This window comes from Arvicanthis niloticus, chromosome 29, assembly GCF_011762505.2.
Source record: "Arvicanthis niloticus isolate mArvNil1 chromosome 29, mArvNil1.pat.X, whole genome shotgun sequence".
Lineage (NCBI taxonomy): Eukaryota > Metazoa > Chordata > Mammalia > Rodentia > Muridae > Arvicanthis > Arvicanthis niloticus.
The window spans coordinates 946,209-1,018,297 of NC_133437.1; the positions used below are offsets into that span (position 1 = coordinate 946,209).

The 72,089-nt window shown below is 38.1% G+C and overlaps 1 protein-coding gene and 1 pseudogene across 2 annotated transcripts; both read right to left on the minus strand.

Annotated features, from left to right (window-relative positions):
• Nucleotides 1-581: 581 nt before the first annotated feature.
• LOC143440321 (uncharacterized) lies at nucleotides 582-30,527 on the minus strand. Its single transcript, XM_076926989.1, has 3 exons — nucleotides 30,128-30,527; nucleotides 7,224-7,279; nucleotides 582-2,165 (listed from the first exon to the last, which is right to left on the minus strand). The coding sequence occupies exon 3, from the start codon at nucleotides 2,158-2,160 to the stop codon at nucleotides 586-588; it is 1,575 nt and encodes a 524-aa protein (XP_076783104.1). The 5' UTR covers nucleotides 2,161-2,165; nucleotides 7,224-7,279; nucleotides 30,128-30,527; the 3' UTR covers nucleotides 582-585.
• Nucleotides 15,201-46,541, minus strand: LOC143440322 (sulfotransferase 2A1-like; annotated as a pseudogene). The gene is made up of 6 exons (XR_013108077.1): nucleotides 46,406-46,541; nucleotides 44,891-45,100; nucleotides 43,575-43,698; nucleotides 31,193-31,287; nucleotides 22,569-22,745; nucleotides 15,201-15,771 (listed from the first exon to the last, which is right to left on the minus strand). The product of XR_013108077.1 is annotated as a sulfotransferase 2A1-like (transcript).
• Between the last annotated feature and the right edge of the window lie 25,548 nt (nucleotides 46,542-72,089).

Below are 72,089 nucleotides of genomic sequence, written 5' to 3' on the forward strand. Positions count from 1 at the left end.
ACACCACTGGAAAGGACACATCTGGATAGTACCACGGTATCATCTGTTGCAAAGTGGCATTATTGGTATGCCAATTGGACCTCCCAATTATAGTAATATTACTTCTAATCATGGTGGTGGTAATGTTTATAGGTGCTGATTAATTCAGACCGATATTTCTGGTCCTTCCATCTGTCCTGAACTAATCTGATTCAAGACAGCCCCTAGCACTCTTGTCTCTACCTTACGGTAAGTCACAGGATCCACCCAATTAGCAAGAGTAGCTTTCTTAAGAATCATACAAGGTGTATGTAGTTTACTTGTCTATTACCCTTGCTTGCTGCCACAAAACAAAGTGTAAAGTTTAATGGAAAACTTGTAGCATTATATAACTCAGGCTGCTGGTGGGTGCGCCGAGAGCACGGGGCATCCATGTAACACTCAGTAGCTGTAAACAATGGCAGCACTGCAGAATTTGAATGTACTGGCATGGGAATAGGCCAAGATCTAACTATGGCCCATTGTGGTATACTTATCCCCAAATCTAACATCAGCATCAGGAGAATCAGAGCCGTTATCTTGCAATCTAGCTTCATTCTTCATGATCTACACCAGCTGCATGGGGACCCAAATTGTATTGTCTTCACCCTGTGGAAAAACACAGACAGCTCCCCTCCCCGGCCATGGCGGGGGTCTATCGCGTCCCTGACCTTGGAGAAGGACAGCAGCCATCTTTAAATTTGCTGCTGCAAGTCCTGCATTAGTAAGGGAACCTCCCAAGCCATGACAGATTCCTAACAATTCTTGTAATCCCTTGGCTCTCCAAGGAGCAACAGCTGCAAGGCATTCAGCTGTGGCATTTTCAAAGATCATCTGTTCAATTAATGGCATTGCCTGCTCTGGTTCCCCAAAGATTCTGCCAGCGGCCTCAGTCATGCGGGCCACAAAGTCAGAGAAGGACTCAATGGTCCCCTGAGTTATTTTGGACAAATAAAGATTACTGCCTTCTCGCCTGGGGAGAGACTTCCAGGCCTTAACAGCAGCTGTCGCTATTTGTGCGTATACCTGCCAAGGGTGAGCGGTCTGGTCATTGGCATGTGCGCCAACTCCTGCCAGCATGTCAAAAGTCCATAATTGTTGACCCTCAATGCTTGCATTTGCTCTGGCTTGTGCTTGTAACTGCTCATGCCAGAGCACTTTCCATTCCAAATATTGGCCCATATTGTTAAGTACCGCCTTCACTGTGTCCTGCCAGTCTCCTGGTGTCATAGCAGCTGCACTTAACCTCTCCACTCGGGATATGGTAAAATTAGCCCCAATTCCATATGCACGTACTGCCTCAGCTAATTCTTTGACCTGCCTATACTCTACTGGGGCGTGAACACGTGCTCCTTCTGCCACTTCAAAGACCAGAAATGTCAGCTGTAGCTGTCTCCGATCTCCTGGGCTGAGAAATGAATTAGAGACACTGCCCGGGGCATAGGCCGGAGGCAAGGGCAGGGCCGAGGGACTCAAAGTCTTTCTTAGTCTTATCTCAGAACGGTTATTTTTTGCATAGGCAGCTGCCTCCTGCTCTAGGCTCTCTTCCTCTCCTTGCGTTAGGTCTTTCTGGGAGCTGCTAAGGTCTATGGCGGCAAGCTCTTTAATGGGGTATAGGGGGCTCTTTTTGACCTCCACTCTCTCTTCACCAGCTGGTGAAGGGTCCTTAACCTTAACAGGCCCTGCAGTGGCCCCTGTTCCCTTTGAGTACTCTTTTCTTTGACCAGGCTCCTTGGCCTGTCTCTGCTGCCCAGGCTTTTTTGCCTGCTTCTCCTTTCCAGGATCCTTGGCCTGATCTTTTTCCCCAGGCTCCTTGGCATGATGCCAGCTAACATGCTCTGTTTCTGATACCCTGGAGTGGACCTCTCTTGAAACCTCTTGACCTGCACTACTAGCTGTGCTGCGAGCTGGATCCCCACAACACAAATAAGCTAAAAGCAAAAACAACACAAGCAAGAGGCCAACTAGTGCAGCAGCGACAATGGGTGACAATCCACTCACAAGGAAGGCTTCCACCCCAAACATATCTCTCAGAGATGTACCTCGATCCTGTAGTCTTTTAACCCGCCCCGAATCTCGGGGGTCTCTGCGGCGTCTTGAAATTCCCGGGTTTCGGCACCAGATATTCCGGGCCTCTTCCATGTCCCCTTTGCCCGCGAAAGAGACATGTGAGGCAGTGTTCAGATGGTTACTACAATGAGGTTTTATTCTTGTATCAGCAGAAGCGGAAAGACACCAAGCCCAGAAAAGGCACTGCTATATGTACCCTAGAGTGGCGTGTTCACTTCTGATTGGCTGTTCACTCATCACCCCTATTATGCCCCGGGATGGGCAGTGACTTTGGCGTGATTTTGCCTTTTGCACCTGCGCAGTTAGTTGTTTACTTGTGGGAGCACAGGATGCCCGTGCCATCTTGTAATGGCAAATGCTGTCAAGCTCACTGCGGCTCCTAACAACCTGGGATCTGCTCAGTGCTCAGGCCCAGACCGGAAGGAACTAGTGTTTAGACCTTGCTTTGTTAACAACAGATCTTGGGGAGTTTCTAAATTGTTTAATTATATTCCTTCTCTTTCATGAAGAGATTTGTTGCCACATGAATCCTGAGTCCAGGTTTCCTTCATAGGTAAAGTCACCTGTTCAGTGTCAACAAAGGAGGCAAAGTATACCAGTAAAATAGATGTCTCTCTGCTCTTGATTTATTTGACTGAAAATCTATCAGAGAGAAAAAGAGTTGATCTCTAGCTGTTCTCATTTCTCATTTGCTCTGGACTCTCCTCCTACAACACTCACCCCCTCTTTTTCAACTCACCTGCATTCAGTCCATACATGTAAACAGCTAGCAACACTCAGAACAAAAGATGGCTCATCAATTCCAGTTGCCTGCATATGGCAAACACAGGAGCAAACCTTGCTTCTGACTTTATACTTTCCCTTTCTGCTCCTCCCACTTTGTCTGTTCATATACACTTCTTCCACAGTGAATTCCCCTTGTCCTAAATTTCATAGAGTAATTCAACACATTAGAAACATCTGCCTTAGAATGTTCTATGGTATCATTCTCAAAATATAGATTTTTGAGGAACTTTTGTTTTTGCTAACATGACAGCCAATCTGAAAACTTTTCAACTTTTTTTATGTTTAATCTCTGTGTTTTTCTCTTTAAGACATAAAATAGTAAAGGGATAACCATCTATTCTTTTGAAATAATTGACTTTGTGCAGTTATAGAACTCATTACATATGTATAGAAAACTAGGAAATAGCAATTCAAAAGACAAAAATTATTTTCTTTTTAAGCATTTCACCAAAGTAACTCTAGAGAAATGGTTTTACATTTGGAACCTAATTTAGGATAGAAATGCATGATTTTTTGATTATGATTTTTCCATCATAGCAGAATCTCAAATCAGAACTATCACAATCCAATACACATACATTTCTAGGAAAGAAGGGGCCTTTTATAGAATGATATTTGTGGCTAGTAGTTAGCCCATCCTTGAATTATTTATCTGTTTCCTGCTTTGTTGAAAAATATTCTTCTATTCCTCTTTACTGTGGTCATAACTTTTCACGAAGCCAAGGCAGATATGTCCCTGAATATTCATGAAATTATTGAAATGATGATAAACATGTACATAATGAGTGAGACATGCTCCAAAGATTTGCCTTCTGTTGCATGCTAAAGGACATTATTGTCTGAGGCCAGAACATCTCACCCTATGTAACACCTGTGACAAGCATCAGAAGAAACCCATTATTTCTTTCTTGCTCAACAAGATAGTTATTATGTCCTGTGGTTCTGGTCACTTGTACTGAAAATAATGTTTTATGATTTTTCTCAGGACCAGGACTGGTATTTCACCAATAGTATTAGGTAGATTGAAGCAATCTTTAAAAAAATTACCCATGGTAAAAGACTTACAAAATGACACCACTGAAATTAAAGCACAAGTCTTCTATATGAATACCATATTTTAAGTTTGTTGGCAATTATCAGTGATTCGGATAAACATAGACCATATAAAGTATTCAATTTTATATGCAACACACAAAACTGAATAGATATAGCAATATATTCGCATTTTCCTCTTTATTTAAAAAAATCAGTTCATAACTTGTTTAAAATATATTCACATCAATTTAATAAATGTGAAATTCCAAATCGCAAAACTACCAAGTAGTAATTAGTGAGGATTGTTCTAAAAACTCCATCTGTGGCAAACAACACTTAATATGCATGTTTATTCATCACATACCATAACAATAGCATGTTCCTGACCTCTTTGAGTATTTTTTTGTTCACACACATGGAAGACATGAATGTTAGAAAGCTCCTGGCTGAGAATCTAAGAGAGTATAGAGAAGCACCCAAAGTAAAGTAATAAAAAGATATTTTGTGTATGAAGGAAAAAGCCTCTCTCTCTCTCTCTCTCTCTCTCTCTCTCTCTCTCTCTCTCTCTCTCTCTATAATTCCTGGAAGAATCAAGATCTCTGATTCCTGTCAGAGGTCAAGATCTATTCAAATGATCTCATAAATACACAACTTTCTGTATTGTTTATATTCTTTAAAAATCACTTCATAAAAAAAAAAAAAAAAAAAAAAAAAAAAAAAAAAAAACCTTTCCTTGCTTCAATATTCATTTGTTTTTTTAAGACTAGGTTTCAGGAAGGCCAGGCTACTTCTTCTAGTAGCCAAGGACAGTCCTGAATTCTTAACTCTTCTAGTTCTACCTCTCAACAGTGGCAATATAAGCATGCACCATGTTCAGAGCTCTAACATTTAAAAAATAAATAATTGTTGTCAATTAACCTACAGTAGTTTTACATTCATATTGTTGTATGGCATTTCAATACTTTTTGAATATGCATTTATCAAGTTTTGTATTGGCAAATCTGTCATCTTAGATGTGTTTTGGAATATTTGAAAGATTATTAAGGACTATGGCTAATTTGAAGTTAGGCTAAATGTATTTTTGTGATGATTTTGTGTATGATGTGGCCATGAGCCTATGGTGGCCAGGGCAGAATGTGTTGTGAATGGAAAATGTTACCTGTAGAATCTAGTATTGAAAAACTTGTTCCCAAACTGTTGGCCCTTTTGAGGAGGCTATGGAATCTTTAGAGAGTGTAGTCGTGGTGGAGAAAACATCACTCAGGACAAGATTTGAAGTTTTATTGTGTGGGTACCCTTCCTATTCTTTGTCTCTGCTTTCTGTGTGTAGATGCAATGTGATCTCTGTATATTCTTAGTTTCACACTGAGCTCCTGCTCATGCTGATGCTATGCCTTTTCCTCATGTTGGATTGTATCCTTTTTTAAAGTTACAATAATTTACAATAAACCCCTTTCTCCTCTAGTGTGATTTTAGCCATAGTATTTTATCATAGTATCAGAAATGAATTAATGTTGTACATTGTGGTATAACTTAGGTAGTATAAGTTAAAATTTTATTCTGTGGCAAATCATTCCCACCACTCAGCTTCCATTGATACCATTACTGTTAAATTCACTAGACACTCTTTGTAGATTCTCAGGATGATGATACTTATTTTAATTCTTGAATCCACATTAAAATGTAGATACCAAGGGAGAGTAAATGAAAAGATAAGCATTGTAGAATGTGTGGGGGGTGGGGGAGTCTGGAATCAAATCTTTTTTCTTTCTCAAATTCTTTAAGATCTGATTGCTTAGAGCTACTCATATGGTACGTTTTGGGGTGTTAAACAGTACCAGTAAAGCATCAGCAACACTCACTTAAACTCTTTTCTTTTTGCCATATATCCTTTCCTTGTAGAGATTTAACAAATTGCCTACTTAGTATTTTTTAAAGGTTTATGTTTCTGCATTGAGCATCTTTTAAACTGTTTATTTTTACCCAGTGACATGAGACCATTTGCCTAGGAAGCCTTAAAAATTAATAAATAATAAATTAAACTTGGACAATTATTTTGCTTGGTTCAGAGAAGAGGCTTCTGTGATATCTTAGTTACAGTTTTATATTTTTAAAGAGACACCATGACCATGGTAACTCTTAAAAAATTATTTAATGGTGGTTGGCTAATAGGAAGAAGGCAAGTGACATGGTACTGGAGAAGAGTCTGAGAGCTCTCCAACAATGCCACACATTCTTCAGGAATAACAAACCTCCTTAAAGTGCCACTGATTATGGGCCAAACTTTCCAACACACAAGTCTATGTGAACCATAACTATTCAAACCACCACATTTCACCTCATGCCCCATAGGCTTATAGAAACAACATAATGCAAATTGCACTTGTTCTAACTTAAAAGGTACCCATAGTCTACTACAGACTCAACAATGTTTTAAAGTTCAAAGTTTAACATCCCTTTTGAGAGTCATGCAATCCCTTAACTGTCATTTCCTATAAAATAAAAATGAAAAAGTAGATAACATGCTTCCAAAACATAATGGCTCAGGATATACATTATCCTTACAAAATGAAGGAAAGCGAAGATAGTGAAGGTATACTGGACCACAGTAAAACTAAAAAGTAGCTGGGCAAACTCAAAACTCTGGATCTCTATGTCCAATCTCAAAATATTCTTCAGGTCTCAATTCCTTTCAGATTTGTTGGTTGCAGCACAGCATTTTCTCTGTTAGCATCTGTCCTTGTCAGGTATCCTGAGAATCTGGTGAATCTCAACTCCTGGGGTATCCAAAGGTGAATCCAGAATTCACCTTCACAACTTCACATGATGACTTTCTCAGCCCTCTATGCAGGGTCACCACTGCCACACAGCTGGCCTCAGCAACTTTCCTTAGTCACAAAGAAAGATTCAATAATTTCTTTCTTCTATCCTTGAATCTAAAGCCAGAAACATGGGCCAAGCCTGTCAAGTTCTGCTGCTTACTGTGGCTGGAACATAGCTACTGTTAAATTACTTCTTCATCAACTTCCTGTTTTGGGTGGTTTTCATTTCTGCCTAAGCTTAGATGTCTTGGAACATGCTCTGCATACCAGGCTGGCCTTGAATTTAAAGATCTGCATGCCTCTACTTTCTGAATGCTGGGATTAAAAGCATGTACTATAATACCTAAACCTAAGCTTTTCTTTAATCCCCTTTCACAAGTTGGAAGCTTAACTGGGTAGACTTCACATTTTGCAACAGAACACTTTGGGAAAGCCTTTTATTGTGGATAGGATCAATCTTCCTCTTCTAATTTTTCTTTTCTCACTACTTACTTTTTCCCAGTCCCCAAATCCACCAAGCAGCTCCTGTTAACCCATAAGCCAGGCCCCTGAAAAAAAAAAAAAAAAAAAAACAAGCAATATTGCACACAATTTCTTCTTCCATTGTTCCTTCAGATCTAACTCCTCAGTCTCATCCCAAACTCTGCAGCAAAACACCTGTGGCAGCTTTCCCTGCCATCCTGCTCCCATCTCTTATGGCTCCACAGATCTCTCCCATCTCACCTTTCTCAACTGGCTTGTTGCTTTCACCCCCCAACCTTAACTCCAGCAGGCACCACTTGCCAACTAATGGCTGTTCCTTCCAGGGAATTTGTCCTGCCTATAAGTTTTGTAGGATAAATTTACACCAGAAAATGAGGGAAAGGCTAACCAATGACTGGCCCAGCTTGAGACCCAGGTGATGAGAGCAGTAGAGCCCACCATTGACAAAATTAATGATATTCTGCTGTACTTCCAGACAGGTTCCTCACATAACTGTCATCTGACAGACTTTAGGCAGCAACTGATGGGAACTGATGTGGAGACCCACAGCCAAATATTAGTTGGAGCTTAGGGAATTCTGTGTTAAACAGGACAAAGGTTTGAAGAAACCAAAGACATCACATGAAAACCTACACCTAGAGAATCAACTAACCTGGGCCTATTGGGGCCCACAGAAACTGAATTGACAGAGAACATACATGGGACAGACCTAGACCCTCTGCACATATGTAACAGTTGCATATTTTGGACCTAATGTGAGACTCCTAAAAGCATGAAGAGGGGCTGTCTGACTCTACTGCCTGTGCTTGAATCTTTTTCCCCTAACAAGGCTGCCTCAGCTCACCACAATAGGAGATTTGCCTAGTCCAACTGTAACTTGCTATGTTCAGCATATTGATATCCATGAGAGGCCTCCTATTTTCTTAGGAGAAAAGAAGGACTGAAAAGACGAGGAGAAGTGAGGAGAGAAAGACTGGGAGAAGAGGGGGAGGAGGGAGGGAAAGCTTCAGTATGAATATAAAGTAAAAAAATAAGTTAGTTAATTAAAATGTGGAAAAACACTTTAACTTAAAACTTTAAGTCATGTTTATCAAAGCATAATTTATATGTAGCAAAATCTAGCTGTATTGCCTATGGAGTTTTATGACTTTTGAAAAGCAAATGATTAAACAATTATTCATAATCAAAATTTAGAATATTTCTGACCATTATAGTGCTTATTAAATGGGAAAAGGGAAAGATACCAGGCCACACACACACACACACACACACACACACACACACCAATCTTACTCAAACTTCAAGAAGAGGACTTTGCAAATTCATGTAAGGCAGTTACTCGAGTGGTCTTGGCACTGTACTGACTAATCAGTGGTAATAATAAATGACTCTTTACTGGTAGAAAATTATAGTTAAGGAGCAATAAAAAGATTGCCCTCAGTGTGAGAGTTTGGGCAATGAACTGATGTGTAGGTACCAGGGAAGAACATACAGGACATTGAAAGGGTACCACATCTGCTTTTGTGAGACCTCCATGGCATAACTAATACTTTTGACTCAGGTTAGGATTACCAATAAGAGGGCTGATTCCATCTACACTCTTAAAGGGTAGGGAGTTTTAATTTTCTAAATCCCACTGGTTTAAGGTCTGAATTCTCTCAGTGGATTAATGGAAGAAGATGCATAAACCACTAGAGATAGTATTGGCACCTATAGGAAATTTACTTTCTTTCCCTCATAATTTATTTTTTATTCACATTATATTCCAAATGCAGCCCCTCCCTCCTCTTCTTTCAGTTCTGCCCTGACATGTGGCCCTTACAACCACTATTCAGTTGTTGTAGATTGTCCTGGTGCTGTTATTTTTTATTAGATATTTTACTTATATTTCAGATGTTATCCCCTTTTCCCATTCCCTCCCTAGAAACCCCCTATCACATCCCCCCTCCTCTTGCTTCTATGATTTTTATGCTAATTCTGCTTCCCCAAGAGGGGAATCATGTACTAAGGTGAACTTTCCCCTGCTGAATAAAGATTTTCAGAAGCCACTCATTGAGAGAGTAGGTGGGAATTCTGGGTTGGACAGAGGAAGAGAGAAAGCAGGAGAGGGGCTTTTACATGGGAGAGTGAATGGAGAACAAGATATAGGTAGGGAAGGCCCCTGGTTCAGGTGGCAGATCCCAAAGAATCTGCTATCAGAGGATTTGTCACTTAGAAGAGGTTACAAATTAGCATGCTAGTTACTGTGCCCAGTGATTGTGTTACATGTTGATTCTAAACTAATTTTGTGTGATATTTTCCTTCCCATGGCAATTCAACTAGGTTCCAGAAAGTAAGGTACTGCAGCAAAGCATAGGTTGGCAAGAAGCACACCACAACTAGCCATGGAAATTTGGAAGGGTGGTGCTGGTGTGGCAGTGATCTGCCATTGGAACTTAGCTAGTCAGGTGAAGAGATTTTAGAGCTCTGTGTCAGAGATCTCTGTATTCATTTTCTGTATCCATCCCTCTCTGGTTCTTTCCAGCTTCTGACTACTTTAAATAAGGCTGCTATAAAAGTACTGTATGTGTCCTTGTTATATTTTGGAGCATCTTCTGGGTATATGCCCAGGAGTGGTATAGCTGTGTCCCCAGGTAATGCTATGTCCAATATTCTGATGAACCCCCAAACTAATTTCCAGACTGGTTGGATCAGCTTGCAAACCCACCAATAATGGAGGAGTGTTTCTCTTTCTCCACAACCTCACCAGCATCTGCTACACCTGAGTTTTTTATCTTAGACATTTTGACTGGTGTGAGGTAGAATCTCAGGGTTGTTTTGATTTGCATTTCTGGGCTGACTAAGGATGTTGAACATTATTAGGTGCTTTCTGGCCATTTAAATTTCCTCAGTTGAGAATTCTTTGTTTAGCTCTGGATCCCATTTTTAGTAAGGTTATTTGGTTGTCTGGAGTCTAATTTCTAAGGTTCTTTGTATATATTTGTCCTCTATCCAAAGTAGGATTGGTAAAGATCTTTTCCCAATTAGTTGGTTGCTATTTTCTTCTATTGACAGTGTCCTTTACTTAACAGAAGCTTTGCAATTTTATGAGATCCCATTTGCCAATTCTTGCTCTTAGAGCATAAGACATTGGTGTCCTGTTCAGGAACTTTTCCCCTCTGCCCATGTGTTTGAGGCTTTTCCCCAACTTCTCTTCTATTAGTTTCAGTATACCTGGTTTTATGTGAAGTTCCTTTATCCACTTGGAATTGAGTTTTGGACAAAGAGATAAGAATGGATCTATATGCATTCATCTATGTGGTGACTTCCAGTTGATCCAGTACCATTTGTTGAAAATGCTGTCCTTTTTCTACTGGGTGTTTTTAGCTCCTTTGTGAAAGATCAGGTGACTTGTGTTTGTGGGTTCATTTCTAGGTCTTCCCTTCTATTCATTTGATCTTTCTGCCTGTCTCTGTACCAATTTCATGCAGTTTTTATCACTATTGCTCGGTAGAGCAGCTTTAGGTCAGGAATGGTGATTCCCCCAGAAGTTCTTTTATTGTTGAGAATAATTTTTTTCTATCTTGGGTTTTTTGTTATTCCAAATGAATTTGCAAATTGCTCTACCTCTATGAAGAATTGATGTGGAATTTTGATGAGGATTGCATTGAATCTATGGATTGTGTTCTGCAAGATGCCCATTTTTACTACATTCTGCCAATCCATGAACATGAAAGACATTTCCATCTTCAGAGATCATCTTGAATTTCTTCAGAGACTTCAAGTTCTTGTCATATAGATCATTCGTTCACTTGCTTGGTTAGATTCACACCAAGGTATTTTATATTATTTGTGTAGATTGTGAATGGTGTCATTCCCCTAATTTCTTTCTCAGCCAGTGTATACTTTGAGTAGAGGAAGGCTACAGATTTGTTCAAATTAATTTTATATTCAGCCACTTTGCTGAAGTTGTTTATCAGGTTTAGCAGTAGCTCTTTAGTTGATGCTTTGGGGGTCACTTAAATAAACTACCATATTATCTGCAAATAGTGATATTTTGACTTCCTTGTTTTCTATTTGTAGTCCTTTGACTTTCTTTTGTTGTACAATTGCTCTGGCTAGGATTTTTAGTACTATATTAAATAGGTAGGGAGAGAGTGGGCAGCCTTGTCTAGTCCCTGACTTTAGTGGGATTCCTTCAAGTTTCTATTCATTCAGTTTGATGTTGGCTACTGATTTGATATATGTTTAGGTATGGGCCTTGGATTCCTGATCTTTCCAGGACTTTTATCATGAAGGTATGTTGAATTTTTCAAATGCTTTCTCAGCATCTAGTAATATGATCATCTGGTTTTTTCTTTGAGTTTGTTTATATAATGGATCACATTGATGGATTACCATATATTAAACCATTCCTGTATTCCTGGGATAAAGCCTACTTGATCATGAAGAATGATTGTTTTGATATGCTTTTGAATTCGGTTTGCAAGAATTTTATTGAGCATTTCTGCATCAATATTTCTAAGGGAGACTGGCCTGAAGTTTTCTTTTTTGTTGTGTCTTTGTGTAGTTTAGATATAAGCACAATTCTGGCTTCATAGAACAAATTGGGTAGCATTGCTTCTGTTCCTATTTTGTAGAATAATTTGAAAAGAATTGGTATTAGGTCTTCCTTGAAGATCTGACAGAATTCTGCACTAAAACCATGTGATCCTGGGCTTTTTTTTGATGGGAAGACTTTATTGACTGCAGCTATTTCTTTAGGGGTTAAGGGATATTTACATGTTTTATTTGGTTCTGATTTAACTTTGGTACCTGTTATCTGTCTAGAAGATTGTCCGTTTCATCCAGATTTTCCATTTTTTGTTTAGTATAGGCTGTTATAGAAGAATCTGATGATTTTTTGAATTTTCTCAGTTTCTGTTGTTATACCTATTTTTCCAGTTCTGACTTTATTAATTTGGATATTAACTATATACTTTCTGTTTAGTCTGGCTAAGGGCTATCTATTTTCTCAAAGAACCAACTCCTGGTTTTGTTGATACTCTGTGTAGTTATTTTTGTTTCTACTTGGTTGATTTGAGGCATAAGTTTGATTATTTCTTGCCTTTTACTCCTCTTGGGTGTACTTGCTTCTTTTTCTTCTAGAGCTTTCAGGTGTACTATCAAGTTGCTAGTGTATGCTCTCTCCAGATTCTTTTTTTAGACACTTAGAGCTATGAGTTTTCTTCTTAGCATTGCTTTCATTGCATCCCATAAGTTTTGGTATGAAGAGACTTCATTTTCACTAAATTCTAAAAGTTTCCACTTGTATGTGGGCTTTCCATTGTTTTTGTTATTATTGAAGATCCTCCTTAGTCCATGGTGATCTGATAGGATGCAAGGAATTATATCAGTCTTTTTGTATCTGTTGAGGCCTGTTTTGTGACTAATTATATGTTCTATTTTGGAGAAGGTACAATAAGGTGCTGAGAAAAAGGAATATCCTTCTGTTTTAGGATGAAATGTTCTATAGATATCTATTAAATCCATTTGGTCCATAACTTCTTAGTTTCACTGTGTCTCTGCTTAATTCTGTTTCCATGATCTGTCCACTGCTGTGAGTGGGGTGTTGAAGTACCCCACTAATATTTTGTGAAGTAGAATGTATGCTTCGAGTTTTACTAAATTTTTCTTTCTGAGTGTGGGTGCCCTTGCATTAGGAACATAGATGTTCAGAGTTGAGATTTCATTTAATAGATTTTTCCTTTGATGCATATGAAGTATCCTTCCTTATCTTTTTTGATAGCTTTTAGTTGAAAATTGATTTTATTCTATGTTAGTGTGGCAACTCCAGATTGTTTCTTGGGATCATTTGTTTGAAAAATCGTTTTCCAGCCTTTCACTCTGAGGTAATGTCTGGCTTTTTCAGTGAGGTGCATTTCCTATATGCAGCAAACTTCTGGACCCTGTTTATATGAACAGTTTGTTAGTCTACATATTTTTATTGGCAAATTAAGTTCATTGATATTAAAAGATATTAAGAAAAAATGATTGGTGCTTCCTGTTATTTTTGTTATTAGAAATGTTATTAGAAATTCTTTTGGGTTTGTTTAAAGTTTTCTTTCTTTCTCTAGGTTGTAGATTCTCTCCTTATATTGGAGATTTCAAACTATTATCCTTTATAGGGCTGAACTTGTCAAAAGCTATTGTGTAAACTTGGTTTCATCATGGAATATCTTGGTTTCTTGGGTATAGTCATCTGTGTTGGCATTTGTGTTCTTTTAGGGTATGTATGATATCAGTCCAGGATCTTCTGGCTGTTATATTCTCTAGTGAGAAGTCTGGTGTAATTCTTATAGATTTGCCTTTATATGTTACTTGATCTTTTCCCCATACTGCTTTTAATATTTTTTCTTTGTTTTGTGCATTTGATGTTTTGATTATTATGTGACAGTAGGGATTTTTTCCTGGTCTGGTCTATTTGGAGTTCTGTAGGTTTCTTGTATGTTTATGGGCATTTCTTTCTTTAGGTTAGAAACGTTTTCTTCTATAATTTTGTTGAAGATATTTACTGGCCCTTTAAGTTGGGAATCTTCACCCTTATCTATACCTATTATTTTTAGAATTGGTTTTCTCATTGTGTCCTGGATTTCCTAGATGTTTTGGGTTAGGAGCTTTTTGCATTTTGAATTTTCTTTGACAGTTGTGTCAATGTTTACCATGGTGTCTTCTGCACATGAGATTCTCTCTTCTATCTCTTTTATTCTGTTGGTGATGCTTGTGTAATACAACTCCTGATCTCTTTCCTAAGTATTCTATCTCCATAGTAGTCTCCCTTTGGGATTTCTTTATTGTTTCTACTTCCATTTCTATTTATTTATTTTTCTGTTTTTTTTATTGGATATTATATTTACATTTCAAAATTTTCCCCCTTACACCATTCCCCCCACCACCCAGGAACCCCTTAACCCATCCCCCTCCTCCTGCTTCTATGAGGGTGTACCCCCACCTACCCCCACTCCCACCTCCCCATTCAGTGTTCAGCCTTCATGGGACCAAAGATCTTCTCTCCCACCTATGCCCAACAAGGCCATCCTACACTACATAAACAGCTGGAGTCATTGGTCTCTCCCTATATGCTCCTAGGCTGGTGGTTTAGACCCTGGGGAGCTCTGGTTGGTTGGTATTGTTGCTCTCCTCATGGGGCCACCAACCCTTTCAGCTCCTTCAGTCTTCTACTTCCGTTTTTAGATCCTGGATGGTTTGTTTAATTCCTGCACCTGTTTGGTTGTAGGTTTTTTTGCAATTATTTAAGGAATTTTTGTGTTTCCTCTTTAATGGCTTTTACCTGTTTACTTGTTTTCTCTTGTATTTCTTTAAGAAAGTTATTTATGTCCTTCTTAATGTCCTCTGTCATCATCATGAGAAGTGATTTTAAATCTGAATCCCGCTTTTCAGGTGTGATGGAGGGTCCAGGACTTGGTATGGTGGGAGAACTGGGTTCTGATGATGCCAGATAACCCTGGTTTCTGTTTCTTATGTTCTTGTGCTTCTCTTTTGCCATCTGGTTATCTCTATTGCTACCTGGACTCACTGTATCTGACTGGAGCCTGTCTCTCCTGTTATTGTGCTTGTGTCAGAATGACTCAGAGTCCAGCTTTGACTGTGGTCCTGAGATCCTGGGTTGAAGAGCTTCTGGAACATAGGCTGCCTCAGAGATTCTGAAACCCTATGATCCTGGGCATGTAAGAGCTCCTGAGAATCCAGCTTCCTCAACTGCTCTGAGTGCATCAGATTCTCCATTGCTCTGAATGTAGTGATTCCTCTGCTACTCTGAGTACAGTGGTACTTCTAGGATGGGTCTGAATATGGTGTCTTCAGGGGAGCAGACCAGGTGGGAGTCTGCCACAGCAGAAAAGACCAAGTAATAGTTGTTTAATTTCCATAGCATCACACTTAGAAACTTTTGTCATGTCCAATCTCTGTAAATGAAACCCCATATAAATGACTTATTTAAATAAAAAATGTTTTTAAGCTAGAATTTTATGAAGTGACTTGGAATTTGCTGATAATACACAACAAAATAGTAATAAAAATAGCAAATATTTGATGACTTAAGAATCCATGATTCTAGGCTGAAGAGATGACTCTCAAAGATAGAGAGATATTAGTAGTACATAAGCAGAGGTCATGAGATCAATTTCTAAGCTCCAAAAGAAGAGGTTTACAGCTAAATGCAATGGCAGGTCCCTTGGAAACAAAACACTCTTCTCACCTCTGAAAGCACTACAAATGGAAAGGTATACAAACCACCAACACCACCCCTACTGTTGCTACTAGTAGTATTAGTAACACTATCTTTTTAAAAATCGCCTTCACAATTCCACAACAAGTTTTATTCTATGACCACATTCAGTAATTCACATATAGAACAACAAGAACATAAACATCATTGTTCATATACTATTTAAAATTTTGAAAACTTATTTCTATGGGAACATTCCTGGAGGGAAACTAGCCATTTTCTCCTGGAATGCTTTATTGAAGGCTTCAGCTTGGACTATTGTAAAGTGATTCTTCCAGTCCCCAGTTGTGCCTGGAAAATGTGAAGCAGACACATAGGAGGATTAATAATGGTCTTACCGCTGCTCTAGCTCCTCCCATCATGTGCTCCTATCATCAGTTTGATAAAGACCAAACATTTAATAAAGCAAACTATCATTTTCTGTAGAAACCTTCTTAATCACTAAATTATATATACAGATTTCTTCCTCTGTAGAAATTATGTTCCATCTTTTCCTCTCTCTCAAACTATATGCTAGACAATCAAACAGGAGCAAAACTGGATTGACATTTTTATTTATCCAGATTATTCATGCTTCCCATCAAACCTGTTTCCATCACACTAACTCAACAGTGTTTATCATTTCAATGATCCAAACAGACTTCAATTGTGCTGTTTATATTTTAGTATTTACTTATAGAAGTTCTTCACAGCATGCAAGCAACTTTTAAATAATATCTTAAGGTAAGTTTTACTTTTGTGTGTGTGTTCACATGAGTGCTGCAGATACACACAGTTATGAGCAGCATTTCAGCTGTCATAATTTTCTCACCAGATATAGAGGACCCAAACATTCTCAGCTAAGAACATAGCAAGACTTCAGTCTTATTCAGCCATAGTGTTTTGTGATGCATGAAGATTTGTATAATTTTATCCCCTGTCCTTTATACCACTGTCTCTTCTGACCATACATTGGTTTTCATCACAGGGTCTTCAGTTTTAGTCTTAGAAATTGTACAACTGCTCATAGTATGTTGTTTTCTCCTTCACCCCTGTGGACAAATATCTATTATATAATAACATCTTGCTCTTTATCTTATTATTAATGATACTCTAACCTTCTCTTTCTTTCTTTTCTCCATTTACAACATTTGATTCATATGCTTTTTATTGATATTATATTTACATTTCAGATCTTATCCCCTTACCCCATTCCCCCCACCACCCAGCAACCCCCTATCCCATCCACCCTCTTCCTGTTTCTTTGAGAATGTGCCTCTACCTACACCCCACTCCTACCTACCCACCATTGAATTCCTCCCCACTCAGTGTTCAGCCTTCATGGGACCAAGGATCTCCTCTCCCACCTATGCCCAACAAGGCCATTCTCCCCTACATATACAGATGGAGTCATGGATCGCTCCCTATGTGCTCCAAGGCTGGTGGTTTAGACCCTGGGAGCTCTGGTTGGTTGGTATTGCTCTCCTCATGGGGCCACAAATCCTTTCAGCATTCAGTCTTTTTTCTAACTCCTTCATTGGGAAACCCTTGATCAGATCAGTGGTTAGCTGTGAGCATTTACATCTGAATATGTCAGACTCTGACAGACCTCTAAGGAGACAGCTATACAAGGCTCTTGTCAGCATGCACTTTCTGACATCTACATCATTGTCTACCTTTGGTGACTGCACATGAGATGGATACCCAGGTGGAATGGTCTCCAGATGGCCCCTCCTTCAGTTTCTCTCCTACACTTTGTCTCCATATTTGCTCCCTTGAGTATTTTGTTACTCATTTTAAGTAAGACTGAGGCACCCACACTTAGTCTTCCTTCTTCATGAGCTTCATGTGGTCTGTGAGTTGAATCTTGGCTATTTCAAGCCTTTGAGCTAATATCCACATATCAGTAAGTAAATATCATGTGTGGTCTTTTGTAATTGGGTTACCTCACTCAGGAAGATATTTTCTAGTTCCATCCATTTACATAAGAATTTCTTGAATTCATTATTTTTAATAGCTGAGTAATAATCCATTGTGTAAATGTACCACATTTTTTATATCCATTCCTCTGTTGAAGGACATCTGGGTTCTTTCCAGCTTCTGGCTATTATAAATAAGGCTGCTATGAACATAGTGGAGCATATGTCCTTGTTATGTGTTGGAGCATCTTCTGGGTATATGCCCAGGAGTGGTATAGCTGGGTCCTCAGGTAATGCTATGTCCAATTTTTTGAGGAACCACCAGACTGATTTCTCTTCATAGATGAGGAACCACCAGACTGATTTCTCTTCATAGAACATGTTTTCTTATTGTTATCCACAGCATACCTGGATCCTGATAAGCCAAACCAGATCAATGCTGCATGACAAGGATCTCAGCAAATTCAATATGGCTTACCAATGAAATAAATAAGTCTATCTGAGAAAATCACATCTTTGAAGGTACTGTAGAGTGAAAAATTATAAAGGCCATTTTATGAAATATGTGTAGATTCTTTGCCCTTAGAACTGAAAATAAGATTTCAGGCCTTCACTTCCCCGGGGCACATTCCGGGTGGAGGACATTATTCCCTGAATCAAGCCTCAGGCAGTAGGCCCGCCTATGGGTGGAAGAGGCCCAAAGCAGGAAGACACATTTCTGACTACAGATAAAGATGCTGCCACCTAGGTGGGGCTATAGCTGGAAAAAGTAAAGATAGTTAATCTGAAGTAGTTGGTAAATGGCAGGATAGGATACAATGACATTGTAAAAATCACATTTTTGAGAAGAATGCAGGGTGATTTCCACATGACACTAACCATTCAAGGTGGGTTTCTCTGGAATGTTTCACTATTCTTATGTTATGTATCCTTGGCAACCCCTCACCCCATCCCCACTCTCCTAGTTTGTGGTTTTTCCCTTTAAAACCCTCCACAGACTGGATGTTGGGGTCGAACCCTACTCCTGAGCGAGTGCGTGGTAAGACCGCTGGCTGCCAGGTTTCTTCCCTAATAAACCTCTGCTGATTACATCCACATATGGTTTCTTGTGATCTTTGTGTGGTCATGATTTCCTGAGACTTGAAGAAGGGTCTCCCGAGTATGGGGGTCTTCAGTACACATATTGAGTTCAAACACACCAATGTAAAAATCCTGTGTACCTTACAGATGTACATTTATTTTTATTGCTTCTTTCTAAAAATTTCCCCTAAATCATGTGTGTTAGGTAGCAGGATAACACTAATGTGTAGTGGCTTAACTCTTGTTGAAAATGAACTTCCTCATATGTCTGTAGGCTGCAGGTTTCACATCAAGGTGTTGTCCAGACATTTGTTTGATGGCAGGCTTCTTCCTTTGTCCTTAGGCCATCTTCCATTTGTGTCTCTGATTAATGTCTTCTGAAGATAGCAGTGAAAATGATTATTAATCCAAGTACTGTGTCCAGTAAACATACACTGTGCAGTATTTAAGAATGGGGCTTTGGAGGTTTGTCAGAAGATATTTCTTGCACAGGTCTTGATTGCAGCATTTCCTTTACAAAAGTCTCGTCAAACAAACAGTAGCTGGACGATGGTGAACATCTTTGTAGTTTGCATTTCCTTCGGTGTATAATATGGAATTACAATGACTATATTTGCATATGGAAAATAATTGCTTGGAGGTTAAACCCAAATTCATCTCACCAACTTAAGTGATTGAGTCTCCCAGGTAACGCTGACAAAGTAGGTCACCATAGACAGTTAAATATGTTTTACTTCTGTCTCAGGAAAAAGAACATTTAAAGGATACAAGAAAATAAGTCTAGTGAATTGCTCCTGGCTAAGGCAATTCTACCATCCTTTTAACATTTTATGATTTAGGGAATTAAGTTATATAATGTTAAATTATGAAATTGGTTTTAGAATTAATCTTTGATTTGTTCATACTTTGATAATTCAAAAATGGCACCTATCTGATATAGGAATTGGGAAGACAAATATAATCTTTATATATTTTTTCCTTTCAAAATTGTTTCCAGACATATCCATTTCATTGTCCTCTATGATGAAGTCGTGAAGCAAGTGAATAATGAAGTTAGTGTCCCCCATAAGTGACCTGATTTCCAGAGGTACATGGATTACTGGCTATGTGTCACACTAGAATAAAATAAATAATCCCCAAGAATAAAATTTGTCTTCAAATGCAAAAAAAAATGCTACATATAAAAAATAGAAAATTAAATTATAAAAGACTTATAAAATTTGATCAAGTATTTCCATAGAATTATAATTACTGGATGTATGTATGTATGTATGTATGCATGAATATATTCCTCCTATCATCTATGCTATATGACAAACAGTATGTGTGTTTGGAAGAGATTAAATCCAAGTGTGGTCTCATTCAAGACAAATCTTCTTGGAAATCAGAAACAATTGTCCTCATGAAAATTTGTCTTACATTGTATTCTATCTGCTCCAATGTGTCTCTGCTAATGCTTTTGCTTGCTAGTTTTCTTATCCCTTTTTCTATTAACAGAGCTTCTTCATTGCTTTAGATATTTAATAACAGACATTTATGTTCATATACTGTTTTTCCTCTGCCAAATTCTGATTTTTTTTTTTTTTAGGAAATCTGAGAAGCAACTAAAAATACAATTAGTTATTGCCCATATTATTTTCCTGTGCTTGGTGTTCCATACCAGACTAAGATAGGTAATGGAACTGGCTATTTCACTTATTTGACTACAGTCAAACATTTGAGATGTTTTGTTCACAATTTAATATTATTTAAATTCCGTATCCACAAGGACAAGAAACTGTGAATGAGATTATGAAACTTTAAAATAATACCTTCATAACTCTCTGAGTGTGGGAAAAGCAGCTATTGGTGCTTCTTCCCTGATTTTACAAAAACTCTAAAAAATTGGCTTTTTTAACTAAAGGGGGGAGAATTATACCCTCCAAGGTCACCAAAAGCACACCTTGCTTTTGTGGTATTTGTTCTAAATTTTCTGTAAACTGATTTTAAAGATCAGTCTGAAGCAGATTGCCACTGGCTTCCAGTCACTTCCAGGGTATGATGGAGAGACCCGCTAAATAATACTTGGAATGGTCCCGACCCTGTCTTAATTTGGGGTCACAGCTCGGTCTGTATTTTTTCAGAAAAACAAAATGGAGCCTTGATGGTTGCCTGAAAGATTGGTCTGTCAAGTGGACACAGATCTTGAGCCTAATAATTATGATTCTGATGATGAAAATGGCTCAAAATTCTTATCAGCCAACTGATTTAACCTGGCATGTAGCCTCCATCAATACTTAAAGCCACCCACTATATACTTGGTGGCTAGACCTTGTGTCTGATCCCTGTCAACCAGTTGGATTAGATACTGAAACATTTCCACTTTCAACTTATTTCCTACATGGCTTGGATAATCATGTTGCTGTTAACTTTTGAACCTTATGTCTCAGATAGGTTGCCTTCACACAGGATCTCTCTCAACAAGCCCAGCCATCTGTTATGGCAGTTATTCATTGCTATGAAGAATTGTATTGAGTGCATCCTCACAGGTCCTTTGGTCTGAATGTGGTTTTGGTCTATTTGGGAAAGAGTGTGCCAGGATCTAGGTGGAGTTACCCACCTTAGCTGCACAGAACACGGAAGCAGAACTACCTCCTGGGCTTGCCTTGAGATATCTCCAGCTGTGACCTAGAACGGATTATGGATTATCCCACCCATCTCTGGCTGAAACCAGGAGAGGTTGTGGGTTGGGCCTTCTCCTTTAAATTGAGAGCTGAACATTAAAGCTTTGAGCCTTGATCAGAGAACTTTGTCTTGGCTTCATCTCTTCACTCCCTCTGTCCCCCTTTCATTCCCAGCCGCACTTTCAGGTGAATCCAGTTGACTCGTGGCTGCAGGTGGCTACAGTTCTAGTACAGAGAAATATGTCTCCACAGAGTCTGGAGTGCAGGAGTCTGAGGACATCTGGCAACAACAATGTATTCTTCCTGATGTCTTGAACTTTATTGTATAGATACCCATTTTCTTGTGTTGACTGCTGACATATCATTGTGCTTAAATCTGAGTCAATATTTTCTATTATGGGCATACTAATACTATTGGATTAAATACAATCTGGTAACTATTGTGACTTAATTTTACCTATGAAAACTCTTGTTATCGTTATATATTGTTAGTATCTGAATCTCACACACTGGAGAGAAGAACTGAAGGTAAAGGCTGAATGATTTAAATTATGGGTAAATAAAATTAAGCCTACAACTTTTTACTTCCTTAATTTAAAACAATGCTTTTAGTCATTGTTAAGTACATGATCTCAACATCTTTTTTCTACTCTGAGTTCCATCTTACACATCATTACCTAACCAGGTCTGCTTAAGGCTCAAGATCTGATTCATTCTGGCAAAGAAACTCCTTAACTTCACAGCTATAAAACCACACACACACACACACACACACAGAGAGAGAGAGAGAGAGAGAGAGAGAGAGAGAGAGAGAGAGAGAGAGAGAGAGAGACTGCTTCCTGCATAGAGAGGTGGCACAGAAATAGTATTGAAATTCCCCTTCTAGGCGAGACAATTTATAAAAAAAGTGAGAGGTCATGCTCCCAAAGTCAACATAGGTTGGCAAATAACATAAGAGTTTAACACTAAAGAATTTTCTTAGTTCTTTTGGGGTTTATTCTTACCCTACTCTGGGGCAGCAATCTTGACCTGTTCAACATCATTTTCAGCTGTTAATGTAATATTATTTTGTGATTCTATTGTTATCATCTCAGATATATCTTTGGTCTATCCTACTACACTTATTTAATATTTTAGAGTTGAGAATTTTGATACAGAGAACTTTACAATGCCTCACAGAAACATGACTACTTTCCCATTTTTTTTTCATTGAAGTTATTGGACATGACCATCTCCGATCCCAAGATTGTCTCCCAGAATAAATCAACTTTTTAGAGTGTCTGAAGCCCACATCTTTTCTGTATATAATTACCCTATAATGTCTGTGAGAAATTATCAGTGATGAGCAATGACTGTCAGTACATTCACAACAATTTCTTAGAAATTCATCAGCACAACAAGCTCTTAACATGATCTGATATATTGTAAAGCTAAACAATCTCTTTACTTTTTCTCATGAGCTTCAAGCCATTAGGAATCACATCTTTGTCGGTGAGATTAAAATTGGACTTGCTGTTTTCTTTCATGACTTGGAAGGAGCTGTACTTGAGGACCATATTCAGCTCATATGGCCCTAATTTTTCCCTAGGAAGTCACAGATCTTCTTTATGGTTTCCTTTGTATCCTAAAAGAAGAAGAAACAGAAATAAGGGAGATAAACAAAGAGCTCTAATAGAACAGATGCAAAGAAGGGATCTGCAGATGAGAGATGAAAAAAGAGATGTAAAAAAGGGCATTAGCAAATGAGAGAGCATGAATGGGGTTTAGGCAAGAAAAAGCTATGGAACACAGGCAAGAAGTATGCACACACAAGATTTATCTATTGAGTGGGCTTCTAATTTGGCTGATCTTTGGTTCCTAAAAGATAGAGATTGGGCTTTTATTTAGGGAGGAGAAAAAATTAGAGACAGGCTCTCATAGAACCAAGGATAAACTTAAACTTGCTTTGTAGAGAATAATGACCTTGAATTGCAGATCCTCCTGCCTGTATCTACATTGTGCTGTAGTCACAGTTGTGTGCTGACACATTCAGTAAGTATACTGAATTGTTTTTCTTAAGACAGGGCCTCACTGTGTAGTTTTGTCTTCTGCAATGGAAGTTGCTGTGGAGACCAGTATAACTCAAACTCAAAGAAATCAGAGATCCATCTATCTATCCATCTATCCATCTATCCATCTATCCATCTATCCATCTATCCATCTATCCATTTTCCTTCCACATGCTGGCATTGAAAAGTATGTACAACCGTACCTAACCTACACTGAGATGTTTAAAGAAACTTACAGAAATACTTCTAGACAATGATCAAGGGGAATGAACAAATATGCACAAAGACCTCAAGAAAGATGAATGTTTATGCCAGGCAATATTGTTTGCTTAGTGTAACTGAAAACAATACAGCTTTACAAAAGTTTCATAAATATGTTCTCAATATTCATTACTTGGAGTACTTCTGAGAGACTTTGTTTTGAGTAAGCATCTCAGGTTGCAGCTCAGGTGAGCATCAAATCACAAATTTTCTGTCTCAGATCTCCAATTTCAATAATAACTATGTACTACAACAATTAGTTTAATCCTAGAAGATAGTCATTACCAGACAAACTCTTAGAACACCAAAAATTGTACTTTAAATCCTAGCCCTCCTACTGGGGCCAGGAGGTTTCATCGGTTTAAAACATTTTTTACATATTTATCACAGTTTCACTTAATATTTCATATGAATGTAAACAATCATGACAATAGCTGAAAAGAATGTGTTAAATGGTCAAGGAGTTGACTTATGCAAATCTGCACTAGTGTGCACTAGACAGATAGGTAGTGATTCTTCCTAAGGAAAACTGAATTTCATGATGATTAAATAAAAGAGTCTACATATGGGAAAAAGAGTATGATGAATGTGTTTTTACACATAAATTTTCTGCTCCCTGAAAGATAACACTAAGAGGTCAAATTATTTTTGAATAATTTAATCTTTTGGTTTTGTTTGGTTGCGCTTTAATTTTTATTAATAATTATTTTCCTCAATCCCTTATGGAAGCAGGTAGGCTAACAGAAGACTTTCAACTTTTCCCTGCTTTTCCAGATCCTATGCACAAGTCTCATCCTTAGCTCTGCAGCAGAAAACTTGTGGCATCACTTCCCTTCTCTAGTGGATCCAAAGATCTTTCCTTTCTAATATTGCTCCCTCCACTCATTGCATTATCCCAGCCTCCAAGTTCAGCACTCTCTGGGAACTCACAGACCACTCTGTCCAGGGAAACAGTTAGGCCAGATAGATCCTCACTTTCCCCAGCATGTCTCAAAGTCCAATCATCCAGTCTCATACTTATCTCTGCAAAAGAACACCAGACTTGGGGGTGGATCACTTTGTCCTAGCTCCCAATTCCAGAATGCACTCCCAAGGAAGCCAAAGCCCATTATGACAGGGGAAACAATAAAGTTACATCTTCAGATCTTCATGTCTCCCTCCATTCTTCAAATCCAATTCCTGAGTCTCATCCCCACTTCTTTAACAAACCATATGCTGTGGCTTCTTCTCACTATCTGGTCCTATTCCCAGGAGACTCACTAAGCAGATACTGGCGGAATACCCTGCATTTTCCCTTTTTGTTCAGTTCCTCTACTTAGTACAGCCCATCTCCATTCCTAACTCTCAGGTCCCACACACCATAAACACATCTTCCATGGAACCCCATTATAGTTTCTACAGGCTACTTAAAGCCAACTCATTTTTCTAATAACCAGGTTGAAACAGAAGCCAGGGAACAAAACTCCCACCCAGTAAGGAAAAGACTGGATGTCAGCACCTAGAATTATTATCTTCCTAATATAAGATGCCTAAATGCCAGTGTAAAAAAAACAATCAATAATGACAGGACAATATATCTCTACTACATCCAACAATCATAACACAGCAAGCCTGGAATATTTTACCATAGCTGAGGCATAAAGAAAAATCCTTAAAACAGCTTGTATGAATATAATAGTGGTCTTTTCAAAGAAAAGGAATATATCCCTTAAGGAAATCTATGAAACCACAAAGAAACAGTGGAAAGAAATGAATTAAACTGACTTCCACCTTGGTAGAAATAGAATCAATAGAGAAAATCCAAATTAAAAGAAATCTTAAAATGAAAATTTTAAGAACTCAAACAGATATCTCAGAAGCAAGCTTCACCAACAAGTACAACAGATAAAATGGAGAAAGTGCCTCACAGGTTTGACTACAGCCTGATCTTATGGAGGCATTTTCATAATTAAAGTTTCCTAGTCTCAGGTGATTCTAGCTTGTGACATGTTGACCCACAACTATCCAGCACATTATTTTATATTGCATTCTATTATATTTTCTTTTCTTGATTTGAGAGACTTGTTGTCCTAGACTTTTTTGAAGTAAACTTTAAAATTGTTTGGGTAAAGAGGCATAAGAGGATCTAGAAAGCCTCAGGGAGAGGGTAAATATGATCAAAAGAAATTTATATTTTTTTCTGGATGCAATCAGCAGAGGTTTATTGGGGAGAGTTGGCTAGCCAAGGGTCAAAACTGCTTGTCCACGAAGGAACAGAATTTTGACCAAAGGCCAGCAAGCTGAGGGTTTTTTTTTTATAGCATGGGGTGGGAAAAGGAAAGCATTTTCCTGTGGTTACACATGATTGGTTGCATTTTCATGTGGTTACACATGATTGTTTTACAAATTTTGAACATAGCACTGGGAAGACCAAGGGAGGGAGGGGTAACCAAGAACAGTGGAACATTTCAGAGGAATCTAGCCCAAATGATCCAGAGTCATGTGAAAATCGCTCTGCATACTCATTCTTCTCAAAAATGTAGTTCTACCACATCACTGTGCCCCACCCTGTCATTTATCAACTATTTCAGATTAACTAATTTCCTTCCCTGAAGCTTGAGGAATGTTAATCTAGCAAGTGTCCTCCACCCAGAATGTGTCCCAGGGCAGTGAACATCTTACATTCAGTTCTGCTTTCTGGAACTTGCATTTTTTTCTGCTGAGGTCTAAGAGCAAAAAAAAGCCTGCATATTTTTCACAAAATGGTCTTTATAATTTTTCACTCTACATCCCCCCATTTCCACTAATGAAAGTTTTTAATCATAAAAACTCAATTATTAATAAGTCCATTCTCACCCCACTTTTTCCAATTTGGATCTTTAGAAAAGTTTAAACTCCAGTGTCATCAGAATTATCATTTTCTTGACCTAAAGCTCTATACTGATGGCGCAACACAAAAAGCCAAACAGCACTTATCCTTCCTCTAACAAAAGTTACTAATCTATTTAAAATGCAAGGGCCTATGGTTAAAAGCAAGAGTAAAATCACAAGAGGTCCAGCAAGGGAGGATAATAGGGTTGTCAACCAAGGGGACTTATTGAACCAACTCTCGAATCAACTTTGCTGCACCTCTCTATCTTTCTGTCTCTGGTCTAACCTACAGCAGCACATTTCTTTAAGAAACAGCAAGTCTAGTCCTCTTAGCAGCACCTGTCTCTATACCTGCAGCCACTCCTAGTTTCAATGTAACAGCTAGAGTCAAGGAAAATAGGCTCTCTGCAGAAGTGTCTAGGGTGTATCTCAAACTAAGTTCAAGAGTACCTGTAGGGTGGTAGTAAACCCGGGAAACTAGCTGAACAAGTATATAATAATCTTTGTTCTCATCAAAGATAGCAGTGGTGACACATGGTGTTAGCCCCGAGCTACAAGTCTACCATTTATCAATTTTAGGCACTAAGTATCTATTAGAAGGGGTCCTCAGGCTCTATTTTATTAGCTAGGGGTCTCAAAAATTTCTATTTCTTTCAAACACACTTTCAAAATTGTCTTCTAACTTTTACATATTTTGTGGCACATAGTTGTCTATATACACATAAAATCACATATATAATACAGAGAAATTGCAAAAGGAACAAATCTATATAACTCTAGATTCACATTTCGATTTCAATCTTGGAATTGCAAGCTGTCATTTAACCTTGGGTGTACACACCCTAAGCCCCACCCTCTAAAGCAGCATTGCCCCTGTGCCTCTAGGGTGGGATGTCTCAGGAGTCAAGGTCTGCTGTTCTTTGGCCTTGTAGAATAGCAGAAGACATTGAGCTAAACAGCAGGGGGTTGTTCTGGCATCTGGATGTTCTCAAGTTGGCATCAGGCACAGGTGGTGTTGGTGAACTTCAAATAGGTAGGACGGTCACCAGCACCAGGAACAGTCTCTTAGTAGCCTGAAAAATCATTTCTCACACAAAAGGGACATTCTGGGTGTGGAACAAAAACAAGGGACACTCTACCCAGAGCCAGTTCCCCAGGGTATTTAGTTTTAGGGTTCTGTATATTCTCTCTACCTGTCCTGAGCTTTGGAGACAGTATAAACAGTGGAGCTTCTAATAACTCTGACAATTCCTGACTTACCTTAAAACTGCTATCTGATCTAATTACCTAGGACACTTGAAACCTCAGGAAGGTCGCTATTCTAGACTGTTTTCTCCTAGGTATTTCTTATTTACTCTAAGTCTTATTATTTCTCTGGCTCAAAACCTGAGGTCCCTTATATGCTTTAAATCTCTTGGCTGCTTGGTTGCACTCATATCTTAAGAGTCCATCTGTGCATTTAGCCTGGTAAGGATTTTGCTTTCTGGGGAGTATAGTTCTCCCTTCTTGTGTGCACCATTGCCTCTTTTTGGCCCAAAACCAGGAAGGGTTCATGTATCAAGCCACTTGATTTGTCCAGTTATTGTCTCAGGCCACTGAGTCTCCCCCTTTTGGGGTCCTGGCAACAAATATTTACAGTTGCTGGATTCAACAGGGTTTCCTCTCTTGGTATATAGCCCTGCGGACATGGGCTGTGGCAAAAGCATACCTGCTTGTCGGCCCCAGGTTCCAAGGTTGCTCTCTGCACTGATGATCTCAGGGGTGGGGAGTCAGTCCAGATGACATTTGTGTCCATCACAGTAGCACTGGCTTGTCTCTGACCAGCATGGAGAAAATTGCTCCCATCTTTAAAACAGGTTACCTTGGCTCCTGGCTGGAGTCAGTAGGAGAAGCCTTTCCTCTACCCATGAGTTCTTGTCAGCTAGTTGCAGCCCATCGGGTAGGAAGTGTATCTGGATGCCCATCCTAGGGAGTAAGTCTCAACCTGACAGGGGGTAGGAGCAGTCTAGGATGACCATAAATGAATGGGATATTCAGCCCATCTCTTCGTCCACCATTTTCGGGTAGTCCATGAATACATTTTGGCCCATTTGCCTAGAAGACCCTGTGTTTATCAAGAGTGGCTCCAAGCCACCCCGTCTATTTCAATAGTTGTCTTCACATAGAGCTAATATCTTTGCCATTTGGGGTGTTTTTTAAGGCCTGGGATTTCCTGGCCCTGGCTTCTATTTGTTGGGGCCCTCTTGGACCCCAAAGCTGGCTCCTTTACTTGCCATGTGCACATTGGTCTTTTTCAAGGAGTTTCTTATCTCCCTTTGATTGGAGTCCCTCTTCTCTGCTTTCTGTAAATTCTTTTCCTGTCACCTTTCTCTTTCTTCACCTCTCTCTCTAGTCTCAGCAACTTACACTAGACCTTTTATCTTACACTAAACCTTTTTTTCTAGACTTACATTAAATCTTCTCCACGCCTTTCCTCTAGACTTACATTAAACCTTCTCTACCCCTCTTCTCCAGACTTATACTTAACCTTTTACACTCTTCTTCTCCAGACTTACACTAAACCTTTTATACTCTTCTTCTCTAGACTTACACTAAACCTTTTAGTGACTTATCTTGTTGTCTCTCTAGCCTCTGAAGACTTGCCTATACTGACAGAATGTCTAGAAAGGTTGTGGGCAGCTCATCTGATCCCTGCTTAACCTCATGTGCCTTGGTGAAATTAGTGGGGTCTCATGTTCTTACATAAGATCTATCAACGGGATCTGGCGTGGGCCTTTGGGTGTCCCTTACCTTCTGTAACCTGATGCTGACCATGGCCTGATCAATTGATGGAGTCCCCATCTCTCCATGTCTGAGGGAACATTCTTTTACTGGTGTCCTCTCTTGTTCTTCACTCCTGAAGACCAGAACCTACAAGGGTCTTGTGGAAAAAAGGCTTTTATCGGGGGGAAGAGGATTCCTCCACTACATTTATCTAGGTGACTATATTGGGCACTAGATCTAGGTGTCTGAGGGATCTTGGCCTATCTATTGCTTTGATAACTAACTTACTTTTTACTATAAATTTGTATCTGTACCAAAATGGAGGCCTATTCTTTTGGCTCTCTGACACAGGACAGTCCATGACTTCTTGTAGCAGGCAAACAGTCTGACCTGTCTGAACTATCTGCAGTCAGGTTTATTGTTTCAGTACTTCTAAGCTGGAGTCACGTCACGTGACTTGTCTCAGCGCTACTTATTCACTTTCCCTTCTTAGAAATCTCAGCACAATTCACTCACTATAATTTTAATAAAAAATATAAAATTATAACTCTCAGGTGAATAACCTTGTTGGGCCCGTTTGTCTACCTGCCCTGGCTCCACTGCCAGGTTTTTTATCACCTGGGCTCTTATCTATCTTCATAGGCAGCAAGTGGAAAACCACTGATTTGTTACAGCAGTGACCCAGAGGTCTCCAGTACAGTCAAGCACACCAAATTGCGTGGTTGGGTGGCTGGGTGGCTGGGGCTGTGCTGGGGAACCATGAGCTGTCGCCCGCCAAGTGTGGGATGGGCAAGGGCGCCCTCCATGTGGTGTTACTTGGAAGATACCCTACATGCAGTAGGCAGGCTGTCCGAACATGAACCTTGAACACGAACCGCTGTGGGTGTCCCTTACTAAAGGACCTGGCCACCTCCCTACAGCAGTACTCTTGCACCGGCGGTTTCATTTCTTTCTCTGCCGGCGATCATGTTACCTATTTATAACTCAAGATGTTTAACACAGTAGATTAACGGCTAACACACAGATGATTTGCCAAGAAAAGACACACACACACAAAAAAAAAACCAACCCACAAATAGCTCACCTCTTTCATGGGCAGCACATAAACCAGGTGATACAGACAGTTCTTGCCCCTGCCATGGGCACAGAGACCAAGTTACACAATAAGGAAAGGCATCAGAAATCCACCTGCATCTGCCTTCTAAGTAAGACTCCAATAACCAGACAACGAGGTCAGTCTTCACAGATTCAGATTTAACAGATTCAGACAACTTGGCCAGCCTATGCTGGACCAAGTCTAAAAGATTTCTAACATGTCAGCAATGAACAACCCAAAATAAACACACTGCCTTGAGAACACAAGTGAGAGGGATTTCACATCCTCTCCCACACCTAGATGAACCCTGTGCCAGCTGAGGGGAATTCCACATCCTCTCTGGCACCTAGATGAACCCCCAAACATCTCTGGGGGTGCGGCAGCTAGTGACTCCCCAGCACATCTGCTAGTCACTTGTTTATCTCTTCTTGAGACAAAAATGGTTTACTGCCCATCACGAGGCAGAAACAGCTGCCAGTCCAAACCGAAAGTGCACTTTTCAGAAGCCAAATAATTCAGACAGATGGGCAAAACAACTTAGAAACCAAACAACTTAAACAAACCTAGACAAAACAGCACATGAGAAATCAGACAATTTAGACAACCCAGCACATGAAAAACCAGAAACCAGGCAATTTAGACAAAATGTCACACAACAACCAGACAGAAAACCATGGTGTTCCCTCACCTCCCAGAGGGATTCTTAGATTAGGGTGGTCGCAAATCCAGGACGAGCCTCCAAATGAAGACCCCCAAACTCTGGAGACCCTTCCTCAAGTCTCAGGAAATCACGACCACCCAAAGATCACAAGAAACCATACCTGGATGCAATCAGCAGAGGTTTATTGGGGAGAGTTGGCTAGCCAAGGGTCAAAACTGTTTGTCCATGCAGGAATAGAATTTTGACCCAGAAATTCATATTTAAAGTTCTTTTAATTAATAAAAAATAATTTTTAAAATGTAAAAAGCAAAAAAACCCACAGTTCTCAGTAATCTTACTCATTACTAGGGTCTAGTTCTTAACTCTGTGGTGACTTTAATATTGATTCTCACCTTTTTTATGTCTTCATAGAACAGTACCAGGAAGTTGTCCCATTCTCTCATGGACAGCCAGCCATGGATGTGCTCAAACCATGATCCATATAAGACTGTGTGCAGGGAGAAGTAAAATGTAAATTACAAATCTTAACACAGGATCTGCTTCACTTTCTTCACTTTTCTAAAAGCAGAAGCTGAAATATTCACTAAGAAAAAAAATCTAACTAGTCTGTATTTATAACATGAAACATGATGTTTGAACCAAATATACAAATAGAGAACTGATAAAATCAAGTTCATTAACAAACTCATTACCACACAGACTTACCATGGAGGCCACGAGGAGATATCCTACTGCCAAGTTGCAATGACAGGCATATGTGCTGTGAAAACTCTATCATAATATGGAAATATAGAGGGAATTCCTGTGAGCACCTGGCTCCTAGTGAGGTGGACTAGGAAGACAGAAAAATTTGATGACAGAGATGACAGAATGGTATTTTGTATGGTGTTAGAAAGAAAGATTCCCATTAATACAGCAACCTATTGGTTGAACTCTAATGGAGGTATGAATCAAGACTATATGACATCATTAATAATTACAATAACAAAGTGAGTGAGGGGAATACGGTGTGTGTGTGTGTGTGTGTGTATGTGTGTGTGTGTGTGTGTGTGTGTGTGTGTAAGAGAGAGATAAAGAAAAAGAATGTTTTTTGGAATCACCTTAGTATATGTATTGGAGGCAGATCTGTTGATTATAAAAAATATTTAGGGCACTGCCAAGTGGGGAAGGCAAAACACAGAAGAATTTGAACTGAATCTCTCTACTCAGCATATTTATGTCTTCAATTCTCTATGCAGTATTCTTTACATTTCTTATTTTTTAATTTTCAGTCCTTAATCTTACACATTATGTTCTTATCCTGCATTGATATCACATGCTACAAAATGGATGTTTACCAACTACACTGGATATTCATACACCCAAAATGTATAGGCAGCATTAAGTGGAATAGATAATTTTTAAAATGATAGGATTGGATGTGCCTAGTAAGGCAATAATGGCACAATTGTTATGAGATAATTTAAATGCTGTCTGACTGGATTTGAGCCTTGATCCTCGAGAGACAATTCATGCCTGGTACTATAATTCTGGTCATTAACCCAAGGCTGGAGAAGGCATAGTTCCAAACTAGGGTTCCTACTGTCATTTTACTAAATTGTCATATTGTCAGTCTACCTTCTAATTATTTGTATTTATACCCATGGATTTGTGCTGTTCTTTACTTTTGTTATGGATTATTTTTGCAGCTGATATTAATTAATGCAGAGACTCATAAGTGATCAAAATGTGCAGCATAATTATGAGTGCTCAGTCATTGATGTGATTTCTATCATTCCCTACCCAAGGCTCCGGAAATATCATGGAACGAAAAGTAGAAAGTAATAGCTAGACAGTGGGGTAGATTGTTTTGAAATTATCCTCTGTGAACATTGTCCTCTGAACATGACTTGGCTGTTATACAAATGTTCTCATATCATCAATGATTTCCTATAGAAAATCTGTGTAACATAAAGTCTGTTAATATTATAGGATGGATGGGGAGGGTGTCCTGAAGCCCCATTCCTGACTGAAGATCTATGGGCAGTTGATGACTACTAGATGAGAAAGACTCCTACATTCATTCTATCAGTATAGGACTGCTCTTAGGTATCTCATGCCCACATGATGGCCCTACATCTTTGCAGAAATGAGCATCACAAATTAGCCTCAGTGAGTTGTATTTGTTTGAAAGAAAACTAAGTTGTGGTTTTTGACATATTGGGAAATATATAGTGTTTTGGAGTGTATACTGGCAAATCTAATAGAACATGATACACTATATTCACTTTTTAAATTTTTAAAGAATAAAAATAGTATGCAAATACACAAAAAATATTATAGATAAATCAAGAACAAACAAATGTCAGGAAGATTTAGTGCTTGTCTTACTGAAATTTTAAAAGCAAATAATTCAGGAAGACAAGCCAATAATTGATGCTAATTCACTTTACTTCTGAAGGACACCAATTACAATATGTAAGACCTATTTATTTCAAGAATGAGTTGTTGAAAAATATTACAGACACCAACTCATAATGAGTTTTTATTATAGTTGAGTTCAACTCTCACCCACCATCAGAAAAGTTAATCCATGTCATGAACAGTGATTAATTCAGACCCACAGCTTTAAAGGTAAAGACAATAAGAAACTTTGGAGTTGTGTGTACTAGATGGGACTTATATAGTAAACCCTTATCTCACAGTTTCAGGGATCATTTTGAATGGGAATGGGACAAATTGTAGAGGCAGAAGTGGTTGATGACAATACTAAACAGTGTTTTCTGGATACTCTATGGTAATAGGACATGTGAACTCAGCAGTTGTGACATCATGTGCCAGATCTGTCCAAGTTTAAGCCAGAACAAGTCCCAGCATGAAGCAAGAGGTTTCTCATGATGTGCCACCTTTGAGGAACTACTAGTGATTGATAGATTCCTGAAGAGAATTAGTTTACTTTATGAATGTTTAGCAACTACACTGGATATTCATATACCCCAAACGGTATAGAAAGCATTAATTGGAATAGATGATTTTAAAAAGTGATAGGATTGGAGAGATGGCTCAGGAGTAAAGAACACTTTTTGCTGTCAGGGAAGATCTTGATTCAGTTCCCAATACCAACATGGTGACTCATGATATTCTGTAACTAAAATTCCAGAATATTTGATGTACTTCTGGCCACTGTGGGTAGTTTATGCATTGAGGTTCACATACATACATTCAGATAAAAGGCACCTAGACATAAAATAAAAATAAATCTTTAAAAATATAGCTAAACAAATTTTGATGCTTATGAAATAAAATGAGGGTATAAGAGGAATCAAGGAAAGGAATAAATGTCATAAAAATACAATGTATGGAATTATCAAAGAGCTAAAAGTTATATTTAAAGATATTTTATACAAAGCAAATCCTAGTGATACTGAGTGAACTCAAAGAACATTAGTCTTTTAACCAGTTAGAAGGAAGATCAATGAAAGCAATGCCTCATTTTATAATTATATACATGAAGATTTGGAGAAAGAGAAATGCCCTAGAAAGTTGAAGTTAATAAAATCATTTATAAATATTTATTATATATTTTTAATTTTTGTATATGCCTATTGCTGTTATGTGAGATGGCATGTATGTTTGAGTATATTTGCAAATAAATATATTACTTAGAAAGATATTACTTATTCTGAAAATAGAGTTATAGAAAGTTGTGACCCACTCGAGGTGTGAGTGCTGGAAAACTGTCTCTACTCCTCTAAAAATGCAGCAAGTGCTATTGACCACTGAGTCATCTCTTCATCCCCTAATAGTATCATTTTCAAGAGAAAGATATATGAGCAACTTTATTGAACCATGAAAAGTAGAAATTAGCACAAATACAAAATTGTAAATGAAATAAATAGATTTACAAAAAAAATAGTGGCATCATATTTGGGCTCAATGTATAAAAGTGCTTACCATATAAGCCTTATGATCAGATCTCAGTCTCTGTAAACTTCATACATGACAAGGAAATGATTGACTCCACAAAGTTCCTCTCGGGTCCTCACTGATGTTCTGTGACATGTGTGTATCCACACAGACACTATGCACACACACACATTCTAGATAATAATAAGAAAATCTTTAAAGGAAAAAGAAGAAGATAACTGGACACAATCCATAAATACACTGGAAGATAGTCTTAATGAGGAATCATGTAGATAACACTGGCCTGTGCATACATCTTTTAAATTGATTATTAATTGATGATGATGTAGAAGGATGATATACATTGTGGGTAGCACCATTCCTTACTCAGGGAGATCCTGAGAAGTATAATGAAAGAAAAACCTAGGTGAAGGCAAAAAAACAATGGTCTACATATTTATTCTTTCCCTGATCATGACTGTGTAAACAAAGAAAGTATATTGAAATCAGTAAGAAAGAATCACTATGCCAAATACAAAAGAAGGCCTCTCAGAATAATAGACAGACTTATCAATAATCTTAAAAGTCAGGAATGCTGGAAATCTGTATTTTAAGTTGTAAAAATTAAATCTCTGACAAGTCTAGCAGTGCTGTTTGCCATAACTGAAGGTAAATAAAAAAACTTTATATGTTGAAAAATATATGAAATGAATTAATGGCCACCAAGTCTGTTCTACAAAATAGAATTGAAGAAAACAATTTCATGTGTAAAACCACAACATCATGAGGTAGTTTGAGCAGTCAACTTGATACATCACAGTGTTACCTTAGAGTCTCAGTTAAGAGATTGCCCCCATCAGATTTGCCTGTGGCTATGTATTTGAATAATCGTCTTGACTGATCATTGAGGTGGTATGACCTACAGTGTACACATGTGGACCTGGTCTGTATGACAAAACTAACTGAGAGGGAAATACTGACTGAATTAGTAAGCTGATTTGTAAACTGGTTTCACTTCAGTTCCTTCTCGAGATACTGCCCTGGCTTCTCCTGTAGGTAAATTGTTAACCTGAAAGTTTAAGTCAGAAGCACTTCCTGCTCCTAAGTTGTTTCTGGTAAGAGTATTTTTATCAGGGAAACCATTAACCAAACTAGACCAATAGGTGAACAAGGAATAAAAAAAACTGCTTGAGTATTTTGGCAGAATCATCCAAATGACAGAAATTAATAGACACATTTCAATGATAACTGCATATTAATGTCAATTACTTTATCAAAACACACAGGCTAGGAGATTGCATCAAAATGTGAGAAGTACATTTTTGCTGTATGTTATCATTAAAGATAGATGGAACCTTATAATGACATGATCAAAGTGTTCCAGACAAATAAAACTAGAAATCAAGCAAATGTTGTTGATTTAATCTGATCAAACAGACTTGAACCAAAATCTGTTGAGAAATGATAAACAATGCTCTATAATGATTAAAGGAATAGCCATGGAGAGGGCTGTGCAATTCTAATCATAAATCCACCCAGTTTTACACAGAAAATACTACTAGATATAAAGTCACAAACAGTAGTATCACTCTGATGGTTAACACCTGGTCTGAGGTCAGTAGTTCTCTTTTGGTTAAGCTTCAAGAATGGCATATATAGCTTGATCATGCTAGACTTTTTTGTCCTGGGAAGACATTTTTCCTGCCCATAGTGTTAAAGCTTGTCTTTAATAGCATCAATGTGTTGGCAGCCAAAGTACATGAATTGAAACTAAAAATGAACCCCAGATTGCATTATTAAGTTATAAGGCTGGCAGGCAAAGAACGGGTAAGATTCTGTACAGAGCCTTACCAACCTAGCACCAAATTGCATTGCTTTTGATAATTCATATTCTACGATGGGTAGGAAAGGCATTCTTGTCAGAATGACCTAAGGTAGGCTCAGTCTTGCTTATGAAATAAAAAGGGGGAGAGGTGGAGAGCTTTTGAGGCTGCTTGGCAAGAATCTGACATAGGCCCAGGACAAGGAAATGGACTGCTTGGCAGGAATATGATATTGGCCACGGTCAAGGAAGTGGGCTTCAGGCAGGAATCTGACATTAGGCTAGGACAAAGAAGTAATCAGGTAGGAATCTAAATCTTAGGCTAGAACAAAGAAGAAATTTCAGGCAGGAATCTAAATATTAGGCTAGAACAAAGGAATAATATCAGGCAGTAATCTAAATCTTAGTCTAGAAAAAAGAGGTAGGCTTCAAACATGAAAATGACTTTGGGCTAGGACAGGAAAGTAGGCTCAGATATTTTGTTCATCCTAATAAGCCCTTAGAAATAGTGATCATGGAACTTTGTTTATTGCCTTGCATGTTCTTTGACTATTTGTGAATTTTATCTTGCTTGTTCTTTGACTATTTGCATCTATTGTATTTCTAGTTCTCAATCTAGAACTGACCTTAATACTAGCATGTAATTAAAATGTTATGAAATCAAAAATGAAGAGGGGGTATAGGATTTTGGATTCCTGGGGCATGGGGGAATGCAAAAAGAAGATGACATCTGAAGAGTAAATAAAGAAACTATCCAATAAAAAGCAAACAAACAAAAAGTAAACAAAATTAAATGATGTCTCAGATACAACTGGCTTAATAGAAATCAATAGAAAAATAAATATAAACACTGCAGAATACACATTGTTCTCAGAAGCCTATGGAACTATCACTCAGATACATATTAACACACAAAGAAAGTTTTAACCATTATAAGTTGAAATAATTCCAAATATTCTTCTTGACAACAATGAAATAACTACAAATAAATGAAGATAGAAACTCCAGAATGCCAACCAACTCATGTAGATTTAACAACTCACAACTGAATGATGAAAAAGTCAAGAACAAAAAACTCCTACAATCAAATGAAAATGAAAACAAAACATCCTCTAAACTGTGGGATAAAAATAAATGGCATAAGAGGGACATTCAAAGCTCAAAGTACATACATTAAGAAATCAAAGAGATTTCTAATATAGTAGTTAATCATTCACCTTAGAAATTTGGAAAAAGAACAAAACAAACCCCAAACTTAGCAGCTGGAAAGATATCAGTACCATCAGTATAGAAATTAGAGATAAAGAAAACAGCAGCAACAAGAAAACAAATATAGAGAGATGATGAAACAGTGTTATCTTCTTTTCAAAATATAAATATTGATCAAATCTTATCCAAACTAAGGAAAAGAAATAGCAAATTTCAAATCTAATACAGTAAATCATGAAAGGGGAGTCATCATGACAACACAAGTGAAATTCAGAAAATTTATAGACTTTACCTTAAAAATCATGTACCTCTCAACTTGAAAACCTAAAAGATATGGATGAATTTTTACAAATATAAAACTACCAAAATGAATCTAATATTGCATTTAAAACAATTATACAGGTACACATGGAGCGAAGGCTCAGCAGTTAAAAAATTCACTGTTCTTCTACAAGAGAAAGATTCAGTTTCCAGTACCCACCTGGTAGTTTACAATGCCCTATTAAAACATAGACACCAGACACCTGAAGCAAACACACACATTGCAAGAAAAACACTTCCACAAGTAAACAAAATAAACCTCAAAAACTAGACAGGCTTATAATAAGCAATGAGTTTTCATACATCAACATAAAATTTAATTAAAAAGATATTCAATCTCAGGTAAATTTTACCAGATATTTATTCAGAGAATACTAAAGTGCTCAAACTATTTCATAAAAGAAGGAAAACAAGGCACACACACAAAGTATTTTTCTAAAGTATTTTCAAAATATTTTTCTTATTTTCTAAATCAGTCAAGTATTCAATGAAAAATGTAGACTAAAATCTATGTTGAACATTGACGCAAAACTTGTCAATCAAATACTTTCTAACCAAATTGAGAGGCACATCAAAAAGTAATCAAATGTCTCAAGAGGAAAAGGTATTTGCAGCTAAACCTGATGACCTAAATCAACATGGTGGAGATAGACCTTTGGTCTTCGTCTACATACTTGGTGATACATGTACTCCCCCACTATACATAGACACACACAAAGAGGAAGGGATATATAATATATGATAGATGATAGATATGTAATATTTAATAGGTGCATGTCAAAGTACATTAACTTTTAAATGATACAATACTATCAATAAGAGTTCTGAAAGAGTTTAACAAAAAACACTGGGATCTGGTAAAGACTTTTATCAAAGAGACAGATTATAAAAGTAACATTCAAACCTTAATAGCTTACCTATCTACCAATGACAAATTAAGAAGCAAATTAGAGAAATAAGTCTGTTTACAGATGCCTCAAGAAAATACCCCAGAAGAAGCATACCACAGTGTGCTTGTTTGAAAGAGATGTTTCCTATAAATTTCTGGCATTTGAATACTTGGTCTCCAATTGGTGGATGTTTTGGGAAGATTAGGAGCTGTGAACTTGCTGGGGTAAGTATGTCACTGGAGGTGAGATGTAAGGTTCCAAATAACTAGCACCATTTTGAGTGATCTCTCTGCTTCCTGCTTATAGATTAATGTGTGAGATCTCAATTGCTGCTCCAATACTGTGCCTACTTGGGTGGTGTCATACTTCCAACCATAGTAATGTCTCTAGAACTATAAGCCCCAAACAAGCATTCCTTCTATATGTTGCTGTTCATTGTGTTTTATCACAGCAATAGAAAAGTAATGAATACAAGAAAGAGGTGATATATCCTCTACTGAAAACCTCAACAGGATGAGGCAAACATTAAGCAATGAAAAATCTTCTCCTGCTCAAAGAATAGGAAAATTAATGTTTAAAAAACAAAACAAAAATGGCCATCTTATCAAAAACAATCTACAGATCCAACAAATTCCCAATCAAAATTTTAATGTCATTATCCACAGACTTTAAAAAAATCTTAAAATTCATACAGAATGGATAGATGCTCATTCCTAAATGGTACATTATAAAACCACCTCTCTTGCTCAGAGAATATTGCAGAAGAGAGAGTGGATTGAATGTAGGAGCTGAAAGATAAAGAGATAAGTGCTGTAAAATGCTGGTTTGTGAACATGGCAGAGTAAATGCAGCGAGTAAAAGTCTCTGAAGCTGCTTGAAATGGGTCTGCACTAGATCATAATTCATGGTGAATTACAGGTTGGGGAGGAGAAACATGGAACACCATTAATTCCTGCTGAATTGCTAGATAGTGAAGGATTCTGGGTGATGGGATTCTGGGTATAAAACTATTTTCATTTGTATACCGACTGAGGTTCCTACTAGGTTCCAATGGATAGTTCAACTCCACAGTCTCACAGATGATCCTTATCATCGTTATACTGGTGAGTCACAATTAAAGAGCTATGAATGTTTTAAAAGAAAACTATAGAGAATGGAGGTTAATAAAGACTGAGGAAGATTAGAGAGGGTGAAGGGTTTCAATAGTCAGAATTTAATTTATTCATGTATGAAATTTTCAAAGATCAAATTCAATAATAAATTTGTATGAAAGCAAAATTCCTTCAGATAATCAAACCAATCTTTGAAAAAAAACAGTTTATTTCAAGTTATACTACAGGGATATAATAATTAAAAATAGCATTGCACTCTTTTTTTAAAGATTAATTTATTTATTTAGCTACCTTCTGACATACCAGAAGAGGGTATCAGATCCCATTACATTATATGGCTCTGCACTACCATATGGTTGCTAGAAATTGAACTCAAGACCTCTGGAAGAGCAGTCAGTGCTCTTAACTGCTGAGCCATCTCTCCAGCCCAGAATTGCACTCTTAACAAAAACAAACATAGAGGTTAATAAAATAGAAAAGTATGACATACCTTAACACAACTGTAGGCTCCTTATACTGACAAAATGACAAAAATGTACATTTGAGAAAGATGAAATTTTCAGTAAATGGTGCTTTGGAAACTGGATTGCTATATGTAGAAGAGTGAGTGCCTTAATCATCGTGCAAACATTCAGACACAGACAGATAAACAGACAGACAGACAGACAGACAGACAGACAGACAGACAGACACACACACACACACACACACACACACACACACACACCAATCCCAACTGGGCCAGAAACCTCCACAGAAAACTCAAAAACTATGAAACTACTAAAGGAAAACATAGTATAGAAGCACAGGTAAAGACTTCCTGAATAGGACTCATCCCACTCTGAAAACAAGTCCAATAATGGACAAATAGTACCTTGCTAAATTAAAAGGCTTTTATGAACCAATGAAACTCTGTCATGTGAAGATGCAGGCTACAGAACAGGTGAACTCTTTTGCCAGTTACATGTTCCCAGGCAATGTGTGTCTAGAGTCTACAAAATTTTTTTTTAAATCAACACCAAGAAAAATACTGGAACAAAACCTGTGTCATGCAACCCAAGAGTGCTACCAAAAAGAGAAAAACAAATCCCTCATCCCCAATTTTTAAATTCTTCAACATTATTAGCCATTAGGAAAATAATGCAAAAACTTCTTGGAGAGCTCATCTTACTCAGGAGGAATGGCCATTGTCATGAAAAAAAAATACAGACAAAATTTACATGAAGCCTTGGGAAAAGGAAAGAGAATCTAAATATATAGAGATGAGAAAAAAGTAGATGCGGGTAATAAGCAAAAGTATTGAAAGAGAATATACGGCTAACTGTTCTTTTAATTCTAAGTCTGTCACAGAGTTGTGGTTTCTGTGGTGGATAACTGAGGTGATATATAACTGCGGTGGATAATTGAGGTGATATTGAAAGTGTAACACTTAATGTGAACCTTCACAACTTTTTGAATATGAATTCTAACTATATATAAATTCAGTAAGTTGTATGGAATTTGAGTATCATTGGTTTTGATACATTTTACTTATTTATTTGAAGTTTCATTTTAATAGAAATTTTAAATTAATTTTACAACATATTTTTTTAAATATTTAGGAAAGAAAATGTAGGAAAAGTGGAATACTGGTGGAATTGTACACTCACACAGTCACTATTGAAATCACTGTGGACTTTACTCAAAAAGCTGAAAACTGATTACCATGTGACCCAGCTATCCAATATTAAGTATATACAAAAATTACTTTGGTGTATTCTACTATATATCTAGGTGTATATTAGCATGTACCTAGGTGTATACTACTACATACTTAGATGTATAATACTATATATTAGATGTACACTAGTATATACTTAAGTGCACAGTATGATGTACATAGGTGTATAATACTACACACATAGGTGTATGCTACTATGTAAATAGGTGTATACTCCTATATACTTAAGAATATACTAGTAACAGATAGTTAAACATCTGTGATTATTACAACTCTACTCACAATAGCTAGGAAATAGGTTCAGCCTGTGTTCCCTTCATCTGAAAAGTAGATAATGAAATTATGATATGTGTACACAATGAAATTTTATTCAGCTATAAAATCAAATTATGAGCTTCTTAGGAAAGTAGATGGAACTGGAAAATATACTTAATGAGGTAACCCAGGCACAGATAAACAAACAGTATATGTTCTCAGTCATAGATACTCCGAATGGTGCTGAAATTCTATGTCATGGAGCAAGCTGTGGCTGTGTCCTGTTCTTTGGTGGTGTGTGAGAACAGAAAGGCTTCACAATCATGTTTGAAATGGTGATGAACCTTGGGCCCTCAGACTGGTCGAATGCAGACAGATAAAATGAAATGAAGCTTACAGAAGAAATTAAAGGGCTTGAGATGTATACAAGTTAGAGAATATACATAGAATTGTGGAATTGAGCCCCAACCCCAAATAAATAGAGTATACAGTAGGTGCTTGTTGTCCTAGAACTCAAGAGGTAGCAAATAGAGGAGCCAAGCTTTAAGTTCATCCCTGACAATATAGAGAGTTCCAGGCCACTTTAAGCTATATATCACTTTGTCTTGTTTTTAAAAAAGAGTCCCTGAGACCTGGGATTGGGAGTAGTCCAAGGACTCTATGATGGTGACTCTATCTGAGACTCTTCACAGTAGGTGTTATGGAGCCTGCGGTGCCACCTCCTGTAACCAGGTAGGACTGCCAGTGGAGGGAAAAAGACAGCAACATATGTACAAAACCTTTGGCCCCACAAGTGTCCTACCTACAAGATGTGCAGGGACAAAGATGGAGCAGAGACTGAAAGAATGGGCAATCAATGACTGGACAAAGTTGAGATACACACCATGGACAAGAAACAATCCCTGACACAATAATTGATACTCTGATATGCTTTCAGACAAGAGACTACAATATCTATACTCCGAGAGACTCCACCGAGTAGCTTACTAAAACAAATGGATAAATCCAAAGACAAACATTAGGTAGAGCGCTGGGAGTCTTCTGGAATAGTCGGGGAAAGAATTGAGGGACCCAGAGAGGGTACAAACTCCAGAAAAAGACCAAGAGAATCAACTAACCTGGACTTTGGGCATTCTCAGAGACTAAACCACCAACCAAAAAGCTATCATAAGCTAGACATAGGGCCTGTGCACATGTGTAGCAGATGTGCAACTTGGTCTTCATGGAGGTCCCCCAACAACTAGAGCCAGGGCTGTCCCTAAGTCTGTTTTCTGTCTGTAGATCCCATTGCTCTTACTGGGCTACCTTATATGGCCTCAGTGGGAAAGGATGTTCCTATCCTGCAGATACTTGATGTGTCATGTTGGAGAGATATCCTGGGAGCACCTACCCCTTCTCAGAGGAGAAAAGAATGGGGAGAAGAGCTGTGGAAGGGAGATATTGAGAGGAGAGGTACTGCATATTGAGATATAACATAAAGGAATTAATTAATTAATTAATTAATTAATTAAATATCTCTGAGTTTTCCTTCAATATCCTATATGTCACAGGATAACTCACCATTGCCTTTGAGAAACCATTCAAGATAAATCCAGTGACTCTGGATTCTTCCCAAGGTTTGTCTTACCCCAGAAAAAATAACCAGAAACAAGAATATCTCTGGGATTTCTAATGAGATAGATAAGGTGTAAATGGAAAAACAATGTAGATAAAGGTAAATAGTCATTCCTCAACTTTTAACTGGCATAGTTTACATGAAATGTCAGTCAAATATGCAAGGGTTTCTAGAAACATTTATTATTTTTATTTGGGCAAAACATACATGAGTGAAAAATATATAGTCACAATTCCTCTTTTTGTTGGGGGCCGACTTTTAGCAGAAAGCGGCTATCAGCTTTGCAGCCATCTTGAGCCATATACCCTAACATGAGACTTGGATTACAATAGCCTACAACAACTGAGCACACTCCGATAATCTTGGTTTAGATACCTTGAGATTAAAGGTACATAAGATTAAAGGTGTGTGAGATTAAAGGTGTGTGACTTAAGAGTATGACTTAGAAGTATAGAGATCAGAGTTAGAGACAAGACCTAAGGGCATGATTAAAGGTGTAACTTAGAGGCGTGCCTTAGAAGTGAGACATATAAAAGGCAGAGACAGAACAGATCAGAATTCAGACTGAGATCAGAGAATCAGACACATCAAACATTAGGTAGAGTCTGCCCTCACCCTCGTTCTTGCTGAACCCCGACCCGCAGACCGGAGTGGCAGCTTGGGCCGGGATACAGTGGCTGCCCAAACGTGGGTTGGCCCGGGCCTCAACATTTTGCTCAGGCTGCGACATCTTTTCTCATTTTATTTGATTTATAAAAATGTAACAGCAAAACTACTAGTTCATTAACAGTGTAAAAAACTGAAAGCAGACTGATTCGACAGTTGTAAAGATCACAACAATAATTGGTTATCCAAAATCAAATATCCAACTCATAAATTATACATACAATTAACATTGTACTGACACAGAAGGTTGTACTGAAGGATTTAGGAATGTATAGATTTATTTAGAAATATATTGATTATTTATTTACTTAGGAATATATTGTATATAGTAGAAACACACATATATGAATATATAAACAGCAGAATACATTTAGGAATGTGTGTGTGTGTGTGTGTGTGTGTGTGTGTGTGTGTGCAACATGAATTAATGGAAAAAGAAACCATAAATATAAAAGAGAGAAAAGAGGAATATATCAGCATCACCTAGGGCATGAGAGTCCTTCATTCACATTTCTACAAGACCTCCAAGGCCTCTCAGGGAAAATTAAGTCCAAAGAGTATTTAGTCAAAGAAAATCTCAACCACTGGACACTGACCTTGGCCTTGAAACTGAAGAGAGACTTGGAGAAAAGATGGATGGAAAGATGGAAGCTCATGAGTCGTGGCCCTTCCTTATGTGTTAATACAGGATATCCTGTATCATACTCTAGCCAGGGTTCATGATCCCAGATGGTCACAGATTGTATCCACATGAGATCTCCCTTGGTCTGAATCAAACAGACAACCTCAACCAGCCACTTTGTTCTTGAATAAAAAGGAAAAGTGACAATCACTCATTTTAAGAGTACTTGTAAAAAAGCCTCAAGTAGAATATATATCCATACAATTTACAGTGATGCCCATTTTCAAGCACACAGACTTCTGGTGTTCACAATGTCCACATGGTGTAAGTACAAAGTGTATTCACTCAGCATATTCTGAAGACTTAATTTTGCAAAAGTGAGACCCTAAACTTAGTAAACACCAATCTGCCTATGGAATATCTCCTACAACCCTGGGTCATCCTCATTCTATGTTCTGTTGGAATGAATTTTACTAGCCCAGATATTTCACAGTGATGTAAAAATAGCATCTACGCTCTGAGACTACATCCTTTAATTCATTGCCACTGAGATGCAACCATGCTGCAGTGTATAACTGAGTACTTCTTTTTAAGGTGAATAAATTCCTTTGTGGACATTTACCACACACACACACTTGCATTTGTGCTTACTTGCTCATTTTTCATTGGATGTTTTCCTTCTTCCTTATCTGAGTTATTATCTGGTAGTTTTCTCCTTTATTCCCACTGCCTTTGGATTTTCTGTGTCATTGTGCTTTCTCTGTCAGCAGCCTAATCCTTACGCGATGGTCAGTGCTTCTTTCATCCAGCAAACAATCATTTCCCAAACCAAAATGATGTTGCTTTTTGGTTTCTTGAGTTTTCAAACTCTTTCTATTTCCTGGACAAGGTCCATGGTAATTTTACTTGGCACTGTCCCCTCCTCTCCTCCACATCTCTACATATCCTCAAATAAATGCCTTTATCTCTTGGTGTTATATCTTCTGTTTATTCTCATCACACTCTTATTCTATCTCTTCTCCAGAGAGAGGGAGAGAGAGAGAGAGAGAGAGAGAGAGAGAGAGAGAGAAGAGGGAGAGAGAGAAGAGAGAGAGAGAAGAGGGAGAGAGAGAGAAGAGAGAGAGAGAAGAGGGAGAGAGAGAGAGAGAGAGAAGAGAGAGACAGAGAGACAGAGAGAGAGACAGAGACAGAGAGACGAGAGAGAGACGAGAGAGAGAGAGAGAGAGAGAGAGAGAGAGAGAGAGAGAGAGAGAGAGGCCAGATTCTGCCTCAGGGTCCACCATCATTGTTCTGGTGCCATAGTTGATCACCTATGCCCACATAAGTCAGAGGAGATGTCTTTCTCTGAGTGGTACATACACAAATCTCCATGAACACAAATCATTTTACTCTTTGGATATGTTGAGCACTCTACTCATCATCAAAATGAATGAGTATCAAAGCCATACTTCCCTAATACATTTCAGAAAGTCTTACTGATGATCCTACCTGACTTTGGGTAAGACAATATGAACAAGTCTTCATCTTTCACCATAAACTTATTATGAATACATTCCAAAATTTCTTTTTGAAAACCCATGTCATGAAAAGGTATTCCTTCAAACCAAATATAGTCTGACATCATTAATAGGTCTTTATAGGTGCTTTTAGGATTCTAGCTTTGACTACCTGTTCAGAAAATGATAAGAATTAAAATTTACAGTGCAGGTAGAAAATCATTAACGTTCTCTAGCTTGTTGTGAAACTAGTTACTGATAGGAATAAATAAATATTCTAATCCACAGTCAAAGGTTACTATATTGAGCAATTTTGAACTCAAAGAACATTGTGCAATGTTTGTAATCCCAAGCTCATCACCCCAAACCAGAAACTCAGTAACAAGTAATAGGAATAAAAATTTAAAATGTCTTCTAATACAATTTAGCTTTCAGAATGATTTTAAATGTGCAGAAAAAATGACAGAGATCATACAGAAACTTTCCATGGCAATTTCTCTTTTAAAATAGTGGCTTCTTTTGATAAAATCGTAGTATATTAGCTGCCCTTCTTCTTCCCATCAAAGTCCTCCTTCCACTTCCCATATTTATGATCTCTTCTTTAATATTTGTTTCTTTTTTTCCTTGTTTTTTTTTTTTTTTTTTGAGACAGGGTTTCTCTGTGTAGCCCTGGCTGTCCTGGAACTCACTCTGTAGACCAGGCTGGCCTCGAACTCAGAAATCTGCCAGCCTCTGCCTCCCAAGTGCTGGGATTAATGGTGTGCACCACCACTGTCTGTCAATACTTGTTTCTATTTATATATGCAAACATGTATAGATAAGCAACTGAGTCTATTTATTTGAGATTTTATATAATGTATCCTGAGGTATGCAGTTTGAGATTGGAAAATTAATGTGGGATTTTAATAATTTTCATTAATTCTAGACACAGCATATTCTTCATCTCTTAGCAGTGATTTATAAGAAGTATTTCTTTTTCTAGGGTAAATCTACATAGAATTTCTGCTGGCCTCTTTGGTGGGCCTACTAGAGCCTTTATGCTGGTTTGTGAGTGTAACTATACTGTTAAGAGTTAGTGTTTCTATATTTTCTTTCATAACTAAGAGAGACATATTCTATCAACATAAATCTTGGGCGTCTGGGGGACTTCTATACCTTCTTCTGTGAATATTTTCCTGAGTCTTAAAATGAAAGGATTTATTACAGATGTATCAGATGGGGTTGAGTCCCTTACTGTTAATTATCTACATTTTGGCCCATAGTGGATCTTTGTGAGAGTCTCCATATGTTGCAAAAAGAAGTATCTTTGACAAGTGATGAGAACTGCATTTACCTGTGGGTATAAGGTCAGATATTTAAAAAACAGTTGGAAATTATACTAATTTATGGAACTGCAAGTAGTGAGCCTCTTGAGTTTTTGCCTTTATCAGCCCCAGATGGTTGTCTCCTTTAACAGTATTAGACATAGCTTCTGTCTTTTTAAAATAGGCCTTAGGTCCAATTAGCCTTTGATTCCTCCAAAATATAAGTGCAACCATTGTGCACCTGTAGTTGTCTTGCCAGGTGCACATTCTTGTGGCTCACAGGCTTCATACCTTTATAATTTGAGTGACAGAGTGTTCTACATTGGCAGATGGAGTAACATCTTACTTTTTGAAAACCACTTCACTGGGTTGACATTTCCAGACTATTCTAGCTAAATTCCTCCAAATAGTGTATATGAAGTGCATTGTGGCTTCAGCAACATAATCTTTATTTCAAGTTCTGGGAGTCAATCAAGGACAATAATAGCTGACATTGTTTTGGAGGGGGTGGTCTTTTAGACTCTCCTGACCAACTACTTAAGAGAAACTTTCTCATGAATGATACTGAGGTTTTGTTATATAGTTCTTGGGGAGAACATTATCATCCCAAGTGACATAATATCTTTAAACCACATATTAGTGTTTCACACATTAATATGCATATTATATGTGATTTTAGATAAATATTGGATAACATTATTCTCTATGTCCCTTCAAACATCCTTGGTGTAATTTATTCCTCCTTGTATTCTGTCACTGTGTATTAGATCTTTATCCTCTCTCCAAAACACACTCCACCCCATTTTTCTAATTTCTCCCTTTGTAGCACCTGTATGCTATTCCAGTGTCTAGATTTTCTTTCCCAAATGGTCGTCTTTTAGTTTCCTGGTTATTGTGGTTTCTCAAGGTTATAAATGCTCATCTACAAATTCAAACCCAGAAAGCACAAATAAGAGAACATTTTATACTTGACTTTTGGGTCTAGGTTACCTCCCTCAGTATATTCTTGTCTATTTCCACCCATTTGCCTGCAATTTTCATGATTTCATTTATCTCTAAACAGAATGGCATTGTACATATGCATCACATTTTCATTATTAATTTATTAGTTGAAGGACATTTAAGTTGTTTTCATTATCTAGTTATTTTGAGTAGAACAGTAATAAACATTCCTGAGAAAGTATTTGTGAAGTAAGATATCAAGTCTTTTCAGCACACATGGAATATTGTATCTGTGTTACGTGATACATTTTTTACACTAATTTTTAGAGTGACTGAATGAGTTGGAAATGCAACTAAGTGAGTGAGGGTCCCAAATTTCCCACATTTTCACAAGCATTTATCTCACTAGTCTTTGCTACCAGTTGTTTCCACAGTCATGATGTTTTTGACTAGAGTAGAATAAATCACAAAGTAGTTTAATGTTTATTTCCTTAATTGCTAAAGATTTTGACCAATTAAGAAAGTATAACTTAGTTTCTTTTATTTCTTCTTTTAATAATAAATAAAACAGGCAATAGGTAAAGGCAAGGTTTTAATATAGTATACCTATTATTTATTGGATATTATATTTACATTTCAGATCTTATCCCCTTACCCCATTGCCCCCACCACCCAGAAACCTCCTACTCCATCCCCCTCCTCCTATTTCTATGAGGATGTACTCCCACCTACCCACCCACTTCAACCTTCCCACCCTCGAATTCCCATTCACTCAGTGTTCAGCCTTCATGGGACCAAGGATTTCCTCTCACACCTATGCCCAACAAGGCCATTCTCCCCTACATATACAGATGGAGTCATGGGTCCCTCCCTATGTGCTCTAAGGCTGGTGGTTTAGACCCTGAGGAGCTCTGTTGGTTGGTATTGTTTCTCTCCTCATGGGGCCACAAACATTTTCAGCTTCTTCAGTCTTCTTTCTAACTCCTTCATTGGGAAACCCTTGATCAGATCAGTGGCTAGCTGTGAGCATCTGTATCTGAATATGTCAGACTCTGGCAGACCTCTAAGGAGACAGCAATATCAGGGTCTTGTCAGCATGCACTTTCTGACATCTACATCAGTGTCTACCTTTGGTGACTGCACATGGGATGGATACCCAGGTGGAATGGTCCCCAGACATCCCCTCGTTCAGTTTCTGTCCCACATTTTGTCTCCATATTTGCTCCCTTGAGTATTTTGTTACTCCTTTTAAGTAGGACGAGGTATCCACACTTGGTCTTCCTTCTTCATGAGCTTCATGTGGTCTGTGAGTTGAATCTTGGCTATTTCAAGCCTTTGGGCTAATATCCACTTATCAGTAAGTAAACATCATGTGTGTTCTTTTGTGATTGGATTACCTCACTCAGGATGATATTTTCTAGTTCTATCCATTTACATAAGAATTTCTCAAATTCATTATTTTTAATAGCTGAGTAATACCCCATTGTGTAAATGTACCATATTTTTTGTATTCATTCCTCTGTTGAAGAACATCTGGGTTCTTTCCAGTTTCTGGCTACTATAAATAAGGCTGCTAGGAACATAGTGGAACATATGTCCTTTTTATATGTTGGAGCATCTTTTGGGTATATGCCCAGGAGTTGTATAGCTGGGTCATCAGGTAGTGCTATGTCGAATTTTTTGAGGAACCACCATACTGATTTCTGGAGTGGTTGTAACAGTTTGCAATCCCAACAACAATGGATGAGTGTTTCTCTTTCTCCACATCCTTGCCAGCATCTACCATCACTTGAATTTTTTATCTTAGCCATTCTGACTGGTGTGAGGTGGTATCTCAAGATTTTTTTGGCTCTGGCCCGGATACCAGTGGCTCGAGCAGTCTCCCAGCCAATCTCTTCCCCTCTGGAAACTGAGTCCAGAGGCACCATAGGGAGTTCACAGGTCACAGACCACAGAGCTGCAGAGGCACCCAAGAGAGGTCAAGGACCATAGAGCTGCAGGCATGCTAGTGAGGACACAGCCCGCAGAGCAGCAGAGCAGGGCACACCATATCCCGAAGCATCCTAGAGGAGCAACTATATTCAGAACAGCAAACACCTAGCTGGTCAACCACTGTGAAGACTCCATATCCTGAAATATCCTAGAAAAGCCACTGAAAGCAGAGTACCTGGAGCTCAGAATCATAGAGTCATCCATACCCCCAAGGAGTTCTGATACAACCAAGATAACTGGAAAGGCAGACTCCAGTCAGAACCAGTAAGTGCGAGTAGAACTACATCTAACCAAATGGCTAAAGGCAAGCGCAGGAATGTAAACAACAGAAACCAAAGTTACTTGGCATCACCAGAACCCAGTTCCCCCACCATAACAGTCCTGAACACCACATCACACCAGAAAAGTAGGACCCAGAATTAAAATTACTTCTCATGATGATGTTAGAGGACTTTAAGAAGGTCATAAATAACACTCTCAAAGAATTTGAGGAGGATAGAGGTAAACAGGTAGAAGCTCTTAAAGAAATGCAGGAAAACACAACCAAACAGATGAAGGAATTAAACAAAACTGTCCAGGATCTAAAAATGGAAGTAGAAGCAATAAAGAAATCTCAAAAGGAGACTACTCTGGAGATAGAAAACCTATGAAAAAGACCAGAGGTCATAGATGCAAGAATTACCAACAGAATACTAGAGATAGAAGAGAGAATCTCATGTGCAGAAGACACCATGGAAAACATCAACAAAACTGTCAAAGAAAATGCAAGATGCAAAAAGCTCCTAACCCAAAACATCCAGGAAATCCAGGACACAATGAGAAGACCAAATCTAAGGATATTAGGTATAGATGAGGGTGAAGACTCCCAACTTAAAGGGCCAGCAAATATCTTCAACAAAATTATAGAGGAAAACTTCCCTAACCTAAAGAAAGTGATGCACTTAAATATACAAGAAGCCTACAGAACCCCAAATAGACTAGACCAGAAAAGAAATACCTCTCATCACATAATAATCAAAACATCAAATATAGAAAACAAAGAAAAAATACTAAAAGCAGTAAGGGGAAAAAGATAAAGTAACATATAAAGCCGGACCTATAAGAATTACACCAGACTTCTCGCCAGAGACTATAAAAGCCAGAAGATCCTGGACTGATATCGTACAGGCCCTAAGAGAACACAAATGCCAGCCCAGACTACTTTACCCAGAAAAACTCTCAATCAATATTGATGGAGAAACCAAAATATTCCATGACAAATCCAAATTTACACAATATCTTACCACAAATCCAGCCCTTCAAAGGATAATTGGTGGAAAACTCCAACACAAGGAGGGAAACTACAACCTAGAAAAAGCAAGAAAGTTATCTTCTAACAACCCTAAAAGAAGGTAGCTATACAAACATAATACCACCACCAATAACAAAAATAACAGGAAACAAAATTTATTTTTCCTTAATATCTCTTAATATCAATGGACTCAATTCTCCAATAAAAAGACATAGACTATCAGATTGGATACATAAACATGACCCAACATTCTGCTGCATACAGGAAACACACCTTTGTGAAAAAGACAGACACTACCTCAGAGTAAAAGGTTGGAAAACAATCTTCCAAGCAAATGGCCCCAAGAAACAAGCTGGAGTAGCAATTCTAGTATCAAATAAAATCAGTTTTCAACCAAAAGTAATCAAAAAAGATAAAGAAGGACACTTCATATTCATCAAAGGAAAAATGTACCAAGAGGAACTTGCAATTCTGAACATCTATGCTCCAAATGCAAGGGCACCCACATACATAAAAGAAACTTTACTAAAGCTTAAAGCATACATTGCACCTCACACAATAATAGCAGGAGATTTCAACACCCCACTCTCAGCTATGGACAGATCACGGAACAGAAACTAAACCGAGACACAACGAAACTGAAACTAACAGAAGTTATGAACCAACTGGACTTAACTGACATCTATAGAACATACCATCCTAAAACAAAAGAATATACCTTTTTCTCAGCACCTCATGGTACCTTCTCCAAAATAGACCATATAATTGGTCACAAAACAGGCCTCAACAGATACAAAAAGATTGAAATAATCCCTTGTACCTTATCAGACCACCATGGAATAAGACTTGTCTTTGACTTGGACAAAAACAACGGAAAGCCCACATACTCGAGGAAACTGAACAATGCTCTACTCAATGATAACTTGGTCAAGGAAGAAATAAAGAAAGAAATTAAAGACTTTTTAGATTTAAATGAAAATGAGGACACATCATATCAAAACTTGTGGGACTCCATGAAAACAGTACTAAGAGGAAAACTCATAGCTCTAAGTACCCACAAAAAGAAAATGAAAAGAACGTACATTAATAAATTGACAGCACACCTGAAAGCATTAGAACAAAAAGAAGCTAATATACCCAAGAGGAGTAGACGGCAGGAAATAATCAAACTCAGGGCTGAAATCAACCAAGTTGAAACAAAAAGAACTATACAAAATATCAACAAAACCAGGAGCTGGTTCTTTGAGAAAATCAACAAGATAGACAAACCCTTAGCCAGACTAACCAAAGGGCGCAGAGACAGTACTCAAATTAATAAAATCAGAACTGAAAAGGGAGACATAACAACAGAAACAGAGAAAATTAAAAACATCGTCAGATCCTACTACAAAGGCCTATACTCAAGAAAATTGGAAAATCTGGATGAAATGGACATTTTTCTAGATAGATACCAGGTACCAAAATTAAACGAGGAGCAGATAAATCATCTAAACAGTCACATAACCCCTAAAGAAATAGAAGCAGTCATTAAAAAACTCCCCACCAAAAAAAAGTCTGGGACCAGATGGTTTTAGTGCAGAATTCTATCAGGCCTTCCAGGAAGACCTAATACCAATTCTCTTCCAACTATTCCACAGAATAGAAACAGAAGGAACAATACCCAATTTGTTCTATGAAGCTACAATTACTCTCATACCTAAGCCTCACAAAGACCCAACAAAGAACGAGAACTACAGACCAATCTCACTTATGAATATCGATGCAAAAATACTCAATAAAATTCTCGCAAACCGAATCCAACAACACATCAAAGCAATCATCCATCATTATCAAGTAGGCTTTATCCCAGGAATGCAGGGATGGTTCAATATTCGGAAATCTATCAATGTAATCCACTACATAAATAAACTCAAAGAAAAAAACACATGATCATCTCACTAGATGCTGAGAAAGCATTTGACAAAATACAACATACCTTCATGTTAAAAGTCTTAGGAATTCAATGTCCATACCTAAACATAGTAAAAGCAATATACAGCAAGCCAGTAGCCAACATCAAACTAAATGGATAGAAACTTGAAGCAATCCCACTAAGATCAGGGACTAGACAAGGCTACCCACTCTTACCCTACCTATTCAATATAGTACTGGAAGTCCTAGCTAGAGCAATTAGACAACAAAAAGAAGTCAAAGGGATACAAATAGGAAAGGAAGAAGTCAAAATTTCACTATTTGCAGAAGATATGATAGTATACTTAAGTGACCCTAAAACTTCCACCAGAGAACTCCTAAACCTGATAAACAACTTCAGTAAAGTGGCTGGATATAAAATCAACTCAAACAAATCAGTAGACTTCCTATACTCAAAAGATAAACACACTGAGAAAGAAATTATGGAAATGACACCCTTCACAATAGCCACAAATAATATAAAATATCTTGGAGTGAATCTAACTAAGCAAGTGAAAGATCTGTATGACAAGAACTTCAAGTCTCTGAAGAAAGAAATCGAAGAAGATCTCAGAAGATGGAAAGATCTCCCATGCTCCTGGATTGGCAGGATTAATATAGTAAAAATGGCCATCTTGCCAAAAGCAATCTATCTCCAGGGTAGTCTCCCTTTGAGATTTCTTTATTGTTTCTACTTCCATTTTTAGATCCTGGTTGGTTTTGTTTAATTCCTTCACCTTTTTGGTTGTGTTTTCTTGCAATTCTTTATGGATTTTTATGGTTTTTCTTTAAGGTCTTCTACCCATTTACCTGTGTTCTCCTCAAATTCTTCGAGAGTGTTATTTATATCCTTCTTAAAATTCTTTATCATCATCATCATCATGAGAAGTGATTTTAATTCTGAATCCTGCTTTTCCGGTGTGACTGGGTGTTCAGGGCTTTCTATTGTGGAAAAACTGGGTTCTGATGATGCCAAGTAACTTTGGTTTCTGTTGCTTATGTTCTTGCACTTGCTTTTTTGCCATCTGGTTAACTCTAGTGCTACTTGAACTCACTGGTTCTGACTGGAGCCTGCTTTTCCAGTTATCTTGCTTGTGTCAGAAATTCTCAGGGTCCAGATGTCTCTGTGATCCTGTAATCCTATGATCCTGTGATCCTGTGATCCTGTGATCCTGTGATCCTGTGATCCTGTGATCCTGTGATCCTGTGATCCTGTGATCCTGTGATCCTGAGCTCTAACTGCTCTGAGTACAGTGGCTCCTCTAGGATGTCTCAGGATATGGTGTCCCCATGGTAGCAGGTCAGCTAGGTGTCCACTGCTCTGGGTGCAGTGTCTACTCTAGGATGTCTCAGGATAAGGTGTATTTACAGGAGCACACCAGTTAGGTGTTCGCTGCTCTTAGTGTAGTGGCTCCTCTAGGATGTCTCAGAATATGGTGTCCACTGCTCTGAGTTCAGTTGTTCCTCTGCCACTCTGAGGTCAGTGGCCTTTCTAGGATGTCTCAGGACAAGGTGTCCACGTGGGAGCAGACCAGCTGGGTGTCTGCTCCAGCCACAAGGACCAGGTGAGTGGCAGAAGGGAAGTGGTATTCCACAGGGGCAGTGTTTAGGTGCCTGGTGGGTCCTGAATGCTCCCTGCTCCCAGTTGTAGCTCTGGGGCATAGGTCAGAGGACAGCTGTTCTTACCTGCCACTATGAGGTCAGTGGCCTCTCTAGGATATCTCAGGACAAGGTGTCCACATGGGAGCAGACCAGGTGGGTGTCTGCTCCAGCCACAAGGACCAGGCAAGGAGCTTACAATATAGTTTTTACATGGATTGTTTGCCTGTCTCTTTTTTTTGTTCTATTTGTACCCCCTACACCTTCAACACTATTCTCTCTCTCTCTCTCTCTCTCTCTCTCTCTCTCTCTCTCTCTCTCTCTCTCTCACACACACACACACACACACACACACACACACACACACACACTCTCTCCCTCCTACCTTTCAAGAAAAATTAAACAAACTAAACCCCAACTAAACCAAAAGAAAATAACAGCTCATCTGCCTTTTAAAAACAAGAAGTTTGTTCTGTGTTGACCAACTACACCTGGGTATAAGAAATGTCGTGGAATGTGGTTGATATACCCAGTGACAATCCTTATGGGGAAAACTGACTTTACTTTCCCTAGAAGTTATGGATTGTATATAGCTTCTTGGGTAAGAGTGGGACTTTGTGTCCACTTCCTATTTTCTGTACACTTCTGCCTTTTAACAATCTTTCTATCTTTTTCATAGATGCTTGAGCTTTGGGATGAGTTTGATGGAGATATCTTGTTTAGGACTGAGTGTTCCAATTTATCACTGAATGTGTATTGTCTACTTTTGAGTCTGTGTTTTAATTAATATGTCCTTTAAAAAATTACTTCTGTGATAAGTGTTGAGCAATGCACTGATCTATGGAGTATAGTGACATCTCATTAGGAGTCATTTTATTGCTATGTTGATTCAGCAGAGTAATAGTAACAGATTTTCCAGCATGTCCATAATCTATCTAGAATAAGTGTCTTGGCCTCATTACCAGTATCAGGTGTAGGTTCCATCTCACAATTTGGATTTAAACCCAATCAAATAGTTGTTGCTTCCTCCCATAACACATATGCCATTATTACACCAAAAACCATCTTGAAAGTAAGTCACTGTTGTAGGTCACAGGGCTCGTCATTATGTGAGATTGATGATCTCTTTCATTCTCCTGTAGTGTGTAGAGTACCTTCCAGCACTATTAACAACAAACAGTAAAGATGAAGCATCTGGTTGGACACCAGCTCTGTCTGTCCATGTTCAATGTTATAAGTTAACATATATCTTCAGAAATAAGACCATACCTTCATATTATGGATTGTAACCAATAAATAGCAATAAGAGCAGCCTGTCATGCTAGAGGGTTATATTAGACCCAATTGGCCAACAATTCACAAGATCTTACAAATTCCTGCTACTGGAGATTTTACTTGGTAGTATATGATTTCTAGTTGTGGCATTGTCTGTGTCATATTTCATAACATAATTGAAGTACTTTTTATTTATTTTAGGAATATTCTAATGTATAAAGTTTCTGTATGCATTTTCAAAATGTCTTCAGTATATTTAAAAAAAATCAACAGTCCTCAATATGTAAATAATTATTTGTTTGTGGATAAAAATTTGGCCTGGTCTAATATTTTAATATTCTACCAGATTTCATTTTGAAGAAAATAATAGTCATTAACACTGCCCAATAAGTCGAATGAAAAATGAGCATTATTTTTTATTCTTTTATAATAAATTGTTTTCTTCTGAGATACCAGATCTGATTATGATGGGAGACAAAACAAGAGATTAGACCATTGAGAGCCAGTATTTCATAGAATTCATGGCATAAGCATACCTTGTTGGGTAATATTTTCATTTTACAAACTAACCCTAAAACGAGGGAGGTGGGAAATGGCTCAGTGGTTAAAAGCAATTGTTGCTCTTCCAAAGGATCCAAGTTCCATTATTATCCCCCATATGCTAGTTACCACGATTTGTAACTACAGTTCCAGGGAATTCACTGATTTATTCTGGCTTCTATGGGCACCAAGTATACATGAGGTGCACAGACATTTATGCAAACATTCAAACACATAAAAGTAAAGTAAATTTAAAGTATATTATTTCTTTTTAAGGAATGCAATTAGTATTGTAATTGCATTGAGACTGTAGATTTCCTTGGGTAATGTAGTAATTTTCTTAATATTAATTAATATTAATCTGTGTATGGTATGTGGGGGTGTCTTCCCATCTTGTACTTTTAGGTGCTTTTAAAAAATGGTGTCTTCTGAAGAAGGTAAACAAGAAGGAGGGCCCATGTGAGGATGTTTGAATCTCACTTAGATGGGGGAGCAAAATAGTCATGGAATCAGATGGAGGGAAGGAACTGGGTAGAGATGGGATGGGGAAGGGAATGTGGGTTTCAGAATTAGGTATAAGGAGGGACAGGAGAGATGGCCAGATGGCCATGAGAAAGAATGGGAATCTGCAACTGACAGGGGCGGTGTGGTGACGACCATATGAGGGACATGTTTGAGATCTGGGATAGTGGAGGCCTTCAAGCTATTACCCACAGCATTGGAGATATGGAACTTGAAATGGTCACCAATGGAGCATAGGTACACCAATACACTCACAAAACTTTTGACCCAAAATTTATCCTGTCTAAAAGAAATGCAGGCAGGTAGGATGGAAGAGAACCTGAGGGAATAGCCAACCAATAACTCGCTCAGCTAGAGACCCATCCTATGTGCAAGCAACAGTCTCTGACACTATTAATGATATTCTGCTATGCTTGCAGACAGGAGTCTAGCATGACTGTCCTCTCAGAGGCTCTACCTAGCAGCTGATTCTGATAGATGCAGAGAACCACTGACAGAGGATGAAGATTGGGGTTCTTGTGGAAGAATTGGACAGAGGATTGAGGGACCCAAAAGGAGATAGGAACAATGCAGGAAGACCAATAAAGTCAAATAGCCTGAAATCTTGGGGCTCTCAAAGACTGAACCATCAACCAAGAACACAAGCTTAACCTATCTCCTACACCACCCCACCACATATATGTAGCAGATGTACAGCTTGGCCTTCATATAGGTTCCAAACACCTGGAGTCAGGGCTTTTCCAAAAGTTGTTGCAACTCTGTAGGATATGTTTTTCTAGCTGGGCTGCATTGTCTAGTCTCAGTGGAAGAGGAAGTGAATAACCCTGCAGAGACCTATTGTGCCAGGGTTGAAGAGATACCAAAGGGGGGCTCCAGCCTCTCAGAGAAGAAGAGGTAGAATGGGGAAGTGTTTAGTGAGGGAGTGATTAGAAGAAGGGCAGGAATCAGGATATAAAATGAATAGGAATCAGGATATAAAATGAATAAATAAAATAAAAAGTTTCTTAAAATATTTGTTTTAAATGTCATTCATTTGTTGTTAAACATTATTTTCATTATGTTCTAGATTATTGTGAATGAGGTTTTTTTTCTAAACATATTCATAGTTGACATTTAGGAATACTACAAATTTTTGCATATTGATTTTGATTAAGCTAACAGCCTGGATAGGAAAGCAGGATACAGTATTTTGCTGTCTATAAAAGGGTCCTTATTAGGCACAGGTGGGAGAGGAGGTCCTTGGTCCTTTGAAGGCTAGATGCCTCAGTATGTGGGAATTCCAGGGCAGGGAGGTGGGGGTGGGTGGGTGGGGGCACATCATTATAGAAGCAGCATGAGGGGAGATTGAGGCAGGATGTTCTTTGGTGAAGGGGGAATGGGAAAAGGAGATAACATCTAAAATATAAATAAAATAAACAATAAAAGAACTTCACACTTCAATGAGAAAGGCAGACACTACCTCAGAGTAAAAGGATGGAAAATATCTTTCAAGCAAATAGCCCTAAGAAACAATCAGTAGTCATCATTCTAATATCCAATAAAATAGCCTTTCAACCAAAAGTTATCAAGTGAGATGAGGAAGGACACTTCAAATTCATCAAAGGCAAAATTCACCAAGGGAAATTTGCAATTCTGAACATATATGCCCCAAATGCAAGGGCAACTACATTCATAAAAGAAATTTTACTGAGACTCAAAGCAGGCATTGAACCCCACACAATAATAGTGGGATATTTCAATGCCCCACTCTCACCAATGGGCAGATTATTGAAACAGAAACTAAACAGAGACACAGTGAAACTAATAGAGGTTATGAACCAAATAGATTGAACAGATATATACAAAACATTTCACCCTAAAACAAAAAAATATACTTTATTCTCAGCATGTCATGGTAACTTCTCAAAAACTGACCATATATTCTATCATAAAACAATCCCCAAACAATACATCAAGATTAAAATAATACCATGCATCTTATCTGATCACCAGAAACTAAGGCTAGACTTCAATAACAACAAAAACAACAGAAAACCCATATAGCCATGGTGGAAACTGAACAACTCCCTACTCAATGATAATTTTGCCAGGGAGGAAACAAGGAAAGAAATTAAAGCCTGATAGGGATAAAACGGACTCTCACAGTAATTTTGATTGGTATCATTTTTGCCAGGACCAGCCCTGGTGTGTGTGGGGGTCTTCTTTTTTGTTGGTTCTTCCAGAGGCAGTGAAGGGGGTGGGGGAGCATCTGCAGAGAGTAAGACTTGGTCTTATGAGATACTAGGGTAAACCTTTGTCTTATGAAATATTTAGGGTTGCTGTATAATAATAAAAACTTTACTTATCTAAATCTAAGTTACCTTGCTACTGTAGCCTTCTGTAATACTCTGAGGCCAAAAACTGCAGTTTCTGGCATTTAGCACCTCATTTTAAAAACAGCAAAGGATTAAGTAAATAGCCTTTGTACTTTCTCAGCAGGAGCTTCAAGGCTCTAACTTTCAGACTACTTGTCAGAAGTAGCAGGAAGAAAGATTGACAATTAGTAAACTGGTTATAGTATTTATTACTAAGCTTTAAAAAGTTTTCTATGAAAGCAAACTAAGGGGGAAAGCAGAAAGATCCTAAGTGGGGAAGGGGTAAAAACTTTAAGAGGGGAAAGAGGGCAAAAATTCTAGTAAGGGAAAAGATTCTTCTAAGGAAAAAAATTATTTCCCATACGCCTCTCATCTCTTTGTCATCAGTACTTAACATCTTTCAAAATACATAATCATATGTTACAAAGTTTGTCACAAATTCATACAAAAATCATATCATAAATTGAAATAGAAGTTTACAACAGGGAATGTTTACATGGACATCTATTAGGAGTAATTATCTGACTAAGCATCAATCGCCTGTCACAGCTCCACAGGTTCAGTGAAGGTTTAAAACCATAACTATTTTATTAGTGAAGTTTTGTACAGATAAACCCAGTCAATATTTTATCTTCTGTTCTAGCACCTATAACAAATATTTAGTCCCCTTTTTATGATCTTTGGTTAAATTATTGTTTTACAACCTCTTGGAATGTGCTCTGAGTAGGAGAAAGTCTGGCTACTATCTAAGACCATTTAACTGGTGACACTTGGGAGATTACCAGATTTCTTACTGAAGTTTTGACTATCAGCAAAAGACCTAATAGCAAGCCCAGTATAAAAGAGCTTAATAATCACAAATACAATTTTAGGAATTCTAATAGGATCAACCTTAAGCATTAAGAAGTCATCTACTTGACTATATAGCATCGCTACAAGACAGTACATCTTTGTGGGTCTGCAGAGATCTGCCCCAAAGTGGCATGCTGTTACTTACAGATTGTTATATATGTTTAATAATAAGAGGAAAAGCATATTAATAGCAGGAATCTTTCCTAAAATGAATTCCCTAATGGCCTTGCCTATTAAGGATGAACATGTCACAGATTATATAATAATCTGAAGCAGGCCATCTCAGGGAGATCACCTGCTAGTTATTACATTGCTACATTATTGCTCCAGACAATCAATAATTGATAAATGGGACCTCATGTAACTGAAAAGCTTCTCTAAGGCAAAGGACATAGTCAATAGTACAAATAGGCAAACTACAGATTGGGAAAAAATCTTTACTAAGCCTACATCAGACAGAGGGCTAATATCAAAAATATATAAAGAACTCTGAGAAGCTAACCTCCAAAAAACCAAACAATCTAATCAAAAATGGGTGTAGAATTAAACAGAGAATTTACAACAGAGGAATTTCAAATGGCCAACAAATACTTAAAGAAAGTCCTTAGTGATCAGGAAAATTCAAATCAAAATGACACTGAGATTTCTCCTTACACCAATAAGTATGGCTAAGATAAAAAAATCTCATGCAAAAGCATGTGTTGGGGAGGACATAAAGAAAGAGAAACACTCTTCCATTGCTGGTGGGACTGGGAACTGGTATAACCAACCTGGAAATTAATCTGGAAGTTCCTCAGAAAATTGGTAATAGATCTACCAGAAGACCCAGCTATAAAACAATTGGGAATGTATCCAAAAGATGCCCCAACACACCACAGGAGCATGTGCTCCACTATGTTCACAGCAGCCTTATTGTGACAGCCAGAAGCTGGAACCAGCCAAGATGAATGGATACAGAAAATGTGGTTCATTTACACAATGGGATACTATTTAGCTATTAAAAATGAGGATATGTCAGGCTCTGGCAGATGTCTAAGGAGACAGCTATATCAGGTTCCTGTCAGCATGCACTTCCTGGCATACACATCAGTGTCTACCTTTGGTGACTGTACATGGAATGGACACCCAGGTGGAACAGTCTCCAGATGACCCCTCCTTCAGTTTCTGTCCCACAATTTATATCCAAATTTGCTCTCATGAGAATTTTGTTATTTTTTCTAAGAAAGACAGAAACACCCACACTTTGGTCTTTTTTCTTCATGAGCTTCATGGCTCCTGCTGTATATGTAGAGGAGGATTGCCTTGCTTGGCATAGGTGGGAGAGGAGGTCCTAGGTCCTGTGAAGACTGGATGCCCTAGTGTAAGAGAATTCGAGGGTGGGGAGGTGGGAGTGGGTGGGTGGGTAGGGGCACATCCTCATAGAAGCAGGAGAAGGGGGGATGGAAGGAGGGTTCCTGGGTGGGGGAGAAATGGGGAAAGGGGATAACATTTGAAATGTAAATAAAATATCCAATAAGAAAGAAAGAGAGAGAGAAAGAAAGAAGAAAGAAAGAAAGAAAGAAAGAAAGAAAGAAAGAAAGAAAGAAAGAAAGAAAGAAAGATGAGTTTTGCAGGCAAATGGATGGAAGCAGAAAGTATTATTCTGAGTGAGGTAACTCAGACACAAAAGAATATGCATGGTATGTACTCACTAATAAGTGGATATTAGCCAAAAATACAGAATATACAGGATGTAATCTACCTTACTCAAGAAGATTAACAAGCCAGAGGGCCTAAGTGATGGCACTTCAACTGCACTTGGGAGGGAGAGGAAAGTAATTATGGGGGTAGAAGTTAGGAGGAACCTGCATGGGAGAGGGGAAGGGAAAGAGAAAAGAGAACATTATCAGGTATTGATGGGGGGAGTAATAGAGAAGCCCTGAGGGCCAGCAGAAGAAATGGAAATATGCAACCTTTGGGGCCAGGTGGGATGTAGGAGGACACTCTAGAATGTACCTATGACCTGGGAGGTGAGAGATTCTCAAGACTCAAAGGCAGGGTCCCTACATGAAGTGCCCAACACTGTGGGGAGAGAAATTGTAGAATCTACCCCACAGTCAAAACCTCTGACCCAGAATTGATTCTTTCTAAAAGAACTGCAGGGACAAAAATGAAGAAAAGACTGAAGAAAAGGAGATCTGATGACCGGTCCAACTTGGGATCTAGCTCAAGGTAGGCTCCAAGGCCTGATACTATTACTGATGCTGTGTGTCCTAACAGTTAGGAGCTTAGCATGACTGTCCTCTGGGACAAGCAGCTGACTGAGATAGATATAGATATTGACACCAGATTAATTGACTGAAGTTGGAGACCCCTGTGGTTGAATTAGGGAAAAGCTGGAATAAACTGAGGAAGAGGGCAAGCCCATAGTAATACTAGCAGTCTCAACTAAATTGGACCCCAGAGATGTCTCAGATACTGAGTGACCCACCAGACAGCATACACTAGCTACTATGAGGATTCAAAAACTTACATATACAAGAGAGAACTGCCTGGTCTGACTTCAGTGAAAGAAGATGCATATAACCCTCAAGAGACTTGAGGTCCCAGGGAGTGGGGATGTCAGGCAGTGGGGGTGGTGGGGGGAGGGCTGGGGAGTTGGGTAAGTGGGGTTTTGGGAACATCCCCTTGGAGATAAGATGAGAAGGAATGTGGTGAGGAATGTTGGGAGGGTGGACCATGAGGGGGATAACTACAGGACTGTAATAAAACATTATAAAGTTAACAAAAAATAAATAAATTTTTTTTAAAAAAAAATGAAGAAAAGAAAGTACCCTGCATCCAAATCTTATGGAGGCATTTTCTGAATTGAGGGTCCCTCCTTTAAGTAACTTATGTCAAGTTGACATAAAGCTATTATATTATATAATATTATATAGTACAATTATATTATGGGGTATGAGTTAGGGCATGTGTATAGAGGTCCAAAGGAACTTTTTGGGGATGCCTCACTCCTTTCTGCTTTATGTATGATTTGCAAGGGACTCATTGCATCTGGCTTGCAAAGCAGGTCCCTGTATCAGCTTTGCCAACTATTGACCTTTAACATTTGTTTTCGCCCTGGCCATAACAACCCATGGTGTAGCATTTTCCCATAAGTAAGAAGAATTGTATCTTGAGGCTCTCATAAGTAAGCAGAATTATATCTTGAAGCTTTTATTTTTATCAAAATTCTGGTTTTACAGAAATACTTATATATTCTGTTGTCTTTGTACTCTGTGTGACTTAAGGTCATGGTATAAAGCTACTTTTTTTTTTTTTTTAATCTCAGGTCCTTTTTCTATCAAATCTTGGCCTAGAGAGAAGATTGAGTAAGTTAAGATACTTGCCACCAAACCTAACAAACTAAGCTCAGTCTTTGCATCAACATGATGAAGGCAAGAACCAGCTGCAAAATGTTGTCCTCTGACCTACATGGATATATCATAATGATACCACCCACAAAATGCATTCATGGATCTTTAAAATCTTTCTAATATTTTAAATACATAGAATGATTAAAAATAATAAAATACCATTCCAGTTGTGTCAAATATTTAAAACAAGAAATAAGGGTTCCTTCCAGTCTGGGCCTGAGGACTGAGCAGATCCTGGGTGGCAGCTCTGCCCCAAATCTCACAGAGCACAGAGGAAGTGGGCCTCTCAGGAGTTTTAACATGGGCAGTATCTTAGGTAAGGAGAAAGCAATGCCTGCTCCAAACGGGGAGTAACTGAAACACACTAGGACCCAAAAAGTCACTCCTGGCCAGGAGCACTGGTTTCTTTCTATTTTTGCCTGAGCACTAAGCAGATCTTGGGCCCCAGATCTAACTCCAGTAGTAATACCCACCCCACACAGTTCTGATACAACCAAGATAATAGGAAAGACAGAAACAGGGCAGGTAGCACTAAGGAGGTCCAGATGGCAAAGGCAAGAACATAAGCATCAACAACCCAGGGTACTTGGCATCATTAGAACCTAGTTCTCTGACAGAAGAAAGTCCTGATTTCCCTATATCACTTGGAAAACAAGATTTAAAATCACTTCTAATAATGATGATAGAAGACTTTAAGAAGTCCTTTGGGACATAAATAACACTCTCAAAGAATTTGACAACACAGGTAAACAAGTAGAAGCTCTTAAAGAGAAAACACAAAAATTCCTTAAAGAATTGCAAGAGAACACAACCAAACAGGTAAAAGAATTGAACAAAACCATTCAGGACATAAAAATGGAAGTAGAAACAAGAAATCACAAAGGTAGACTACCTGGAGATAGAAAACCTAGGAAAGAAATCAGGAGTCATAGACGAAAGCATCACCAACAGAATACAAGAGATAGAAGAGAGAATCTCAAGTGCAGAAGATACCATAAAAATATTAACACAACTGTCAAAGAAAATGCAAAATTCAAAAGTTCTTAACACAAAACATCCAGAAAATCCAGGACACAATGAGAAGAACAAACCTAAAAATAATAGGTATAGATGAGAGTGAAGATTCCCAACTTAAAGGGCCAATAAGTATCTTCCACAAAATTATAGAAGAAAACTTTCCTAATCTAAAGAACGAGATGCCCATGAATATACAAGAAGCCTATAGAACACAAAATAGGCTAGACCAGAAAAGAAATACCCCCATCACATACTCAAAACACCAAGTGCACAAAACAAAGAAAGAATATTAAAGGCAGTCAGGGGAAACGGTCCAAGTAACATATAAAGGCAGACCTATCAGAATTACACCAGACTACTCACCAGATACTATAAAAGCTAGAAGATGCTGGATAGATGGCATACAGACCCTAAGAGATCACAAATGACAGCCCAGGCTACTATATTCACCAAAACTCTCAATTACAATAGATGGAGAAACTAAGATATTCAATGACAAAACCAAATTTACACAATGTCTTTTCACAAACCCAGCATTACAAATGATAATAGCAGGAAAGCTCTAATACAAGGAGAGAAATTATACCCTAGAAAGAGCAAGAAAGTAATTCTCTTCCAACAAATCCAAAAGAAGTTAGCCACATAAAGATAATTCTACTGCTAATAACAAAAATAACAGGAAGCAACAATCACTGTTCCTTAAAATCTCCTAACATCAATGAACTCAATTCCCCAATTAAAAGACATAAGCTAATTGACTGGATACATAAACAGGACCCAGCATTTTGCTGCATACAGGAAACCCACCTCAGTGACAAAGACAGACTCTACCTTAGAGTAAAAGTCTGGAAAACAGTTTTTCAAGCAAATGGTTCTAAGAAACATACTGGAGTAGCCATTCTAAAATCTCCAGCCAGAGAACACAAAGGGAGGGACTCATGACTCCACCTGTATAGGCAGTTGAGGGTGGCCTTGTCAGGCATCAGTGGAAGTGGACAGCCTTGATACCTGAAAGTTTAGATTCCCTAGTGTTGGGAAAACTTGAGAGCAGGGAGGCAAAAATGGGAAGATGGTGGGAGCACACCCTGATAGAAACTCCCAGAATTATATGGATTATACATGACAGAGGCAGGCAGCCAGAAGACTAGATTCCAGAATTCAAACAAAAAATTATCTTGATACTAAAATTTGTTTTGAGAATTGTGTATCGCAGAATACAGAGCCTTAGTGTATCTACTCATCAAGCAAGCTGAGCAGACCTGCTCAAACCTCTGATGTCCTGGAATTTCATCTGGATGCAGTGAAGACACAGCATCAGATGGTTATCAATTTACTCTTCCCCCCTGCCCCTCTTCTAATATCTCAATGCCTGTAATCAGCTTGAAAAAATTAATGAAGCGTCGGTGCCCCTATTCCCTGGGCTTAGGGACTGAGGAGGTTTTTATTGGACTGTCTTTCTAGTGAAAAGTAGTGATTTTTTTAGAACAAGGAGGATTAGCTAGGATTTATTGCATAGCCATAACCTATTGGTAGAAATATATATAATTGTTATTAAGATGAAGTTATAATTTCTTAAATGGTAAAAAAAACTTACTTTCATTTCAAATTTAAGGTTTTCATTGGTATAAGCTTCTTGTTGATATAAAAGTGAGATTAATATTGTTACTCTCATAGGCATTGTGCCTATATAAGACATTTAGAAATACAAGGCTTAGTCCCAGTCCTTCTTTAACTTTTTAAACTGATTTGAAATGGTTAGTCTGTGAGTTAAGGGCCTATAGCAAATTCATGGCTCTGAGTTTATTTTTAGGGTGTTTTCTTTGTATTTTATTTAGAAATAACTTAGAGGATTTAACAGACTATAGTCTAGATTGCCTTACATGGATAGTTGGTTTTCAAAACATCAGAAGTCCACAGAATTAAGGTTACAAACATTTCTGTATTAATGTTAATTTTGATTAGAGACCTGTCTGTTCCTGACAGCTTTCTATCTTGGATTCTAAGAAGAAATTAGGCATCTTTGGAGTTACTCCAGTTGTAGTGAGACAGCCATTAGGCAAGAATTGCCTCTTTTCATCTACAGACAAATTATTGTCTAGAAAAAGACACACTTGGGGAATATTCCACTGATTATATCTACCAAGACAGAGTAATCAGCAATAATTCTGCATTGCTAGGTCTGTCAGCTGATCCTGGGCCAGAAGGCTGAAGATCAGATGCTCCAATGTTTTGAAGTATAGGGACTGTCCATGCGTTCAATGGTCACTATAAATTGGCTACATTTGAGAAGCTGTGCTTTGTGCTTCCCATAGTTTCAGTTAACTCAGTCATTCTGGATTTCTGATGGGGTTGAAGACTTATAGTCTCATAGCCAATCCTGGCTATTTACTTTGATAGAAAAGATTTGAGAGGATGGTTTTTCATCTGACATTCTAAAGCCAAGAAAGAAAACCAGGTTCAGAACTAAGTCTTTTATTTAGGAGAGATGACAGTGGTTCTGCTTAGTCAACAAAATGATGGACTGTGTATTGGGTCTGTCTTGTACCTTACTGACACAGTTTGTTATAGTTATGCTCTAATTGTATTTTGAGAGGAAAGTTTTATTTTAACAGGAAGGGAGATTTGTAGAAGGAGCTAAGGTAAGAGGAATAAGGAGAAGAAGAGGAGGAGTAAGGAGAGGAGGAGTAACTAGGAGATGAGAGAGAGACAGACAGAGAGAGAGAGAGAGAGAGAGAGAGAGAGAGAGAGAGAGAGAGAGAAAGGAACATGGAGGTGGATGTCCCTGTGTTTCCACCAGTCAAAGATAGTTAGTATAACTAGGTTGGGTATTGGTTACACTTCTGACCTGGGCATCTTGGGTATGGGCATCTTGTTATTGAAGATTACCAAACTTATAAAGCCTTAGATCAACATGAAAAAAATAAAAGCAAAAAGAGGAGGAGGATGGGATAGAGGTTTTCTAGGGAGGGAAAATGGGGAAAGGGGATGGCTTCTGAAATGTCAATAAAATATTCAATAAAAAATAAAAAAAAGAAAGAAAGAAAGAAAGAAAGAAAGAAAGAAAGAAAGAAAGAAAGAAAAAAGAAAAGAGAAAGAAGGAAAAATCCTCATGGCCACATGGTTGTAGTGCAGAATTCTACCAGAATTTCAAAGAACAGATAATACTAATTCTATCCAAATTATTATAGAAATGGAAGTAACACTGCCAAACTCACTCTATAAAACCACAGTCACTCTGATACCTAAACCATATGATTCAACTAAGAAAGAGAGTGTCACAAAGATTTTTTTTATCAATACTGATACAAAAATCCTCAATGAATTACTCACAAACCCAATCCAGGAACTTATCAATAACATCATAACCCAAGATGAAGTAGTCTTCATTTCAGATATGCAGGGATTGTTCAATGTATGAAAATCCATCAGTTATATCTACCATATAAACAAGCTAAAATATCCAATATAAATAAATAAATAAATGCTTAAAAAAATAAAATAAAATCCTGTTGAAGCTAAGGTTCCTTATCATTCTTTCATGTCTGTCTCCCAAATTTATCATTGCACTCCATTCTTGCATGTAAAAGTCCAGCCTTAATCTTATTCTCTTACTCTGCAATATTGCAGATCTACAGTCCTTTTTGTTGGTGGTTCAGTTTCTGGGAACCTCCAAGGGTACAGGTTAGTTGACTTTTTTGGTATTTTTGTGGAGCCCTTGTTCTCTTTAGATTCTTCAGTTCTCCCAACTTTCACAATTACTGAGGAACATCTAATATTTGGCTGTGAGTCTCTGTATCTATTTCCATTGTGTGCCTGGTGGAGCCTCTCAAAGGACAGTTATACTAGGCTCCTGTCTGAAAATGTAACAACATATTATTAATAGTTTCAGGGATTGGTTCTTACCCATGGTGTGTGTCTCAATTTGGTCCAGTTGCTTATTGGCCAATCCCTCTGTCTGTGATCTATCTTTGAACCTGTATGTCTTGTAGGCAGGGAACATTTTCAGTTGAATGTTTTGTGGATGAGTTGCTGTTCTTATCTTGAGGACTCAGCCCACTCTGAATGGTGCCATCCTTGAACTGGTAGTCCTGTATTCTATAATAAAACAGGCTGAGAAAGCCATGACAATGCCTCACTAGACAATGACAGGAGGACCGGAGCCATTACAAGGTCCCCTTTAATTACTGGAGATCAGGCCTCGATCCCTGCCTTGGCAAGATTAGAATTGCCATAACACTTCTATACTTGGAGAAGAGAGGAGATGTCAGGGGCAGCCCTGCTTATACACTGAAGGCCTACAATAAGCCATAAGCCTAAAATCAGCAATAGGCCTGACACACATGCCTGCTAACACAAAGTCTTGGGTCTCTATAGAAAAATACTGAAACAGATGGCTATAAGCTATTGTAAACAGGCAGCTTTTGTGGAAATTTATCAGCCTGAGTAGTCATAGACCTTGTAAATAGGCAACCTTGGCAGATAGTACCAACATAGATAAGGACAAGTGAGTAATAGGCAGAGTCGTAGTGACCTGGTCCCTGAACCTTTACCCAGCTGATACCCTGTTCTGAAAGATATCTGTACTCCCCTGAACACCTATGCCCCTGTGTCATCCCCATCCCCACATCCTGCATTTTTGTGTTTATAACCCCTGTATTAAAAAGTAAAAATTATGACTTGATAATCAAAAAAAAAAAAAAAGAAAGAAAGAAAAAGAAAGAAAGAAAGCCATGACAAGCAATCCAGAAAGTAGCACCCATCCATGGTCTCTGCCTCCAGGTTCCTAGCCAGTTTGAGTTCCTGTCCTGATTTCCATCTATCATGAGCTATGATGTGGCATTATAAACCACATAAATTTTTTTCTCCTCAATTTGCTTTGGTAATAGTGTTTCATCACAGTTGTAGTGGGTCTTCATAATGCTCCTTGTATTCTAATGGTAATTTGGGGCCCACAGGACTAGTTGTCCCCAAGATAAGAGAGTCTGCATGTAAGACACTGAGTGACTCTATCCCCAGTTAATTTTGGTTGGTAAATAAAGATGCTAACACCTAATAGCTGGGCAAAGAGATATAGGTGGGGTATAGGTTTTCCAGGCTTGGGACCAAGAGGAAGAATAATAATGTGCAGGAGAAAGAAAGAAGAAGGGACTTTAGGTTAGCTAAGCCATAAAATAATGGCCACTTGGGTTCCCCAATTGCTGCTAAAAGCAGCCCAAATGAAACATAGTAAGTAGTAAATAATAACATGGGGTTATCAATAGAACAATAGATTCTAACAGCATGGAGGGTAGACAGCTGCCCATCCATTGTGCTACTTAAGGCATATTAAAAATATAAAGTCTGAGTGTCTCTTTCATCTGGGAACTCAACTTCCAAAGGTGGGTTAGAAAACCTAGGACGAGATATTAAATATTCAATTGTATACACAGAAATAGTAATCTTATCTCACTTTTTTTTTAGAGCTGAGTAGCAAACCCAGGAACTTTTACTTGCTAAGCTAGTGCTATACAACTTACCTAAATCTGCAACCACAGCAATATTAATTATAACTAAGATAGCTTGATGTCAGGAAGGGGGTATTGCTGTGAAAGATACGACCATGGGTTTTTTGGGAGGATTGTGGAAGGACTTTGGACACTTGGTTTTAAAAATCCTTTAAGTAATTAAACCTTTATGAGTTATTTGTCAGGGCATTAAAAATAATATTAAGTGAAATGCAGAGGATTTCCAGGGGAAAGATAATCATTTAAGACTATAAGGACCATTGAATATGTTGAATTAAGAATCCGTGGTTCTGCATTGTAATGGCTATTCCTCTTTGTAAACTTGACTATATCTGAAATTAACTACAATCCAGAATTGTAGGGCTCACCTGTGGTCCAGATCTTAAGGCTTGAAGACACAAATTTCTGACCTGGAGCTTGGCATGGAGATCTTGAGGCATAGAGGCTATGAAAAGCTTAGACCCAGTCAAGCTAGAAAATGCCTTTAATTCCAGGAGGCAAGTACATCTCTGAGTTCAAGGTCAGCCTAGGACAAAACAAGTCCTAGATCCACACTTGGTGGTTCACGCCTTTAATCTGAACCACACCTTCTGCTGGAGATCTTCATAAGGATATTAGAAGAAGGAAGATGCACTCTTCTTCACTTGTTTGCATTTACTTGCCAGCACATCTGTTGGAATCTACTTTTACAGAAGACCAGCTGAAACAACTAGCTTTGTGGAATTATGCAACTACTAGATTCTTGGACTTTTCACTCACAGCTGATCATTGTTGGGTAGTTGACTACAGACAGTTTTAAACCATCATAACAAATTTCCTTAGTATACAGAGACTATCCACAAGTTCTGTGACTCTAGAGAACCCTGACTAATATGTGCACCAACTGATGAAATACACAGGTTGGACATAGCCTTCCCCAGGATGACTGGGAGGTGGGCAGTGAGCAGGATGTAAAGTGTAGAAAGAAAGAAAGAAAGAAAGAAAGAAAGAAAGAAAGAAAGAAAGAAAGAAAGAAAGAAAGAAATTTGTAGTTCTATTTAATTGAGGCTGAGCAACAGATCAAGAAAATTGACATGAAAACTTTGTATTCCTGTGTCAATTGATTCAGGTCAACTGAAGCTGTGATAATCAACAGTTAA

Bases quoted from the DNA above. Each gene is read 5' to 3' on its own strand.
- LOC143440321 (XM_076926989.1), bottom strand. From the start codon at position 2,160: ATGGAAGAGGCCCGGAATATCTGGTGCCGAAACCCGGGAATTTCAAGA.